Consider the following 72,089-nt stretch of genomic DNA (forward strand, 5'->3'; position numbering starts at 1 on the left):
CCAAGAATCTGATGCCATTCCAATCTGTTACATATCCTAAAGGATTTTTTTCTCATTTTGACAATGTACTCAAATATTTGTATCCAACTAAACACTGTGAATTACATAGTATAACTGTTTACTCAAAACAGATGTGGAAAAAAATATCAATTTTATATATGAAGAGCTGCTGAACATCATGATCATGATCATCCTATTGTTTGTCGATTGCCTCGAGCAGGCACCAGTAACGTCTTCTTCGTCCTAGCCCTGTGAAATGCTCTTTCAGGGTTAGGAGAATGAGACCCATCTTTGTTACTGGTATTTGGCATATTGAGTACGCCATGGGGAGTTTGCCAGACTCTGCTGTGCAGGCAGGATACATTCGTTAGCCTCTCGGGTTGTTCAAAGTAAGAACGAGATAATAAGATGTCGCGCTGCCGCATTAGCAGCCGCGCGCTTCCTGGAGCTGGGTTTTATAGTCTCTGGTCTTGGCCGTTGATGGGATTACCTGGTGCTGGGGGCAGTTGGTGGGTGTGATGCCTGCCTACTGGAAGATGGGGATCTTGGTGGAGGATGCTCAGCCCCGATCCAAGCAGGCTTGGAGATTTCAGCCCCGGGACCCGCATGCCTGGCTTCCTCTGCCGGTTCCTTCATGCATGAGGTTTGTCTGGACGTGTGGAGAGTGGTCTCAGCATGGCTGTGGCTGATTCTGTAGGTCTTCGGCTGCCAGGGCTCATGATGAACATGGTATATTTTATTAATTACTATTAGCAGTTTAGACAACACTCACAGTAACCATGTTTTTCTGAGGTCTCTGATCTGTTTAAACATCATCAATTATTTTGAACACCTTCATAATTAATATAACTCACCAATTCAGTCACAGGGAAATGAATACCTAAACTGGATTGACCAAAAGTAAGTATCTAACAATTCTCTATTTTTCTATAACTAAGCTATTATATATGTAAATATGTCATCAAATTATATATAATCCCTAATGTATAGATATATTATTTCTTGTACTTAGATTTTAACCATAAAATCTAAGTACAAGAAATAATACAAATTAATAACTACTTTAGCCTATTTTTATGAATTTTCTCAGAAAAAATTATATATTGTTTGAACCAGAATCTTAAGTTAATAAATATTTCAGTAAGATCTATGACTACAGTTATTATGTGCTTAAAGTGCAACAAAAATAATATGTATTCTCTGAAGTTAGCAACAATGTAGGAGATTCATATCTTTTATAATATTACTGAGTCTCAGTGAAGTGTTTAAAATAATTTCACTTTAATTAATATAAATAACTTAATAAATTTAATTTAAATGCCTATTTAAGAATTAATTTAAAGTACAGCTCTCTAAACTGTGTAGCCTGACCATACAAATGTTCTTAATGCCAGAAATGATTTGTACTTTAAAATCCTCAGGGAGAAAACAGATAAAAAGAAAAATGGATCAGCACATCCTTAGCTGCTAAACCATTATTTACTTACTAGGTTTAGTACACGAGAGGGATATTGTCAGAGTGCTCACTGCTGCGATAAAATTAAATCACGTCAGCATTTTTCACACCTAACAAAAGAAATATGTAATATATAGAGAACTGCACTTCCTTTTAAAGAAAAAAAATCACCTTCTCAGCTCAATAGCCGAACTTAATCTGGTGATTAAATCCCAAGGATGAGTGATCTTGAGCTGCCATGAAAATACAAAGTGTGTCCATATATTGAATTTTATTAATCTCCTGATTTTGACTGCCTTGGTTTCATTCTTGGAACAAACTAGAGAAGTCCATTTATGCTTATATTCTAAAGCATAATTACTATGATTAAAAAGTTGCAGTAACTTATGAGTTGTAAAACTAGTAAATTATATCCAGTCTGTAAGTAGAACTAATTATAAAGCTGTTGCTTGATTAAGGTGTTTATACTAAAGAGTATTAAAGGGATTAGTCCAAAGCTTTACATCCTGCAGCATGGAATTAATATGCAGGCTTTAAACACTCAAATTAATTCAGGTGCAGCAAACAATTATATGAAATAGGAACACTCGACCCAGCTAATGACCGCACTAGTCCACCAAGCTAATTTATAATCATGTACTTATTGACCTCTCTGCATGTTCACAAAAGGACTGTTCTCATGCTAATTTCTGCCTGCAAGCCACTGTCATAGCTCTGTGTCTAGTCATCATAGTGATTAGTGCCCGACAGGAAGCACAGACTGTAGACCCTGTACACTGCAAGTTTCATTGTAACAAAATGTCCCATCTTGCAAGAAGTTGCACACAAAGGATAAGGGATTCAGCAGCAACAGCAAGAAGCAACGTCTAATAAGAACCTATAATAAGCATTTCTAATCTCTTCACTGAACAGAAGAGTTGGAATAAGTGTTTGAAATAAAATGGACTAGGCCAAAACAACAAACAATTACTGCTGTTTAAAGTTTGATATTCTTGTATCAGACAATGAAGCAAGTATAATCCCAGTTCATTGCTCAGCATGTGCCAGGATTTGTTCTGTGATAAATAAATATGGTCCAAGCTCTCCAGCGTTTATTCACTCAAAACATTTCAGCAATTATTAACTTTCTAACCTGCTACATGTGAGACATTAAGAAACAAGAAGTTGTAAATTGGGAATGACAGTACATTGGGTATGATGCTTGCCTTGCATGCAGCCAATCCGGGTACAATCCTGATGCTCTATATTATCCTCTGGCCCTGCCAGGAGTGATCCTTGAGTTCAGAACCAGGAATAAGCCCTGAGCACATCTGAGTGTGGTCCAAAAATCAAAAAACAAACAAACAAACAAAAAATAAAGGCAAGAAATTGATTATATAGCCTTGCTCCAAGGAACTAAGAAGCATGCACTTTAAAGGGAAAAAGATAAATGTCAATTAACTGTATACTGATTTGAAAGAACATTTGCTAATAAAATATTGAAACAGACATGAACACCCAAAGACATTCCTCCTTTTCACAGGAGTGAGACTAGTGATGAACTGAAAATGGCACATTTGATCTCATGATTCCTCTGCCTAATTGGCTTCTCCAAGGCATTAAGACATCTGGCTCTTCCATCTACATAGTAGCAGGTAGCATGACTTCATCTTTTCTTATTGCCAAGTAGTATTCCATAATATATATATATATGTATATGTGTGTGTGCGTATGTGTGTGTATATATATTGGACATTTGGATTGTTTTCAGATTTTTTTTTCAATTGAATCACCATGTCACCATGAGATACAGTTACAAAGCTTCCATGTTGTAAATGTTGCAATACCTATCCTTCCACAGTGTACATTTCCCACCACCAATATCCCCTATATCCCTCCTGCCACCACTCCCTCAGCCTGCTTCTATGGCAGGCACCTTTTATTCTCTCTGCCTCTCTCCCTCTGTCTCTCCCTCTGTCTCTCTCTCTGTCTCTCTCTCTCTCTCTCTCTGTCTCTCTCTCTCTCTGTCTCTCCCCCACCCCACTTTTGGGCTTTATCATTTGAGAGGCCATCATGTTTGGTCGTTGGTTGTTTGCCCACTTACATCTCCCATCCACAGCGATCCTTTCCAACCATTATTGTCATAGTGGTCCCTTCTCTGTCTCTGTCCCAGCTGCCCTCTCCCCCAGTCCTTGAGCCAGGCTTCCAACCATGGAACATTCATCATGACCCTTGTTTCTACTGTCCTTGGGTGTTACTCTCTTACTATATTCTATTTCTTTCTGTTTGGTTTTATTTTTTGTATCTCACAAATGAATGCAGTCATTCTATGTCTGTCTTTCTTCAGATTTATTTCACTTAGCATGATACTCTCCATTTTCATCCATTTATAAGAGAATTTCATGACCATTTTTTCAAACAGCTATATAGTATTCCACTGTGTACATGTACCATAGTTTCTTTAACGAGTTGTCTATTCTTGGGCACTCTGGTTGTTTTTAGATTCTGGCTATTGTGAACAGTGGTGCAGTGAACATGCAAGTGCAGATGTCATTTCTGCTGAATGTTTTTGCAGCTTGGAGGTATATTGCCATAAGTAGTATTACTGGGTCAAATGAAAATTCAGTTTCTAGTTTTTTAAGAATGTCATATTGTTTTCCAAAAAAGACTGGACCAGTGAGCATTCCCATCAATAATGAATGAGAGTTCCTTTCTCCCCACATTCGCGCCAGCACTGGTTGTTCTTATTCTTTTTGATGTGTGCCAGTCTCTGTGGTGTGAGATAATATCTCACTGTTGTTTTGATTTGCATCTCCCTAATGTTTAGTTATGTAGAGTATTTTTTCATGTGCCTTTTGGCCATTTGCATTTCTTCTTTGAGAAAGTTTCTGTTCATGTCTTCTCCCTATTTTTTGATGGGGTTGGAGAATTTTTTCTTATAAATTTCTACCAGTGCCTTTTTTAATTATTATTAATTAAACACCATGAGGTACAGTTGTAGACTTACAAATTTTTGTGCTTGGGTTTCAGTTATACAATGATCAAGTACCCAGTCCTTCACCAGTGCCCATTTCCACCACCACGGGTTCCAGTATCCCTCCCACCCCCATCCCCCCCTCCCACCTTGCCTCTGTGTCAGGGCATTCCCCTTTGTTCTCTCTCTCTCCTTTTGGGTATTGTGATTTGCAAAAGAGGCATTGAGTGGCAATCATGTTTGGTCGATAATCTACTTTCAGCATGCTTCTCCCAAACTGGGAGGATCCTCCCAACACCCTTTATTTGGTGCTCTCTTCTCTATCTGAGCTCCCTTTTCCCCTAGCATGTGTGGCTGGCCTCCCAGCCATGGAGCAAAATTCCTGATACTAATCTTGGTCACTCTTGGGTGTTAGTCTCCTATTTTGTTACTTTATGTTCCCCAGATGAATGTAATCTTCCTATGTCTATCCCTCTCTTTCTGACTCATTTCACTTAACATGATACTTACCAGTGCCTTTCTTATCTTGGATACTAACCTCTTATCTGATGGAAATTGGTAAATATTTTTTCCCATTCCATGGACTGTCTCTATGTCTTGGTCATTGATTCTTTTGAGGTGCAGAAGCTTCTTAGTTTAATGCAGCCCCATTTGTTTATTTTTGCTTTCACTTGCTTGGTCAATGGTGTTTCATCTTTAAAGATGCCTTTAACTTCAATGTCATGGAGGGTTCTGTCTATGTTTTCCTCCATGTCACTGTCACTGTCACTGTCCTCCTGTTGTTCATCGATTTACTTGAGCAGGCTCAGTAATGTCTCCTTTGTGACACCTGTTACTGTGTTTGACATATCGAATATGTCACTGGTAGCTTGCCAGGCTTTGTCATGCAGGTGAAATACTCTCAGTAGCTGGCCGGGCTCTCTGAGAGGGGCAGAAGATTATGTATTCAGGTCTGATGTTGAGACCTTTAATCCATTGATCTGACTTTTGTGCCTGGTGTTAGACAGAGGTCTGAATTCATTTTTGGTTCTTTGCTTTGTATGTAGCTGCCCAGGTTCCCCAGCACCACTTGTTGACAGACTCTCCTTGCTCCACTTCATATTTCTTGCTCCTTTGTCAAAGGTTAAATGATCATATATTTGAAAGTCTGTGTCAGAACATTCAACTATGTTCCAATGGTCTGCAGGCTTGTCTCTATTCCAATACCAGCATGTTTTAAATACTACTGCTTTGTAGTACAGTTTGAAGTTGAGAAAGGTGATGCCTCTCATCTTCTTTTCCCCCAGGATTACTTCAGCTATTCTTGGGGGGGGTATTGTTTCATATGAATTTCAGTAATGTTTTGTCTATGTCTTTGAAAAATGTCATGGGTATCCTCATAGAGACTGCACTGATCAATAAATGCAGAGAAACCATCTGACAAGAGCCAGCATCCGTTTATCACAAAAACTCTCAACAAAATGGGAGTTGAAGGAAATTTCCTCAGTATAGTCAACGCCATTTATCACAAGCCTACAGCAAGCATAATTCTCAGTGGGGGGGAAACTAAAAATCTCTCCTGTATAATCTCCAGGCGGCTAGGAGAAACCCCCAACGGCTCTCCCTCTTGCCGCCTGGGTTCAGTGGACTCTGGCCACCCCCCCCCAAGGGGGCCTAGGCCATGGGGCTGATGAAGGAGGAAGTGAGGGTCAAGCCAGTTGATGATCAGTTGCCGTTTATTCCTTTCTCCCTACGTGTGTGTTCCAGTCTCACTAAGCTCCCCATTCTAGTCTCCAACTGCCCCTCATTCCTCTCTCCTCCTGTCTCTCCCACTAATTTCTCTACGTTCCCCCTCGCAGCTGCTCTCGTCTCTCTGTGAGCCTGCTCCTGCATTCTTCCCCTACATCCTTCTCTCCCTGTACCCCTTGCTAGTCTCTCCAAGCTTCATCTTTCTGCCATGGTCTCTCTCCCATCTCTCTCCAACTCCCTGTATTGGGGTAGTCACTACAGCCTGTATGGCAGCAAAATCAGCATATAAAAAGTTCTTCTTCAGCTCAAGGGCAAAATACCACGTAGGGGTACTTCTGTTCTCCTTAATCCAATAACTTAATAAACATCTTTATTCTACATATTAATATTAGTTATTTTGTATGGACACAGTAAGAGATACATTGATCTTGTAGGGTGGCTCTCCTGGAGACATCTCGCCACAGACTCAGATTACAGTGCTTACGCCGGATTAATCATTCTTAACCTTAGCAGGGTCAGAATCTAGTTGTTACTTTTTGGATCATGACAGAATTTGCCCATGACCAAGCTCTTAACTTATAGCTAAGTATTATGGCACTTTGGCCAGGCCCATTTCAAAGCCATGGTAGCACATAACTCACAGTCTATCCAGTCCCTCGTAGGGACTCTGCCAATTGGGGTGCTAGGAAGTAAGGGCAACTGAGGCTTGAGTTGAGAGAACAGAAATGTAGGAGGAAAATATCATTCAGAGCCAATTAACTCCCAAGTTACAAAAGCATAGCATTAACTGTCTCCTTGTGTCCATACAAAAAGAACATTGCTCTGAATAAACTATGCAAAGTACTTAAGGAGAAGAGAAAAACAATATTTACAAGTCAACAGAGCACAAAGAAAGAAGTTACAAGTAAACACATAGGGATGGGAGCACTGTTATGGGAGTAACTCAATAAACCTAAGCTCCCTGTGACAAGGCAGAAAGAACAAACCAATGGTATCCTACACTTTCCTTTAAGATTGGGGAAAAGACAAGGTAGACCCCTCTCACCACTTCTATTCAATATAATACTGGAAGTACTTGCCATAACAGTTAGGCAATAAAAAGATATCAAGAGCATCGAGATAGAAAAGAAAGTAGTCAAGCTACCACTATTCACAGATGACATGATATTATACTTAGAAAATCCTCAAGACTACAAAAAAGTTCCTAGAAACAATAGGATTATACAGTAAAGTGGCAGGTTACAAAATCACTACTCAAAAGTTCATTGATTTCCTATATACAAATAAATACTGAAAGAGAAAAAAAGAGCTATTAGAGAAACAATGCTGTTCACAATTATACCTCAAAAATCAAGCACCTCGAAATCAGCTTAAGAGGTGAAGGACCTGTACAAAGAATACTGCAAAACACTACTTCAGGAAATAAAAGAGGACACAGGGAAATAAAGACATATCCCCTGCTCATGGATCTAGAGGATTAACATTGTCAAAATGGCAATACTCCCTAAAGCACTGTACAGATTCAATGCAGTTCCTATAAGGATTCTGGCTTTTGTGAGTAATGCTGCAGTGAATTTAGGAGTGCAAACGTTTTTTTCTGAGTAGAATTTTTGAGCCCTAAGGCTAGATGCCTAGAAGTGGGATTGCTAAATTGTATGGAAACTCAATTCTTAACTTTTTGAGAAGTGTCCAAATTGTTATCCATGACGGTTGAACCAGTCAATATTACTACCAGCAGTGGATGAGGGTTTCTTTTCCTCCAACATCCATGCCTACACTTATTCTTCTTGTTCTTTCTGATGTGTGCCAGTTTCACTGGTGAGAAGTGATATCTCTTTATTGGTTTGATTTTGTATTTCCTAGCAATCAATGAAAGATACAGGGTAACAGCTGAGTGTAGTTAGCCAGAAAGAGAGTGACAGATCCAGAACCATCTCTCATATGAAGTATATAAAAATCATAGTAAGGGAACAACAAATGCCCCAAAGCAGTAGAATCTGAGAACACATCTACAGAATGGAGCTGGTTAGGGCAATAAGTGATACGAAGTGGGGTAGGAATGATGAAGTAGAGGTGAATGGAGAAGATAAGAGAAGGTTTCATGCATACAAAATTTCAGTACCAGACCGTCCACCAGTGGGATATGGTGGACGGTGTGGTACTGAAATTTTGTATGCATGAAACCATACCACTTAATGCAAAATTGCAACTTACGGTAGCCAAAAAAAAAAAAAAATAGACAACTGGTTCTTGTCACCCTCTCCCTGTGCTACATACTTCTAAAAGCACTGGGTTCTGGTTACAGGGAGGTTGAATAGAGATCCATGTAAATTATCTCTGATTTTAACTAAAAGTCCTATTGAAAACACCTAAAATCACAATTAACATGTAAAAAGTATCTATCCAATAAATGCATTGCAAGATAAGGAAATTAAAATTAAAATTAATTTTTTAATTTTTGAAATTAAAATTAAAAATAAAAAGTTGTAGCAGATAAGTTTTAGCTCATTCTGTAATTTTGTCTTGCAATGCTCAACAGATTGAAGGCAAGAAGATTGAGATTCATTCCGAGGAGATTCCACTGTATTCTGTTTATATTTGGAAATATCACCCTGCCAATTAGTTCAGAAGATGTTAATAAGTCCTACATACCTGATTGCATTTCAGAGCAAAATCATTGCAGATTCTATGTCCAATTTTTTTTTTTTGGTAAAAATTGTGGTATGGTCACTAAGTGATGCTTTCTTAAAGCACAAAACTTTTATTTATCATAAAATAATTTTAAATAACTTTAAGGGAAAATAGGGGGAATATTTAGTTAGTACCATAATAATGAGATTAATGAGTAATGAGATTTAGAGACGACCACTGGAATAGAGCTGTTACCGACTGGATTCCACGGGATGTCAAAAAACTGCATGCCCGCCCACCTACCAGATGGTCAGACTTCTTTATCAAGATCATGAACGATCGGTTTCAGGCTCTTCGTGTTTCTAGAAACCATTGGGCTACACTAGCATGCGACAGGGACAAATGGAGACGTCACTGGCGCCCGCTAGAGCAAATCAACAATTAACGGGAAGTCAAGTGATCAACTGATCAAGTGACCATAAATACTTCACTCTCAGTATTTATAAACCCATGTGAAAAAGCCAAACAAGTGGAAAATAACATTATTAACAACTTGATGAAAATTTATAGCAAATTTTACCCAATAACAAAATACAAGCTAATTTTAGGAGTACAGATGGTATTCACCAAATCAAGTCTTGTTAAATCTTGAAATGTATATAATATCTCCTCTGACCACTAGAGAAATGTGAAATTAATAGAAATATCTGAGCAATCCTTAAAATGCTCAAATATTTTAAAATCAAACAATAAACATCTGACATGAAGACAGTGGTGAAGAGTCCCTAATATTTAGATCTGTATGCCAAAAGCCGTGTAATCCCATCAGCGGCCAAGACTCAGAGACTATAAAATCCAGATCCCGGAACCGCGCGGCCGCATTTGCGGCCGCGCGACATCTTATTATCTCATTCCTACTTTGGACAAACTTGCAGGCTATCGAATGTAGCCTGCCCACAGGGCAGAGTCTGGCAAACTCCCCGTGGCCTACCAAATATGCCAAATACCAGTAACAATGATGGGTCTCATTCTCCTAAAGAGTCGTGAATATAATCTCAGGGCTAGGATGAAAGAGACGTTACTGGGGCCTGCTCGAGGCAATCGACGAATAACAGGATGATGAAATGAAATGAAATGAAATGCCAAAAGCATGAACACTTAACACTATTTCAACCATGTTATGTCAGCAATAAATATATAGAGACCAATAAAATTTACAGAAATTTGGCAACTATTCTAATACAAATTCTGAAAAAAGTCCTCTAACACTAGAGTCACTCAGGAAGAAAACTGATAAATAACCTGGTCATGTGTACATTACATGATTTTAATGTAATATGGGAAATGAATATTTGTTTTTAAATGTACCAATAGTCTTTAATGTGCAAGAGAGAGGCACAAATTTGTACTTACAATAAAAATGGAGAAGAGAATTCTCATGACCTTAAAATCATGAGAACAGAAATAGAACTTCCTAATGGTCAGCAAGACTAAAAGCTAGCAAGAAATCTGAATCATCATAAGCTATACATTGAACACTCATTTTTAATTAAATGGATGATTATAATCAGTTGAGGAAGATAAATTACATTTTCTGGATTTTTGTGTGAAGGAAGAGTTGAGAAGGGATGTTCTCAAGAGAATCCTGCTGTGGGCTGAGAGAAGCAGTACAGATCAGGGAAAAGAAGTAGGCCAAGATGCAGTTTCAAGAGAAGCTCATCTCCAGTCTATTCCCACAGGAAGCTTTGGAGGTACATTTTAGTACTGCATTTGTCCCACTAAAACAAAAGGGATCCACGGTCTCATCTTCCACATTAGTGAAGAATTCTCCATGGCCTGCTCTTCAGAGAAAAATAACAAACCACTTCTCAAGCATCTCCAGGTGGCTCTGGCAGCAAAAAGGCAATGGTGAAAACAGGTGGAACTGTGACTCACCAGCACCATTACCACAGCTGGTGACAGGGCTGGTGAGGGGTCCCAAAAGCCACTGTTGCGAAGGTATATACAATACACTTGATCTGTATCCTAATTTGAGGGGCACCCTAAAACAAGAAAAAAAATTTCTGTGCCAACACAGAGAGAAATGTTTTCTGCATTTGTATATAAAAAAAATGTTACAAGCTATAGCAGCCAAAAACCTCTAGAACCCAGTCACTGCCATGCTCATGGCCCATCCCCACAGGCTCAGGACGAGTCTCTTCCATGAGTATAAATCTGCTGAAAAATTTTAGTATGCAGGTGTTGTGACCAAAATCTCCAGGCTCTCATGGAATTGGGAATGGGTGACATCTCCCCTTCTCCCTGCGCTTCCTGGAACATGGCAGTCACGCCCATGAACTGCCTCTGGTGCCATATAAGCTCACTAACAGCCATGATTCAGAGACTCACAAATAAACCTCAGAAGAGAAAGAGCAACATGCCATAGAGAAGCCTCCACACCATCCAGTTAAAAATTTAATTCTAGTTGTATTGCCCTATTTAAATTTTAGAATTCCTGGAGTGTATGACCACATTCATGGCCATGCAACATTTCATACTCTGCCCCACTGATGTGCCAAGAGTATCACGCCGTATTTAGCTATAAAGGGAAACCTGTAACAACATGTTATACAAGGGCTTAATAGCTCCAGGGTGAGATATAACAGTCTTCCACACTTTTCTCTAAGAAAACTTTTTTGGATCATTTTTAGTGGATTATTAGTAACAAGCAATATAAAATAACTTATTTAGTACATGCTTTGGAGCAGGTTTGGGTGGTGGTGGGATAATTCAAAATAACAGTGGTGGGATGGTGTAATGTATCGGGATTGTTGATGGAATATTGAATGTAATAAATTACTATGAACGACTTTAAAAAAACAAAGAAATGATATAAGAAGTATGACTCTTTCTAATCACCATGTTTTGTGAAGGGCCATGCAATAGGCTCTACAAATTGTATGCATTGTTCCCTTTAATCCTTTCAAAAAAATTCAGTAGAGTTATCAATACCCTCACTTTAAAGAGGAAGTGACTGAAACTTATAAAGAATCCAAGTCTGTTAAACAGGTAATGTGATTGTAAAATTCATTTCTAATTCCAAAATGCATTCCTGAAAGATTAATCTATTCTAGTGCATTTTTATATATCATAAAATATTTTATAAATAAAATTTTGATATTATATGTTCCCTGAATTAATATGAAATGTTTCTAAATATGCTTCTTTGTGTGTCTAACATAAATAAAGAACCTAGAAAGAGTTCCAATACTAAATTTAAATTAATATGTCTTTTGAAGTCACAAAGTATTTTCAAGATATAATACTGTAAAGCAAAAGCTCTTCCCTTCTTTTGAAGAGAGAATCATCAGGCTGGAGCAATAGCACAGCAGGTAGGATGTTTTTCTTGTACACGGCCTACCCAGGTTCGATTCCCAGCATCCCATATGGTCCCCTGAGCATTGCCAGGGGTAATTTCTGAGTGCAGAGCCAGGAGTAACCCCTGTGCATTGCCGGGTGTGACCCAAAAAGAAAAATAAAAGAGAGAATCGTCAAATATCTGGATTCTAACCTAGTTCCATTTTGTCTAAAATATGCATTCTTGGGGTCTTTAAATATTTCCATGAAAATTAAGAGATCTTTAATCAAGTAATAGTTGTAACATTGTATATATGATGTGTCTTTTGAAGAAAAATATGACATGTCAACATATTAATTGTTCCTAAGAGTACTAGATCAATAATTCTAATTTTACAGAGACCAGAGAGGTATTATAGGCTTAAGGCACTTCCCTTGCATCCCGACATCCCTGATTCAAATACCTGTCACTGTATATGGTCCTCTGAGCACCACTAGAGGTCACTCCCAAACACAGAAAGACTTGAACACCTCCAGATTTGGCCCAAACTCTGTTCTTTCCCAAAAGTTTATGTTTTTAGTAACCCAGCCTTTACAAATTGATTTATTCACAAGATTCTGTTTTGCCAACCCCATCAAAAATGGAGTTAAAGAACTGGACAGACACGTTTCTCAAAGAAAACATACAGGGGTTGGAGTGATAGTGGAGCATTTGTCTTGCATGCCCCACCCTGGTTCGACCTATGGTCCCCCAAGTACCACCAGGAGTAATGCCTGAGTGCAGAGCCAGGAGTAACCCTTGAGCATCTCTAAGTGTGACCCAAAAAGCCAAAATTAAATTTAAAAAAAAGACATACAAATGCCCACTTTAATACAGCCCTGAGAATATTATGAAAAATAAATCATAACAAAATGGAAACAGTACAGGGTATAAACTTCTAGGGTGGCCAAGGAGAGGCCCCAACAGCTCTTCCCCTAGCCACCAGGGTTCAGGAGACCCAGGCCGCTCCCTCACCCAGGGTGGCCTGGGACATGCGGCAGACGGAAGAAGAAACTCAGGCCAAGCAGGTTGGTTGATCAGTTGCCGTTTATTCCATCCCCCCACGTTCCTGCCCCAGTCTCTCTGAGCCCCTCCATTCTAGTCTCACACTGCCCCTCATTCCTGTCTCCTTCTGTCTCTCCCACTCATCTTTCCACACTCCATCTTTTTTTTTTAATTTTTATTAGTGAAACACCATGAGGTACAGTTGTAGATTTACAAATTTTTGTGCTTGGGTTTCGATTATACAATGATCAAATACCCATCCCTCCACCAGTGCCCATTTTCCACCACCATGGATCCCAGTATCCCTCCCACACCCGCCCCCCCCCCCCCATCCCACCCTGCCTCTGTGGCAGGGCATTCCCTTTTGTTCTCTCTCTCCTTTTGGGTGTTGTGGTCTGCAAAAGAGGCACTGAGTGGCAATTATGTTCAGTCCATAGTCTACTTTCAACATACATCTCCCCTCCTGGGAGGATCCTCCAAATACCCTTTATTTGGTGCTCCCTTCTCTATCTAAGCTGCCCTTTCCCCTAGAATGCCCGGCTGGCCTCTAAGCCATGGAGTACTCCTCCTGGTACTGATCTCAGCTATTCTTGGGTATTAATCTCCTATTTTGTTACTCTATATCCCCCAGATGAATGCAATCTTTCTATGTCTATCCCTCTCTTTCTGACTCATTTCGCTTAGCATAATACTTTCCATGTAGTACCACTTGTATAGGGCTGGAGCGATAGCACAGCGGTAGGGCGTTTACCTTACAAGCGGCCAACATGGCTGACCCAAGTTCGATTCCTCCACCCCTCTCGGAGAGCCTGGCAAGCTACCGAGAGTATCTCGCCCACACGGCAGAGCCTGGCAAGCTACCCAAGACATATTTGATATGCCAAACACAGTAACAAGAAGTCTCACGATGGAAACGTTACTGGACCCACTCGAGCAAATCCATGAACAACGGGAGGACCGTGACTGTGACCACTTTTATGTAAATTTCATCTTTTCTAACATCTACATAGTACTCCATTATCCACACTCCATCTTGCAGCCTGGGCTCTCTCTCTCCACATGCCTGATCCTCATTCTTCTTCTACATTCTTCTCTCTCTGTCCCCCTTGATAGTCTCTCCATGCTCCATCTTGCTATCCTGCGCTCTCTCTCATCTCTCTCCAACTCTCTTGTCTCTCCAACTCCTCTCTCTTCCCCCAGCATTCTGGGCTAATGCAATACCCAGTCTGGTAGCAAAATCAACATAATTTTGATTCCTGACTGCCCATCAGGCTCAAGGTCGGAAATACCACCCAGAGGTCTTCCCAAAGCCTTTCCTGACTGCCCACGGGCAAAATATCTCTTAAGGTGTTTTTCTCCTTTCCTCAGTCCAATGACTCAATCAACATCTTAATACTAGTTAGTTTTGTATGGACACAGTAAGAGATACATTGAGGCTTGTAGGGCAGCTCTCCAGGAACACCTTGCTACAGACTCAGACTACAGAGCTCAGGCCAGATTAATCATTCCTAACCTAGCAGGGTATGAATCTAGTTATTGCTTTTTGGATCATGACAGCATTTGTCCATGACCAAGCTCTTAACTTATAGTTAAGCATTAGGCACCTTGGCCAGGCCCATCTCAATGCCAGGGTAGCACATAGCTCACCACTTGCCCTCAGTCCATCCAGTCCCTTGTCAGGACTCTACCTTTGGGGGAGCTAGGAAGTAAGGGCAGCTGTGGCTTAGGTTGAGAGAACAGATACTGAGAAGGAAAATATCACTGAGAGTCAATAAACATCCACGTTAAAAAGCATAACATTTATTGTCTTCTTGTGTCCATGCAAAAAGGACATTGCTCTGAATAAACTATGCAAAGGACTTAAGGAGAAGAGAAAAACAATATTTACAAGTCAACCGAGCACAAAGAAAGAAGTTATAAGTAAACACAGAGAAAAGGGAGGGAGCTCTGTGATGGGAGCAACCCAATAAACCTAAACTACCTGAGGCTATGCAGGAAGGACAAACCAATAAAATCCAACAGTACAGTATAGAAGTGATAGTGGAAATGAAACAGGAAGAGGATTTGGCAACTACCATTTCACATTCTAATGGGAGTGATGGACAAAAGGAAAGACACTGAAAACAGATGGACAATCAGCCCATAATTTAGAGAGAATCTGTACTTTATACATACTTGTGTGCACCAAATGTTTACTTAACAAATAAGCTAAAGCAGGAAATTTGGTGGAGAGAATACATTTAAATCACACATAAATACACTCGGGGAAAACCAATTTAAAAATCATGACAATTAAAAAAAACCAAGCCTGTGGCACAGGAACAAGAATCTTCAAGTAAATCATAACTCACAAAAAAAAATAGTGATTCTTTTGTGTGTGTGCTTCTTATTTGAAAAAAAGAGAACTTGTTCTTACTTTACTCAGGAATGTTGGAAAATCATCCATATTAAAGTGATTTAATAATAAGCCCGTGGGTTTTTATAAATATTAGGCATCCTTAGATTAAAAATTGTAAACAATTTGGGAATTACTTGAAAATGGAACGGAACTTTTGCTTCATCAGACTTTTCATCTTTACACCCATGATCACAAATGGGCAATGAACTATGAGACAGAGTTTAATTAAGCATTTTGTCATCTCAAATTTTTAAGATAAAAATATCACAAATCTGTGTTGATTTAAACATTTTTTTCCTTTGAAATATATTCTCTACACAATTGTGCCTTTTGTGTTGTTGTTTTGGACCACACTCAGCAGTGCTCGGGGCTTAGCCCTGGTTTTGTACTCAAGGATCACACCTGGTAGGGAAAAGGGGACCATATGAGGTATTGGGGATCAAACCCAGGTGGGCCACATGCAAACCAAATGCCCTACACACTGTACTATAATTTCAACCCCAGCATTTGTGTTGATTTATGGCTTAGGATAAATGCTCCAGGCTGACCTGGATCTTACTGTAAACATTTCTTTCAGTCAGATATACTTTAGCGAACGATCAAACCTGTAGCTGAGATAAGTAAGGTCAGTCATATATCAAGTTGATACACATCTGTGTGGAATTAATGAACTTGAAGGAGGAAGTGCAGGATAGAACATTTGAATGAAGATAAAAATCAGTGGCACACTTCACCAACACTTTGGAACTAGACAAACATATATCTCAACTTTAGAAATATAAATAGCAACCTCAGGTTATCTGGACAGGTAGAAGATAAAGATACAGATTCCATGAGTCCCAGAAGCACAATTGAGTAATTAAAAATAAACTTATTTTCAAAGCTAAACCCAGGCTAAAATTCTGTGCAGAAATACTGATTTCCTCAGTCTGGGTACCTTAGCTTTCTTTATAGGAAATTCTTCCTCAACTATGAATTGTAACTACAGCATCTTCATGACTTGTAAATAAGTGTTTAGGCAGCATGTTGAAGTGCCATACAATAAACTGAAATTTAAACTGACTTTCATGATCTTTGTCCATGCGATTAACAAATGAGAGTGATGGATTCACGGATTTATATGAATTTGTTAAGTACAAAAAGTCAGAGATGAAATTAAAGTGACAGAGGCCATCATTGATCACAAGTTACACTGTAAGCAATGAATTTAATTCAGACATTGTGTGTTTTGTCGATTTTGTATGCATTCTCACTAATTTTAGATTGGTCATTGCTTTTGATAATTTTATACTTTAAAGATATTGTATTACTAGACTATCCATTATGTACTTTGTTTCCCTTGTTTTCAGCTCATTATCTGAAGTGATAGGATGGGAATAAAAATGTCTTTCACAAAAAAAATGTCTTTCACTTAGTTGTATAGTAATTTGAAAAATGTGTATATAGGGGCTAGGGAGATAGCTCAAGGGGAAGTAAAGCATGTAAAGCACGTCTGTAAGTACAAGCCCCCAGGTTGGATTCCTGGCAGTGCATGATGCTCACAAGAACAGCTAGGTATATCTTGGAGCAGTGACCATTGGATGTAGCCCTGGAAGCCCCCAGCACCACTGAGGCTGAGCCAAATTGTACTGTCAGGCCTGAACATTGATTTGATTGGTTTGGTTCTGTTTGGGGGGTACACCCAGTAGTGGCAAGGCTTACTCCTAGCTCTGAGCTAAGGGATCACTTCTGGTAGGGTTTAGCGTACCCTGGAGGCTACCTGGGATCAAACCTGGGTTGGTCATTGCTCTCCCACATGCTCGGGTTGAGCCTCAACCACGAGTGAATCCGCAGGAAACCCAGGTATGTGGGATTGTGGCTGAAAACTCCAGGTTCAACGAACACGGAAATGGATGACCTCCCCCCCCATCTTCATGTTTCAGCAACTTGGCAGTCAGTCCCTCAAGCCAGCAGCTAAAAACCTCCAGAATTCAACCACTGCCATGTTCTCAATGCTCATGCTTTCCACAGGATCAGGACGAGCCTCACCCATGAGTGAACCTATTCCAGGACCATGCATTGCAGCAACAACTCATTGCTCACACCACTCATATTCCAAGATTAGCACACCACATTTGATGGGATTTACAGAAGGCAACCAATCTTTGAGGGAAACACACACACACACACACACACACAGAGAGAGAGAGAGAGAGAGAGAGAGAGAGAGAGAGAGACAGAAACATCTGAAATAGAGTAGTGGGAAGGTGTAATGGTTGTAGGATTGGTCCTCAAATATTAATGTAATCAAATATTGTGAATTACTTTATAAACTACTTTTTAAAAATAAAATAAAATTTTAAAAAATCCTGGGTCGGCCACATACAAGGCAAGACCCGTTACCTCTGTACCATCACTCCAGCACCTACCCAGGCCTGAACATTGAATTCACTTCCCTTCATTCCTCCTCCTTTCTTCTCCCCCTTCTTTTTTTTCTTTCTCCCCCTCTCTCTCCATGAGAAGATGTTTATGTTATCATGAGAAGATTTTTGTCTTACTATCACCTTGGTTCTCACAGGTGCATTTCTTCTGGGAGCTCATGAACTTCAGATCCACTCCATGCTACACCATCAGGTCAGTACTCCCCTCACCAAATAGTATCCGAAGCAGTGATATTTACTTCCAGCTAAGCTATAACCATCTCAAGACATCATAGGGAGTTTCTAGCCTTCCATATGGTTCATGGAACACAGAGCTTACTCAAAATACCAACCCCTGGTGCCCTATCTCTCATTACATTTTGTGTCACTGAGGAAAAGTGAGCATCAGCCTGAGAGACACATCCTTCCATAGTCCCAAACATGGGTCAAATCAAATTATTCACACTTTCTATTCATTCTGATCCATCATCATCATCCAAATATTTCTCAAGCACCTCAGGAACAAAATATGAGGTTTTTATATTCTTTTATTTAAACCAGAATCTGTCTCCTCTGGAATAGGACTTAGTCACATGCTCATGAAGATAGTATGGGGTGAAATGTGCTTTCTAAGACTCTGGTTTACAGACTATATACACTGTAAATCTTTCAAATGCCTGAAGCAAACCATTATCTTTCTTTCTCCCTGCATTCTGCCTGGCAAAATACTAATCCATCACTCCCATCTACTGCCCACCTGCAAGATTTATCACTAACTCTGGTTGAATGTTATGTGCACAAAAACAAAATGCAAAATAAAAATATTTATCCATAACTTCTAAACTCTTCTCCCTATTGAGCTTGTATTCCTCTGATGGAGCAAGGAAAATAGTGGAGAAAACCTCCTATGTAGTGTACCTCATCTGCTTTTATCTTCCAGTGTCTTAGTATCTTAAAAGCAGGCAGTTGGACCTAAGAAGTATGGGAACCTTGGTTACCTCCTTAACAGTTTTCTCCAAGCACTTCCTTAAGGTGACTTAGAGTTGGAAGCAGTGACCCAGGCATGCAGTGATCAGATGATGCTAATCTTAAAGCAACAGGGACAGCCGTGGTAACTGATAGAAAGTTCTTTCTCTTCAGTTCTGAACTTAGTTCATTTGGTGTGTTCTTAGATATTTGGTCTGTGCTCAACTTCAAATACCAATTGAGAAATGGTAGAATAAAAGCAGACCCACAGACTTAAACAACTCAAAGGTAACTTAAAGACATGGGAATGCACAGAGATGCCATCTAGGAGGGAGACACCAATCTTGAGCTCCTCTGAACTTTTACTATTGCTAAAGAAGTTTTCATAGACAAAAAGCGTCCAACAAATATTGGTCAAAAAGTTATCCATAGTTATTTTTGACTATGGCTATCTGTGTTTCATAAATTTTTTTCCTTTACAGCTTTTGAGCAGCCAGAATTCAGGAGTGTGAATGGATGAGACAGAACAAAAGATCTTCCTACTCATCAGATAACCCCAGAATTATTATTTTGTGATTCCCTCTTTTGAATTTACCCTTAATCTACAAGAGAGTCTCCTTTCAGCAATTGCCCTGAATAAATACTATAGGATCTCCAAGATTATCGGGGGGGGGGGGGGGGGGAAGAGATTAAAAGATAAAGGTCTCTTGTTTTAAAGATAATGCAGTCTATTGGGTTGGACCATGGGGCATAGAATCATACAATACTAAGCAGTGCTATGGAAGAAGTACACAGAAACATGAGAGCAGATAGGAAGACGAAATTAATTTCAGGTAGAGAAACTGGAAGAGGTTTCATGGAACTATCAAAAAGATAAACTTTCAGTTGAGTATTTTAATAAGCAGCAAGGATGAAGAGAATTGGCTACTTTACTTCTTAGAGATAAAAATGCTGGAGTGAACCTACACTTGGTTATATTAAGATAGGAATGTTCTAGCAAAATTAAGAATAACTTGGTGCAATGTACTTTTGGAGGCAGGGAAGGGAAAAGAAATAGGATTTTAAAACCAAGGAAATAGCTTGAGGCAACTCAAGAAGTTCCTTGAATATTTGACAGTTTGAACTTCATTTTCAAGCCACTAAAAATATAGAAAGTTTTTGAAAAGAAGTTTCATCTGAAAATAAGGAAATAGATATATGGGTCAATGCAACACTTTTAAAATGAGGAGTTACATATTATATCTAAGACAAGAATTTTTTTTTCTTTCCATTTATGCGTGAACTACAATTTAACTTAATATTCTTCCTCACTGAGTTGAAAACAGATACTCAAAAGAACAAGAAATCCAGGACTGGGGAGATAATACAGCAGGTAAAACACTTGTCTTATATACAGCTGACACAGGTTCCATCCCACAGCATTCCATGTGGTGCCGTGAGAATCACCAGGAGTACTTCCTGAGTGTAAGACCAGGAGTAATGCCTGAGCAATGCCAGGTATGGACCCAAATACCAAAAAATATAAGTAGAATGAGAAATCCACTCTCAGTGGGTACTATTCATATTTTTACACTGATGATGTCATTCAGGATGGAAATGAAGGCATACCTTAGTAATTGAAGGTGTACACAGTCTCCCTTCGAAAGGTCTTGAGAGTAGGATGAGTTCACGGTAGGAAATCACCATGGCTCTGTGTGCTGAATTACTTAGGCTGGAGTGAACATCCCTCAAAGTTTGTATGTTCTAGTAGTTACCTTTTCCCTAAGATTGACTGCTTTACTTCTTATTTGAGACAAGATTTTTTATTTGGAATTACACTGATTGCTAATGTTATAACAGGAAAGAAGCCTGCAATCATCTACACATGGCAAATATTAACTTGAGAAAGATTCCTTACTGATTCTTGTAAACAGTATTGAGCTTTGAGTAGTAAGATTATGTTTCTGTAAAAGTTTTCAGTTTAATCATGGAATTTATTCCCATTGTTTTATCTTCCTATTTAAACTTCTACAATGAGTTAAGAAGGGGAAGGTCCAATAGCTTCTAGTTAATTCTGCTTGGTAAACCAAGACAATATAAGTAACTTCTATAGACCAGTTTCTTACCAAGAATTTTGATAAGAAAAAAAACATACATACACACACAAAAAAAGAATTTATATCATTTAACTCTAATCCTGAGTTTTCTCATAGAATGATTTGTGAGGAGCTACATTTGATTCCTTCATAAAATATTGTTTGAACAGTTCCTGGAGTGTAAACTTACCCTCTCTATTCCTCCTCATTCCCTTCTGCTGATCTGAGCTAGAAATGCAGCCAAACAAGACCCAAACTAGTAACATTCCTTTGGTCATTCACTCTAAGCATCAAGTGATGCTCTCTTATTCCTGATTCTATCAGGTTTGAAAAACGCATAAGCCATTGAAATGATACCCTTGCTGAGGAGTTATTTCCTTGCAAATGATTTCCCAACATCAGAATTCCCTAAGAGACCAATAAAAATCACTGAATAAATATGACTGTGCTCTGAGTTGAGTACTAGTTATTGTACTTAGGTATTTTCCTTGGCTCCTACTGAGGTTACCAAGTAACTCTCAAAGGAAAAGACATGCTTTTTTGTCTCCTGAAAAAGGCTTTCCCTATTAGTAGACTTTGCATATTTTCCTCAATGATTTCATTCCTCCAAAATGGCTATTTTTGTCTATTGTTAAGTTTAATGAGGTAATTAACATGGCCTAAGGTAAATATAGTACAATTCACTACTTCCAGGATTAAGCTGAACAATAATATTTACTTTGGATTGGACAAAGACCTAAATTCTGGAAAGGTTTAAATTTAATTCAGACAAATTAAAATTGGCTATTAAGTTGAAATAAAAGGTACTTTAATGACCTTTTAAACTTAATAATTTTGTGTAGTTTGTTTGGAAATACAGCTAATGAACATTAGGATATAAAGGTTTCTTTATATAATTAACTTTATGGCTTCCCAGGGCAATAACATCAACATGCTTGTTGGAAAGTATGGCTTGGGAACTCGGGACAGTTCAAAATAAGAAAATAAGGTTTTCATATATATATATATACATACAATACAGTATGATAAATGTGGCACTCTAACAGAGATTTGTGAAAGCTATGACCTTAGATTCCCAGGTTAAATAAGGTAAGGAAAATAAAATAAAACAATCTAATCAAATCTTCTGTTTCCATACCTATTCTATTTTTTCTCTTTACACTCAGTTCTCCATCATCAACCACTGCATTTTAAACCATCTTTTATTCATGTCATTAAATCGTTTTAGAGCCTTTTTTTGGTATTTTCTATATGGGCTCGATAGCTGTAATTCTGATTCTCATACCCCAGTTGCTAGTTTGTCTTTCTCAGCATTTCATGATTTCAGAGACCTTGGAATTTTGATTTATAAACCAATGTGTGGGGGGGCGGAGAGAGGAAGGCCTGCTAAACAGTGCCAAGGGTTCCAGAGACTAGATGATTCAGTGTCTGGATCTAGCAAGCTCTGTCCTGGCACTCCTGGAGGGTTTCAAGGGCACCTGGATGGGACCAAACTTAGGTCCCTTCCTTGCACATGCAGGACATGTGTTCCTGATCCCACAAACAATCTTCTGGATACTATTTTTGTTTCTTATTGTTGTGTCTTTGGTGTTGTGATTTTTTATCATAATAAATGTATAGGAATTTGTTGTATGGAATATATAGCATCCATTTGAGGTGTATTTGAGAAGATGTGCATTCTGCTACTGGAGTGCATCAGCTTGTAAGTAGCAAACTGGTCATGCTCCATAAGAAAACCCAGTGGATTTTGGAATTAGAGCAATCCTATTTTTCAATATCACACAGACTCAGAAATGTATACTGAAAGTGCTCCCAAAGTTGACTTAGGAACCACAAGACAGAAATTCAACAATATGTGAAATTAAAGGGTAAAGCAAATAGATTTACAAAGGCTGATAAGTAGTCAAATTCCCCCTCCCCAAAATCCACTCTCCCCCAATTAATATTCCAATATGCAGCCTTGGAATATTAATTCTTTTGAACCGTTAAGAAATTGAAAAAAATGCGAATTCAAGGAAAGGGTTTTTTGAACTATACTTCTCTGATTGAAGACAGATCCTCCTCCAGGCACTCAGTTTTCACAGACCCCTCCCTAGGAAATTAATCCACCAGCCTGGAGAGAGTCCTTTTTAGTTTTTTTTTTTAGACCACATCTGGCTGTGCTAAATGTTCATCAAATGAGTAATCATGGCTCTGTGCTCAGGGATCACTCCCGGCAGGCTCAGAGAACCATATGGGGTGTTGGGGATCGAACCTAGCTCAGCTGCATGGAAGGCAAGCATCCTACTAGCTGAACTATCACTCTGGCTCCAGGGAGGGCTGACTCTGGTCACAACAGAGAAGACTAGATGCCCACATCACTCCCAGACAGACTCACAAACTAACACATCTCTCATGTCTTCTTCCAAGGGCTCATTTATCTCTCCCAAACCATCTACTTCCCCCTGAGTCACCCTCCCTCATTCCTTTATCTAGTAAAAAAAGGTACTCAATCCTGAACTTTAAGTAACCTCCGGTGGTTACTCATTTTTTTCTGGGTATCTCCTAGGTATACATGAGTTATACATATTAATAAACTTCCACTTTTCACTTGCTAATCTTTGTTTTATCCCAAGTGGTCTTACTAAAGACTCGGAAGATTTATATTTTTTTCTTCCTACAATTTTTTAATATAGTCAAGCTTTCAAAAACACCAAATTTTATGTGTCAAAATTGACATGAAAACTCAAAGCCTAGGAGAAGAGTGTTAATTAATATAAGCAGTTGGTCCACAGGGATACTGGAAACCAAGATGCAAACTAGAGACTGGTGCTTCAATGCCTGCTGGAGAGTGTCAGGCAAGAACTAGACCCTGCATAACGTAGGTAGTACGAACTGATCTTTCTATATCAAATACATTGTTGCCCATCAGAAAAAAAAAGAATACTGAAACGTTTTTGGGTAGTAAACTTAAAAGTGATTCATAAATAATTATAATCCCAAACCGACAACATATGTAAGTGGGGACACCCCATACGAAATTTTGCATTATCCTGAATCCCAAAGTGAGGAATTAGTATGAAAGTGTCCTATTTCTCAAAAACTAGGTTCCCGGGGCCGGGGGGGGGGGGGGGGGAGAATTTGCTTTCTAAAGATTCTTCCATAAGTCAGTGTTATCTACAATAAAAAATATTCTTCAGTAAAGAGGAGAATAAAAGGCCCCTCCCGTTGATCGTCGATTTGCTCTAGCGGGCCCAGTAACATCTCCATTGGAGACTTTGTTGTTACTGTGTCTGGCATATCGAATACTCTCGGTAGCTTGCCGGGCTCTCCGAGAGGGGCAGAGGAATCGAACTCGGGTCAGCCATGTTGGCCGCTTGTAAGGCGAATGCCTATCTAATATTATATACAAGAACATGAATCATTTAATGAAGACAGGTAAATATTACACAATAACACTTTTAAAAAGTGAGTTGTTGTTTCACATAGTATGTGAACAATACCTAAAGACATAGAAGCAAGGGCCAGAAGGACTAGTCTATGGTAAGGAGCTTGGCACGAAGAAGGAGCGGGAGTGCAGTTTTTTAAAATTTAAAACTAAAAGAGAAACAAAACATGGATGAAAGTTTCAACTTCTCACAACTGTTTCACTATTCTTAAAACAATGGTGAGATGCTTAATTTCAAAGAGAATGGTACACGGAGTTGTTTTTCTACTAAGAAAAACTGGTATTTAAATGCAGGTTCTTTCTCTTCATAAATCTATGCAAGTCTCATGCAATTAAAATTTTGGTAAAACACAAACATTTTAGACATAATCACATTCCAATATCATCCCACTAAATTATCTCAGATAAAAAATTCAGCAATATGTTAATTACTACTTCAAAGATAAGGACACAGCATGCCATTTTCCCGTAGAGGCAATATGCCATTAAAGCTTCACAGGAGCTATGTACTAAAAGCGAATGCATGCACTGTGCTTGCATATTGCTGAACCTCAATTTTAAAAAAATCACTATTTATATGTAATGATTTATGAATAATATGTCACTAAACTGTCCACTTTACTATATTGTCAGCAGACACACAATACAAAATGCAAACATACATAAACTCTAGTTTATAACTATTACATGGATGTCTATTATTTTCCTTAACTTCCAGAAAATTCCATCTTCTTGAAGAAATTGTTTCACCAACCCAACTGAAAATGTGTTTGACCCACTAAATTCTATCACTGTTTTTATTTCCATAATTATATCCCCCAGTTGATATGTTGTCTTTTTTTCAGAACAGCTTCTAATACTTCTATTTGAAAAGCACATACTTAATATAAAAAAATTAGTTCATGACACACATTACACTACTAAACAAAAACTTTTTATTAGTGCCTACTTTACATTATACTTAGTTATAGGAATGAGAATATGGCAATGAAAAAAACACAAAGTTTCTACCTATTAGAGCTTCACGTTAGAGGGTAATAAGTAAAATTAGTATAACAGAAACAAATATCATATCTCGCCCGCACGGCAGAGCCTGGCAAGCTCCCCGTGACGTATTCGATATGCCAAACACAGTAACAACAAAGTCTCCAACGGAGACGTTACTGGGCCCGCTCGAGCATATAAAATTAGCATGATTAATTGTTCTTACATATTTTATCATTTCAAGTTTATCATTTCAAGGAAAAGCAGCAAAAGAATTTATGAAAATCACATAGGAATAGAAATAGTTCCATGTTCCCAGAAACCAAAGTCTTGCACTATATATACATATATATGTGTATATATTAAATTATTAAATTGAGTACTTAAATAATATGGCCTCATTTGTAGATCCAAATTATCCCTAAAATACAACTAGCTCTGCTTCTACCTACCATTACCAAAGGTAATATTCTAGAGAAACAAAATGTTTCAAAGTAACTAAACTGCATCTATGAACAAAGCATTAAAAAATATAAGGAATGGGGGTATGGTGCCGCCAGCAGGTCAATCTGTACCTGTGAGGCGAGTGCACCAACAGCCTCATGGCAACGTCAGGCTTTCAGATACCCCAAATTGCTGCTGTGCCTTTGGCCAGACCCCAAAATCTTGGGGCAAACTTTACCAAGAAAGTAAACGGCCCATAGTTAGGTATGTGGGAGACACACCCACAAACCACCTCTAGCTTAGCTATATAATTGGAGGCATGGCCTATCTGGTTCCTGATCAAACTGCTTAACAGCCATGATCCCAGAGGCTCAGAAACAAATCTTGGAACCCAAAAGCTTTTGGCAGAAATGGGTCCTGTTCCTGCAGTAGGCTACTGGGGCTGGGCCACTCCAGGTGGGAATAGGTTTTGTGCCTTGCCCTGTTCCCCTAGCCGGCCTGATGACCATCATCCTCCAGAGGCCACTGGACAGTCAGGTTTGGGCCTGCAGTGACAAGACATGCGGGGCCTCACCAGATGGGGGTGGAACCAGCCTTTTCCTCCCCATCCCAGTGAGACTCCGAGTCGCCACCTACAAACGGCCTCTCTGGCTCCTGATCAAGCTGATTAATGTCCATGATCCTAGAGACTCAGAAACAAATCTCAAAACCCAGCGGCTATTGGTAGAAATGCATCTGGACCGCATACACGGCCATGGCTCCAGAGGCAAAAGGACTTAATCCAGAGCCCGGCAGCTTGCGGCAGAAAAGTGAATGGACTATGCGTTAAACTATGGCACCATGCCTCCCCGGGAGGGAAAGGCTGTTGCTCCCTTCCGCCTTTCCGCACTCCCCCCACCCCCCCCCCCCCCAGCAAGGTGGCCACCGTCTCAGAACTTATTGGAAAGCCAGGTATGAGCCGGCGGTGATGGGGTAACTGCAGTCTCATGGGAAGGGGGGTGGTACCGGCTTGTCCTTCACGACCTACCGAGGTCACGAGTTGCCCCCCATGAGCGGCTCTCCAGCATGGCCATAACACCAGACGCACAGAAAACAATCTCGTAATGATCTGGCTCTTTGCAGAAATTGAAAATTTCGTGGCCGCAATAGTGGCCGTGCAATGTTATATGATTCTCATAACCAGCTATAGAAAACAAAATATTTCACAATGCCTTTTCAGCAATTATGATTGTTGCGGGGGAAATTCTAAACAATAATGGTGCATCCTTTGTCAAAATGATGAATGTAATCAATGTAGAGAAGAGTTAAGTAGAAATCATCTGCCTCACAGGCATTGGGTGGGGTGGGAGGGTGGTATATTGGGGTTCTTGATGGTGAAAAGTGAAAGGTGTTTGATCATTGTATGACTGAAACTTAAACCTGAAAGCTTAGTAACTTTTCCCACATTAATTCAATAAATAAATATAAGACAAAAAATAAATAAATACAACTATGAAAAAAATAAAGTTTATTTTAGAAGTTAGCCCATCTAAGCAGGTGTTGTAGGATTAGGTGTGTCCTTTCTTTAGAGATAAGAGGAACCTCAGTGCCAAATGAAGTTTCCATTGTCAGGGAACATAATTTGTAATAAGTGCAACAGCCACAATTACTCTTTCTTAAGTAATCTAAACCTTACTCAGCTTATAGCAGTGGTTTTCAATCATTCATGTGCAGACCTATGTTTGTCCACATGTATAAAATTTATAAATGACCAGGCTAGAGAACTTTCAAATTTTTGTCTTGTGCTTATATAATACTATGAGAAATGCAAACCATAAAAGTGTCAGCAAAGACAATTTGCTCAATTTGCAATTTAAAATTTAAAATCTAGTGTCAGAGGATGTTGTTCAAAAGTGAACTGCCTGGCTTGAATGTGTAAGGCACCGATTTCAATCCCAGAAACATTAAAAAAAATCCTAGATGTTCTAAAAATATTTGTATTGAGGAGAATCTTCAGGCATGAATGAGAAAACATAATAGTTTTGGTTTTATGGGAAGGTGATACAATTTATTAGGAAGTAGCCCATTCTTATGGTTTGTGTACCTTGAAAATATGTTCTACTTGATGCCTAACTTTGTAAAAAAATTTTTTAATAGAATTAAATTGCTTTTAAAAACCAAAAAAAAAATAGGGGGTTGGAGCGATAGCACAGCGGGGAGGGCGTCGCTGCCTTGCATGCGGCCGACCCAAGTTCGATTACCAGCATCCCATATGGTACCCTGAGCACAGGAGTGATTCCTGATTGCAGAGCCAGGAGTAACCCCTGAACATTGCTGGATGTGACCTTAAATATATATATATATATATATATATATATATATATGGATATATCCATCATCAATCTTATAAAACTAGCAATGCCTATATCAAATCATAAAATATCTGATGGATATAAACTAAAATTCTGGTGGGAAACATAAGGCAATATAGAGAAAATTTGCTTTTTAAGGATGTATACCTGGAAGCTGTAAAGAGTTATAAATTGATATTACTTTAATTTAAAAAATTAAGAAGACAAAATAATCTCTGTGGTCAGATAAAAATTACCTGATATGCAAAGAAGAATGAAAATGTCACCCATAATGAGGAGAAAAATCAAACAATAGAAACAGACTAATAAATGAAGAGAAAGGGGGTTGGAAAGATAGTACAGGGATTAAGGCACTTTTTTTGCATGCAGGTGAACCAGGTTCAATCCTCATTCATGGTATGCATTATCAGGAGTGATTCCTGAGCTCAGAATCATGAAGCCAGGAGTAAGCTCTGAGCATTGCCAATTGTGCTCCCCCACCATCCCGAAGGGTGTGGGGGGAGGGAATGACATAAATAATAATAGAACTAGAAACAAAACATTATGAACAACTTTTACTATATATTTCCATTTTTCAAATGGCAGTATAAGCATGAAAACTTTAAGTAGAGTAAAAGGTACATTAAAAACATACCTAACAGGATAAGGCATCACTTGCATTATCTGCCAGATCTTGCCTTATCTTGCCTTATCTTGCCATTGTTGAAGCCAATTTGATCACTGGTACTGTATATGGTTCCTGAGAAGTACCAGGAATAATACCTGTGTAGAGTCAGGATTAGGCCCAAACAGCAGGAAAGAGAGGTCTCGAAACAAACAAAATCAAAACAATATTAAGCCCAACAAACACTGGATGAGATTTAACAGCATACTAGTTATTACAGAAGAAAAGGTTATCTTGAAGTTATAATAATACAAAATACAGATAAAAGAATAAAAAATGAGCAGAAATGATTTAGTGATATAAAGATAAAATATTTTAAAATGTGAGATATAAGATTTAAAACTTAACATTAATTTTTAAAAAGTGATACCATGGTAATCAAATTGCTTAAAACCAGTGGTTAAAAACATTGAAAGCATATACAGAGGTTGAAAAAAAATACTTAACACATATAAAAGAGAAAAAAAAATGACAGTACCTCTTTAGGGACAAGGCAAATGAGAAGAAAAGAAGATTTTCCTAAATTACTTATAGGAATTCCACACAGCAGAGCCTGGCAAGCTCCCTATGGCATATTTGATATTCAAAAACAGTAATAATAATAATAGGTCTCATTCCCCTGACCCCGAAAGAGCCTCCAATATGGCACCGTTGGGAAGGACGAGTAAGAAGAGGCTGTTAAAAATCTCAGGGCTGGGATGAATGGAGCCGTTACTGGTGCCTGCTCAAGCAAATTGATGAACAACAGGATGTCAGTGATACAGTGATACTTACAGAAAGATACTTTCAATGAGGAGAAAAACATACTTTGAAATATATACATACTTGGAATTATGTACCAAATTACTTTTTTTTTCAGAATTCAAGAAAAAATAAAGACTGTTTCAGAATTTCAAAAAGGGAATCTATTAACAGCATGTTTTTTTCTGTAAGGACAGTTAATGCAAGTCCTGTAGGTCAAAGAGAAATGGTACCATTTGGGAACCTATATGCTCACACCAAAGAAAGAAGTACCTGCAAGGAATTACAAAATAGTTTTTCATTATATAAATCTTTAAAAATACGCTGTATAATTTAAATTTTAAAAAATTAGCAATATGTTGCCTTGCTGAGTTTACAGCAGATATGGAACTAAAATGTTTAACAGCAGTAACTTCTAGGGAAGGAGAAATGAAAGGGACATATAATATTGTTATGATTCTACACTATTTCTAATATAGTAGAATTTTTCTTAGAATTGCATTGTATTAAGCTAAAGATGTCTTATTTAAATCTTAAGACAATTAGACACATCCAAAAAAAATAAAAGTATGGAAACTCAACCGGCCCACCTCCAAGGGGCCCCGGTGAGGACAGCCAGGTGCGGGGGCAGGAGACTCTGCCATGCATGGGGGAACCGGCAGAGGAACCCAGGCGTGCGGGTCCCAGGGCTGAGATCTCCAAGCCTGCTCGGATCGGGACTGGGCCTTCTCCGTCCAGATGCCCTATCTTCCAGTGGGTAGGCGTTGCACCCACCAGCTGCTGCCGGCGCCAGGTGGTTGCCATCGGCAGCTGGGGCCCAGAGACTATAAAACCCAGCTCCTGGAAGTACACAGCTGCATTTGCGGCCGCATGACATCTTATTATCTCATTTTCCCTTTGGAGAACTCAGAGGGCTGCGAAAGTGTCCTGCCCGCATGGCAGGATCTGGCAAACTTCCTGTGTCATACTCAATATGCCAAACACCAGTGACAATGATAGGTCTCATTCTCCTAGCCCTGAAAGAGCATTGAATATGACTCTTTTAAAATCTCAGGGCTAGGAAGAAGGAGACCTTACTGGTGCCTGCTCGAGGCAATCGTCGAACAACAGGATGATCGTGATCGTGATTGTGATGGCTAATAGGTCTAAGAATGAATAAAATGAATCACAAAAATATTTAATTAGTTTAAGATGGCAAAATCAGTAAAAAAAAATGAACAAGTAACAGATGAGTTAAATAGAAAACAAGTATCATTCTAGTGTACATTATCAGGTAGGGCACTTGCCTTGCACGCAGCCGACTCGGTTTTGATTTCTCCGTCCCTCTCAGAGAGACTGGCAAGCTACCGAGCGTATCCCGCCTGCACGGGGAGACTGGCAAGCTCTTCATGGCATATTCAATATGCCAAAAACAGTAACAACAAGTCTCACAATGGAGACATTACTGGTGCCCGCTAGAGCAAACTGATGAACAATGGGAGGACAGTGCTACAGTGCTAGAGTGTGCTAATCTCAATTATATCAAGAATCAAAGTGTCTAAACAGAGATTCCCAAACTTATTTGGTCTTATTTGCAGAAAAAAAAATAACTCCCTGACTGGAAATATATCTTTATTACCCAAATAGGCAGAATGTACCCCCCATCCCAATTGTACTCAAGGCTACCACTGTGCCCAGGAGGAAATGTTACCCACTTTGAAAATCAACTGGCCAAAATTCAATAAAAAAAAAAACAGAGATCAAATTGCATTAAAAGCAAGATACAGTCTATATGTTGTCTATGAAGAAACAACTTTATAAAAAAAATAGAGGTAAACCATAAAAGAATATAAATACATAACATGGAAAATTATAGATATCACTCAGAATTTAGTGAATTTCAAAATTATAAATACCACTATAGTAAACCAATTCACTAAGAATAATGAGAATGTTAAAGCATGTTTTAAGCAAAAGTCTAAACTCATAAAATGTAAACAGGAAATTCTGAGAAGACATCCCAGTCTGAAGAAAGGAATAAGCTCTGAACAGTACAGAAAATATACACAAAACTGTAGCATATAATGAGAATGATGAAAACAAATTTTCTTCTTCCTCTCAGTAAGGGGAAATAAAAGGCACCAAGTAACATCTATAATCTTTTCAAGAAAGCATTACTTAACCTAAAAACAAAACTAAAATGTAACATAAATGTGACTATATAGAAAAGTAATGTCTTTATTGAATATTAGGAACAGTTCTTTCCAATGACTTCTGGGGGAGAACCCGGGATTGTAAACAAAGCAATGTAACAGTGACACATTTACAACCTTATAAGTGATGAATTTGTGCATAGTAATAATGTAAATTAAAAATAATGGTTATTTAAGCTTTAGATTATGGTATTGAATAGTATAGAGGTTTAAATATACTTAAAGAGCAGAATATAATGCTTTCAACTTTGATCATGGTGAAACAGGGTGATTACAGAGAAGTTGAGAGAAAACTAAAAATGTTACTCACAGAAAGGCAAGAAATAAAATTTTAATAACACAGCAGGTAGGGCGTTTGCCTTACACATGGTCGACCCGGGTTCAATTCCTCCTTCCCTCTCTGAGAGGCTGGCAAGCTTCCGAGAGTATCCCACCCGCATGGCAGAGCCTGGCTAGCTCCCCATGGCATATTCGTATGCCAAAAACAGTAACAAGTATCACAATGGAGATGTTACTGGTGCCTGCTCGAGCAAATTGATGAACAATGAGACTACAGTTATACCATGCTACATATTCATAAAAATAGCATAAAAAGCAGAAAATAAAGTTACAAAACATATAATCAGAATGATCATGTAAATAAATAAAATACCCATCTATAATAGCAAATATTCAACATATGCCATCTATCATTGATAAAACAAACAATAAATATAAGCCTCTAAAGTTACAGAAGTAAAAAATAAATAAATTTATGGAAGTAATAGAACAGGATCTGAAAACTGAAGAGGAGGCAGGAATTTCTGAGTTAACAGAGAGGAGGAAGCAGGGAGGAGATAGAAACTGAGAGCTTATCAATATAAAATCTTTTATATTTTTCCAAAAATGTATAAATAATTAATCTAGTCATTTTAATAAACCATCTCCCAACATGCCCACTCTATCCCCTTATCACAAAGCCTTTCTTGGTTTCTAAATTTTATGTAAGGCATTTATACCTATTAAGACAACCATATAAAATAACAATATCCTGTTCTTTAGATCCCACTTAATTTGATGAATTGGAGCACAGAAAATATATCAACAAATGATATTGGACATATCTGGCTTCAATGCAGCCAGAAATCTCAAGCGTTTTTTCCTCAGACAGAAGAACTGTCCTATCGGGCATGAATGGAAGAGACAAATTTGTAAATGCAGTGGCACTGAGGATTGAACTCATGACCTCGTGCTTATAAGGCAGGAGTTTTATCTACTGAGTCATTTCTCAGCCTCCTTATGTAAGATCTCTCTCATATATGGCACTGGAAGATAAACATCAAGGCAGCAACTGAAGCAGGGTGTGTCCAAGTACTACAACTAAAGGAGTGTGACCCAGACAAGCAGCACAATCAAATATGTGTATGACCCCTCCCCCTTGTCATAACAACAACAGAGAAGGGAAGGGGAAAAACAAAAAATATGTATTTAAGGGCTGGGAGACACCCCAGAGGGATAAAACACATGCTTCAGTGTGGGAGGTCCTGAGTTAAAGCCCTGGCACTTCATGTCCCCTGAGTACACCAGTATAAATGGCCCAAGAGCACTGTCAGATGTGACCCCACACCCCAGTGGCTCTAATGCTGCTAGGCATGAGCTCCATGTGTCATATGACCTGAATACCATCAGACCTATAACTGGGTTGATTTTTTCTGGGAAGGGTTCTTGTGGCTCTAATGGAGAGATCCCCTCTATCATGTATTAAAACTATAATGGCCACAAATTGGATATGGGAAGGTGGCTTGAGTAAAAAAATATGCCTAGCATGTGCTAGCAGCAGGTCCCGAGTTGGATCACTGGCACCATTAATACCCAGAATGCCACTGGGTGTGACCCTTCTATTTTAAATCTCACATCTAATTAACTATAAAACAAAGCAGATACTTTTCTTAGGATAGTTTTCATTATGGATCCTGCACTTACTTATTTTTATTGAAGCAAGAGAGTTTTTATTGAACAAAATGCAGAAAGATGTGAGGAGAAGAAAGAAAGGAATACGTGTTCAAGAGCGAATGTGAGCTTGAAAGAGCAGGCAAGCAAACAAAAAGACAGAGAAAGAGTTTTATTCAAGAGAATGTTGAAAGAACACGCAGTGAGCACAAAGACATAGGGATGGTCCACGTTTTTATCCACTTAACTTATGCAACTTCCTTTTTTTAAGAGGGTTGCATACTTTTTTTTTTTTATGTAGGAGTACTGCTATTTATTCAGCCACTGATTAGCTGATTGATTTGGGCATGAACTCCACCTTACTTTTTTTTTCATAGTTTTATTTGTTTATTTTTTTCTTATATTTATTGAATCACTGTGGGAAAAGTTACTAAGCTTTCAGGTTTAAGTCTCGGTCATACAATGATCAAACACCACTCTCTTCACCAGTACTCATTTTTCACCATCAAGAACCCCAAAATACCCCCTCCCACCCCTCCCAATGCCTGTGAGGCAGATGATTTCCACTTAACTCTTCTCTATATTGATTACATTCATTATTTCGACAAAAGATGCACCATTATTGTTTAGAATCCCCCCCCCCCACAACAATCAGAATTGCTGAAAAGGCCTTGTGAAATACTTTGTTTTCTATAGCTGTTTATGAGAATCATATAATGATTTTGGATTTCTGCAAAAAGCCAGATAATTACGAGATTGGTTTCTATACGTCTGGTGTTATGGCTGTGCCTGAGAGCCGCTCATGGGGGGCAACTCGTGACCTTGGTAGGGCATGAAGGACGAGCCAGTACTGCCCCCCTTCCCATGAGATTGCAGTTGCCCCGTCACCACCAACTCATACCTAGCTTTCCAATAAGCTCTGAGGTGGCGGCCACCTTGCTACTGGGGTGGGGGGGAGGGGGGACGGGGAAGGTGGAAGGGAGCAACACCCTTTCCACCTGGGGAGGCCTTGTGCCATAGTTTAACGAATGGTCCATTCACTTTTCTGCCGCAAGCTGCTGGCTCTGGATTAAGACTTTTTGCCTCTGGAGCCCTGGCCGTGCCAGAGAGCCGCTTGTAGGGGGCAACTCGTGACCTCGGTAGGGCATTAAGGACGAGCCAGTACCACCCCTCTTCCCATGAGACTGCAATTGCCCCATCACCACCAGCTCATATCTGGCTTTCCAATAAGCTCTGAGATGGTGGCCACCTGATATGCGGTCCAGATTCATTTCTGCCAAAAGCCGGTGGGTTTCGAGATTTGTTTCTGAGTCTCTGGGATCATGGCCATTAAGCAGCTTGATCAGGAGCCAGAGAAGCCATTTGTAGGTGGCAGCTTGGGGTCTCGCTGGGATGGGGAGGAAAGGGCCAGTTCCACCCCCATCAGGTGAGGCCCCGCGTGTCTCATCACTGCAGGCCCAAACCTGACTGTCCTGTGGCCTCTGTAGGATGGTGGTTACCAGGCCACCAAGGGGAACAGGCCAAGGCACAAAACCTATTCCCACCTGGAGTGGCCCAGCCCCAGTAACTTACTGCAAGAACAGGACCCATTTCTGCAAAAAGCCTTTGGGTTCCGAAATTCATTTCTGAGTCTCTGGGATCATGGCTGTTAAGCAGTTTGATTAAGAACCAAGAGGCCATTCCTCCAATTATATAGCTGAGCCGGAGGTGGTTTATGGGTGTGTCTCCCACATACCTAACTTTTGGCCGTTTACTTTCTTGGTAAGCTTTGCCCAAGTTTTTGGAGTCTGACCAAAGACACAGCAGCAATTCTGGGGTATCTGAAAGTCTGATGGTGTCATCACTTGCCTCACAGGTACAGACTGACCTGCTGGTGGCACCATACCCCCAAGGGCTGCATACTTTAAACAATTACTCTTTAAGCCAAGTTTACTCACTACAATTCAAACCACAATTTATTCTAGGGGAATTTTCAAATAATTTCATGCAGAAGCAAAACAAAAATATATACCATTAAACACTGTAAGAAGCTGGAGAATCTCTCTGGCACGGCCATGGCCCCAGAGGCACATGGACCTAATTCAGAACTCAGGAGCTTGTAGCAGAAATGTGAATGGACTATGCATTAAACTACTGCGCCGTGTCCCCCGTCCCCCAACTGGAGGGAAGGCCACTGCCTCAGAGTTTATTGGACATCCAGATATGAGCCGGCAGTGACCGGGCAACTGCAGCCTCATGGGATGGGGGTGGAAGGGCAGAACCGGCACGTCCTTCACACCCTACTGAGGCCACGAGTTGCCCCTATGAGTGGCTCTCCGGCATGACCATGGCCCTAGAAGCTCACAAACCAATCTCATAATTATCCGGCTTTTGGCAGAAATTTCTCCAGACTTAATTAGTAAAATATCAGAAATCCAAAATCAAGCAGCCGCAATTGTGGCTGTGCTACATCATATAGTCTGCATAACCAGCAATAGAAAACAAATCATTTCACAATGCCCTTTCAGCAGTTCTGATTGTTGTGAGGAAATTCCAAATAATAAATGGTGCATCTTTTGTCGAAATAATAAATGGAATCAAAGTAGAGAGAGAGAGTTAAGTAGAAATCATCTGCCTCATAGGCATCGAAGGGGGTGGTAAGGGGGGTATAATGGGTTCTTGGTGGTGAAAAAATGTGCACTGGTGAAGGGATGGGTGTTTGATCATTGTATGACCTGAAAGCTTTGTAACTTTTCTCACGGTTATTCAATAAATAAATTAAAAAAAAAAACATTGTAAGAAGCCTGTGCTTTTACTCAACTTTTTTTAAAAAAATTTTTTTTAATGAATCACCATGAGGTAGTTACAGGCTTACAAACTTTTGTTCTTACATTTCAGTCATACAATGATCGAGTACCTATCCCTTCACTAGTACCCATTCTCCAACACCAATGATTCAGTATCCCTCCCACCATCCCCACATCCCCTACACCCCACCCCTACTCTGTGGCAGGGCACTCCCTTTTTATGCAACCTCTTTAGGTTGATATTTTGCAGCAAAAGGATATACAGTTAAGCAAGAAAGATATGTATTTAAGAGTTATAAATGGGATTGAGAGGGCTAGCCTGCATACTGCACTTTAAATGAGTTCTTATATTATAAAAAGGGACGGGGTAATCTCAAAATCCAAAGCCTCTCCATTTTCATAGAACTCTTTACCAACTTTGTCCTCTGCACTCCTACGTGACCATTTTTCACAGCCACATGAAGCTGCATGCTTCTGTCTCATCCACATATACATTCATAGTAATATTAAAACTTCAGTGTGTCAATCACTGCAGGTAGGAGTTTATGAGAATGTGTAAAATACAGTCAATCATGGAAAACACAATAGAAGAAAAATTAATATTCATGAAGAATGACTCACCCAGGTTTTCTTCAATCCCAAGTTTGTCAGAATATCAGAAAGCTAAAATTAAGTGAAGATGGATGTTAGGAGCATTTCAGTTAGTCACACTCCACAATCAACTTTATATACTATACATCACAGAATCTTTCATCAGCAAAAGTACAACAGGGAAAAAAAAGTAGACTTTTGGGAAGTTGTCAGGGAAAACAATTGAAACTAAAAATATTAAAAATGGATTTTAAGAGACTACTTTATAATACTTCATTTTGAGTTCAAAATGTGGGTGCATTGTGCGTGCATTTGGTGGCCAAGAACCGCCTCTCTGGCCTCCCTGGCAGAGGGAAAAAGAGGTGGGGGACCACAGAATGATGGTCAAAATGGCCATTTAATGCAGTGCTGTTAACATACTTATAGCACATCTGAGGGGGTTTGAAGTATAGGACTGCACATAGGTGTGACTGATCCTTTACAGAGGTAAAGTGTTTCAGCAGAGGCAATTCTCTTGTCGGGATTAACTCAAGGAGACACACTGTCTCCCAGGGGCATCTGCATTATTTTTTCTCTTTCCCTTTAGTTGTACATATTAAACAATTAAGTTTACTTCTTATTAATACTACAGTTATTTGCATAAACACAGTAAGAGATATAGACTCTAAAGCTTAGTTCTATGGGCTCTGAAGGCAAACAAGGTTTTTACTATAAATTCCAGACTAGATCCTCAGACCTGTTCATTTTGTCCTTCCCCACCATGGTCCTATCTCTCAAGTCACAATGGTTTGTATCAAGACCATGCTTATATGTTTTCTAGACTATCCCATTTTGATCCTGGGGTAAGCTCTGTTACTTGCCCCAGTCCCATGGAGGATCCTCCCTTTGTGGAGTGTTAGAAACTATGGCAACCAAAGTTTGAGTCAAGTAATTATTAGGGATGCCCAGGAGTAGATAAATTTCAAAGTCAATCAATTCCCAAATATTAGGAACATAGCATTAACGGTCTTTCTGTGTTTAAGCAAAGAGCATTGCTCTATAGTGAAATATGAAAAGGCTACAGGGGAAGTAGAAAAGCAAGCAATTCACTAGAAACACCTAAATAACCAAGCCTTACTTGGGGAATTGTTAAACACAGAGGAAAGGTTAAAGATAAACTCAAGGGATTAGGAGTGCTCACAAGAGCACTGTATGTTTCTCTGGGGGAAGAAAAGGGTAAAATCGACTGATGAAGACTAAAGCACTCAGGATTAATATCCAATAGTTCCTAATGGAACTTTTATCTGAAAGTTGTTTCTCCTGACTGACCTTTCCCAATAATAATCAAATTTTAATTAATATTATTTACTTATAGATCTCATTTTGTCATACTACTCATCTCATCATAGTAATAGAAGTGTATTTAATCTCCAGCTAGTCTTTTTTTTTCTTTTTTAAAAAAATTTTATTAGTGCTGGAGCGATAGCACAGCGGTAGGGCGTTTGCCTTGCACGCAGCCAACATGGCCGACCCGAGTTCGATTCCTCCGCCCCTCTCTGAGAGCCCGGCAAGCTGCCAAGAGTATCTCGCCCGCATGGCAGAGCCTGGCAAGCTCCCCGTGATGTATTTCATATGCCAAACACAGTAACAACAAAGTCTCCAATGGAGACGTTACTGGGCCCGCTCGAGCAAATCGAAGATCAACGGGAGGGCCTTTACTTTTACTTTTTATTAGTGAAACATCATGGGGTACAGTTGTAGACTTACAAATTTTTGTGCTGGGTTTCAGTTATACAATGATCCACTATCCATCCCTCCACCATTGCCCATTCTCCATCATTTACATTTTTTTTTATTAGTGAAGCACCATGGGGTACAGTTGTAGATTTACAAATCTTTGTGCTTGGGTTTCGGTCATACAATGATCAAATACCCATCCCTCCACCAGTGCCCATTTTCTACCACCATGGATAATATCCCCCCATCCCCTCTCCCACCCTGCCTCTGTGGCAGGGCATTCCCTTTTGTTCTCTCTCTCCTTTTGGGTGTTGTGGTCTGCAAAAGAGGCATTGAGTGGCAAACATGTTCAGTCCATAGTCTACTTTCAACATACATCTCCCCTCCTGGGAGGATCCTCCAAACACCCTTTATTTGGTGCTCCCTTCTCTATCTGAACTGCCCTTTCCCCTAGAATACCCGGCTGGCCTCTAAGCTATGGAGTAATCCTCCTGGTGCTGATCTCAGCTATTCTTGGGTATTAATCTCATATTTTGTTACTTTATATCCCCCAGATGAATGCAATCTTTCTATGTCTATCCCTCTCTTTCTGACTCATTTCGCTTAGCATGATACTTTCCATATTGTACCACTTGTATGTAAATTTCATGACTTCATCTTTTCTAAGAGCTACATAGTATCCCATTGTGTAGATGTACCAAAGTTTCTTTAACCAGTCATCTGTTCTTGGGCACTCAGGTTTCTTACAGTTTCTGGCTATTGTAAAGAGTCTCCAGCTAGTCTTTTACCTATCTTTATGTGTGCTCTGTATTTTTAAAGTTTTATTCAATTTTTAAAGTGCTCTATATTTTCTATATGCAAAGAAGACTATGTTAAAGCTGTATTTCCCCAAAATATCTAGAGAAGATTCATGTAATCAAAGATGAATAACTACTGATCAAGGTTCAAAGTAATATTAATAAGTTATTAGAAATATTTAAAATATTACTATAACTACCTATTTGATCTGATAATTCAAATCAACAATATTTTAAATTATGGACCATTTACTTGATGCCACATAAACACAGTCAAAAAAGAACTTGCCGAAGACTTACGCTTTTATTGAATTCATTTTAACAAATAATAAAACTTTGAAGCATAAGGTAATATCTATTTATCACCTGATACATTATTGTATCTATGATAAAGATTTAGAAATGGTAAGTCAAAAAGAAATTACAATTCTCCAATGAGGTATAATTTATGCTATCAAGGATGTGATTCCCTTTATTTTATGACCCTGATATTTGAAAGATGGACGATAACGTTTTATTCCATACAGAAGATGTTAATATCATCCTTCATTCTTAGCCAATCTTTTTATGAAACTAAGTTTCAGAAGCCTCAGGGCATTATGTTGCATGTAATTATAATATAGAAATCCTTGAAATTTAAACACTGAATTTCCACATTTATTATGTGTGCTGTTTGCATTGCTAAAGTAGGAAAAGTTACAACCAAATGCTCTTTAGAAACTGTGAATTTAAGCCAACCAGGATTTGATTGCCAAACATAAGCGAACAAACAACAGTATGAACAGCACAGGAGATTGAGCAAGAAAGAACATTTCCTTTAGCACAGAGCTGGTGGTGCATCTCAGAGAGACAATTATTGCTTGTTAAGGAGGCAAAAATGTTCAACGATAGTACCACTCTAGTTCCCAAATCACCCTAAAAGAACAATATAATAGCATTTCAAGCAGTTCTAGCAGTAATTCAGTAAGTTAAACAACAAGTGAAAGATTTATTATATTAACACACCACCTGGTTACAGGAGACAAAAGGAAAAGTTAAAGTATGTTTAGAATGGCTAAGACTTTAAGAAGAGGCTTACAACCTGCCAGAAATTAAATTTAAACACAACCAATAGTTACTAAGTGCGTAGAAAGAGAATAAAGGAGAGAGAAAATTAGGATAAGTAAATTGGTTTCTAGTTGAGGAAATAATCCTCAAGGAATAATCAGACTACAGCTTTAAGGAAATGAAATGTGATCTACAGTATTTTTGTGTTTAGGAAATTACTATAAAAGACTCAGTGTAGGGTGGAATTAATGAAGGAAAGTCTCAGGGATCAGGAGACTTTTTTTTATCAGGTTATAAGCTGTTTGTTAAACATGCATACTCCCTAGAGTTTCACTTGGGCTTGGTGTATGTCCAAGTTGAGAAGCACAGGAGTGAAGAAGTGGGGCTATGAGATAGGTATAAATAAAGAACAGAATGAGGACAAAAGTTCAACTAGATAAAGTGGGCCCATAGGGAGACAGCCTGAAAGGACACTCAGAAACACAGCCTTCTGATCCCTGAAGAACACGGAAACCTGGCAGAATGAGATGAGAAAAACGAAATACACTAGCCCATGGATACACAGGGTAATATGGAATCAACAGGAAATTTTGGCAGCAGAGAGACCATTTAAATAATGTTGGTATCTGGTGATAATAAACTAAATCAGAGCCCTGACAAATGGAAAGAAGAGAAAAGGTCACATTGTGAGGAATCCTACCACCAAATAACCCACCTTAATTATCATTCTGCTTCCCCCTAGATCAGGAAACGTTCAGAGTGAAAAAAGACTTTAGAACCAATAACCAGTGACAACATGGCATTTGGAAAAATTCTCTCTACACAGACTAGATTAAGGAGTTGAGCTTTCTGAATCTCCAGGATTAAGGGCCAGACACTCTTTCTCCCATCATGCAAAAACAACAACAACAACAACAACAAAACACACTCAAAGTCGCCCATTGCACGTTCTCAGAGGCAAGTTCGAAAGCAGTAAGAAGAAACAAGGCATAACAAAATGTAAATATTCAGTTACCACAGTGAAGAGCTGTGAGTTGAAATGCGAGCAATAGACCTGCTATGTTTTGTTCAGTCACCCAGGAATGGCTTGCATAAAACTTATTTATATTTCTTTCCATGGTTAACTCAAGCTAAAAAAATCGATAGACATTAAAAAAATTAGACTACTTTTACTTTTACCATAATTTTCCTTTGCTATTATTAATGTGATTAGTTTTATTATTGGAATTGGATAGGAATAACAAAAATAGTCTGACAGTTAAAGTCCCCAAGCCATATTTGACTACAGTTATAAAGTTGGTTCCTACTCAGTAACTTAGGAAATTAAAAACACTAAATCTAGGATTTTCTCCACTGGGACCTAATCCAGTCCAATTTAGAAGTTGAGGATTTATAAAGGCTTTTCTGAAAGAAATGGGAAAATGTCAGCTACAATTTCTTGCTAGACTTGAACTGAATCTATTAACCTTGCCCAGAGAATATAATGTTACAGTTATCTCATTTACAATGTTATTGTATATGATTTATGGCCTCAGTATCAAGCCTCAAACTAGGTTTTGTAGTTTTAAGTTAAATTTACATGTCTGTAATACAAATGATTTTTTTCTTGTTCAGATAAAAAGATATTAAAAAGTGATTTATAACAGTTCAGTTGGACAGAAAATATACAGTGTGACTTAGTCTACTGAAGGAAAAAAATTAGACAGCTATTATGAATATGTACATTCACACTGCTTAATGCTTCCCATCTTTTAATATATGCCTGGCTATGAACTATTAGACATTTCTTGAATTACATTACATTTAGAGTATAATGGGACACAAATCCATGTGAAAATCCGATTAGAAAGAACAACCAGAGGACAAAGGGGGAAATGTATCTTCTGTGCAGTTCACCTAAGATTACTAATGCAAGAAATCACAATCTCTCTCCTATTTATTTGGTTTTGGGGACCACACTTGAGGGGTGCTCAGGGGCTACTCAATGCTCAGGGGTCACCTCTTGGCTATGCTCAGTACCATGTGGTACTGAACAGGTGCTCTGACATGCAAAGCATATGCTCTAGCCCCTCAATATATCTCCCGCCCAATACAATAGATTTTATATCCACAAAACACTCACTAATACCATGACTACTGCTGAAGTAAAAGACCATTTACTTTCCTTAAATAGTGAATTTGAGATTTTACTTGGGGAAGAGTTACTGAAGTGAATTACTAGAAATGGGTGCTATGACATCCTTGAAAGATTACTACAATATATACTCAAGAGTCAGAGCCAGTTTCAGACTAAAGATTCAGTTAAGTTAATTAGCAAGCAACACCCAGAGTCTTGTAGATAGAAAACTTCAATTAAAAGAGCTAATCTTAATGTGTTTTTGTAATGATCATATTGCATATATAATATTTCAAAATTATACAGGTCAAATAAATTTCATATATGGCTACAATTAAAAATGGGGATATATAGGGACTGGACCCCCTCCACCCAGATCCCCTGTTTTCCAGTAGCTTGGCAGTCACACCCACAAACTGCCCTCAGCACCATGTAATCCATCAATGGCCAAGATCCGGAGACTATAAAACAAAGCTCCTGGAAGAGAGCAATGCAGTTTCTCTCTCTCTTAGAGAGCCTGGCAAGCTACCGAGAGTATCCCGCCTGCACAGAAGAGCCTAGCAAGCTACCTGTGACATATTTGATTTTCCAAAAACAATAACAATAACGAATCTCATTTCCCTCACCCTGAAAGAGCCCCCAATATGCCACTGGGCTAAGCTAGTACGTGACAGGGATGAATGAAGACATTACTGGCACCTGCTCAAGCAAATTGATGGGACAAGTGATACAAGTGATGTAGGGAAATGGGAGAAGAAATGGGAAGAAGTGTGGGAAATCTGATGGAAAGAAGTTGACACTGCAGGGAAATGGGAGGAAAAATGGGAAGAAGGGTGGGAACTCTGATGAAAGTAAGTTGACACTGTGGCAGGATTGATGTTGGCATAGTGTATGCCTAAGGCTCATCTATCAATAACTTTGTAACTCAAGAACTTTTAATTAAATTTTTAAGTAGAAAAATAATGGGTATATGGCTTAGAAGTTTAGTACTCACCTCCTATGTGTGATGCCCTGGGTTTTATCTCTGGTGCTCAAAAACTAAAGCTGGAAATAAAGGTCCCGCTGCTCAAGTTCTATTCATTGGTAATACATACATATTTGCTGCTGAAGAGTAAAAGACATACAAATGTATGTATGTATGTATATAAATATATATAATCTAATAAATTTTATTCAGACTCTCTATTTACTGACTTAATTTCATATACTTTAACTAGGCCTGTTCATATTTAGGGGAGCTTTTAAAACGTCTCACCATAGTTGTAATTTCATAAAACTTCTTATGTATCAGTTTAAATGATATTAAGCTTCCATTATAGAAGGTGACAATAAAAAAATTATACAGATTTTTTTTTTCAAAAACCTGCATCCTGTGATAGACACAGGTTCCTACGTATCACATGGTACCTTCTGTCTGATGTGTAATCTTCAGCAGGCCACTTTCATCCCCTGAGTCACCGCCAGCTTGTTTTCAGGGTCACCTCCAAGTCACATCATTTTCACAAGATAGCTGGAGTTCTAGTTATCACACTGATTATTCCGGTCAGGCAGAAAGATGAAGGAAGTAGGTTTAAAAGGTACATGCCACCTAAGAAGGCCTGCTTTAAAGAATTTCCCTGAAACTTCACCTGAATATTTCAGCTGAAGTTTTAACAATGCCCTCAAGGAAAGTTGAAAAGGAGCACTTTTTCACTAGAAGCAATGTTACTTTCAGGGGAGTTGAAATTTTATGTGTTTGCTTCACTAATTGTTACATACAGATTAGTGAATGTTATATCCTTTCCATTGCCTTTAATCTATCTTAATGGTTTTCATATTAAAGTACATATGATCTGATGTTAATAGTAACCATTATGCCATCTTTATGTTTGCATTCTCCATTTTACCCTATTCTAGATTTTTAAGCTTTACAGACATAGAATAAAATGCATTTCATAGAAGTACCACAGAATACGTCCAATTCTTTAGCATGGATAGCAGCATCTGTCCTTTAAAAAATATATAAGTGAAAGTTTACATTTATCTTCCCATGTTTTTAGCTAATATGTCTGCTGTGTTTCCCCTTTCCTAATTTTGCTTGTGGTGTCATGTTTTGATTTTTGCTTCGTATTCATTTCCTCTTACTGATTTGGAAGTTCAACTATACATTTTCATTCCATTTGTGAGTATTTTTGTTTTCCTATTCTAACAAGTCAAATTTTGCTGTCTTCTTCCACCATATTGATACCATATGATACCATATGGGCAAGATACCATATATTTTGCATATTTATTGTATGTTCTTTTCTAAATGAAAAATCCAATTTTTATTTCAAATCTCCTAGCCTCAGTTGAAGCTATATGGTGAGTAAGATGTAAGGGGACACTGTTGGGGATTCAGATGTCCTTTAAAGGACAGTGGTTCCTCAATTCCTAATGCTTTTTTCTGTTTTCATTTCCAATCCGTCCTGCTTGGGTTCCTATGATATCCTGATGTCCTGTAGGCTCTATGAAATGGAAGGAAAGGGTATACAGGCATGGAGGGGGGGAGTTTAGGGGTATGGGAGAGAGAGAAAGAGACAGCACTTCCTTGTCTAATTAGGTATTGGGATTTTTATTGAGAGAGGGGAGTTTTCTAATAAGGCAGTATATAATTACTCTTGCACACCTTTTAATTTCCTGCTTTCATAGTTAAATACATGACTTAATTATTACTCCTATTAGGATATAGGTCATTGTTTCCTCACAAGATAATTTATATCTTCCTCTGCTCCTCTCCCACCTAAATAATATGACATTATCACAATACTTAGAAAATGCTCATTTCTAAATTTCCCTCTTTCTCCATCTCCCATTATGAGACTTTTGAAATACATTGACTTTCACTCTTCTTTCCTCTGAACCATTTCTTCAAAATATGTATGATATTTGTTATTCTATAGGAAAACTTCCAATGGCTTCTAAATTATCATACATATTTAGATATATATGCACATCATCACGCATGTATATTTGTTGGGTTACACCGGGTAATGCTTAGGGCTTATTCCTGACTCTGCACTCAGATGTCACTCCTGGAGTGTCTCAGGAGACAATATGGAGTTTCAGGAATCAAACCAAAGCAGGCTACATGCAAGGCAAGCACTTGGCTGTACCACCACTCTGGCACCAGCCCCTTTTCTTTAAAGGGTATTTTCTTGAGCTGGAGTGATAGTACAGAAGATAGGGTTTTTATGTGTCTGACCCAGGTTTGATCCCCATAAGCTGAACCCTGCCAGGAATGATCCCTAAGCACAGAGCTCGGCACCTCTAGATGTGGCCCAAAAACAAATAAAAAGAGTATTTTCTTGACATCATTTCATTATGAATCGTCCATGATTTCTGTCCACTTAACTTATGCAACCTGTTTAGGTTAATATTAAGTCTAAGCAAATGAAAACTTGGTGTTAGACTTTGTTGGCAGGGGATTAGTTTCCTGAGTAAAAAGACTTCACTGTGGAATGAATGAGAGGAAGTGACAATTTTATTTTCTGATATCCAAATTTCAGTGCAAGGATCTATTTTCCTTCTGACTTTTTACTTTTCTTTCAACGGGAAATTTTCTAATCTCATTTAGTGAAAAATAAAGCTTGTGTTATGCATGCATAGAGCAGAGATGGAGCAGCTGGACTCTGGTTATTGTGCATACAAATTTGTAGTTAATCTGCCTTTGCAACACTCTGACATTCCCATCATCCCTGAGCCCCAACCATTAAAAAAAAAACCTCCCTAGAAAGGGGAATTCTTTATCTCCCACTTCTCTTCAGTTTCCTTATGTGATTTAGAGCAACAAGTAGTTAGTACAGAGTATTCCATAGGAATAGGGAACTAGCAAATTCAACTCAAATTATATTATTAAAAATTATCATTACTTGCTCTTGTTCAACAAAATTTTCTTTATTTCTTTGGAATGCACAATGTTCTTTTACTCAAAGTACACATGATTAGGACTGTCATTCATTTATGTAAACATTTAATGGGCTCTAGAGATTCTTTATATCACAAAAATAGGTGCAACTTTTATTATTTCTATATTTTCTTCCCAAAGATAATTTCTATCACACTGAAAATGCCTAGAACTAAGTACTCAGATTAATTTAGTAAGAAATGAGTTTTCACAGATTGCCCTTAAGCTCCATTCAAATATTATTTCATAGCTTCTAGTAATAATACAAAGAAAACAATTCCTTGATTTGAATTGGAAATACAAGACTCAACTGTTCCTTCAGTTCTTTAAAAAACAAAAAGAGTGTTTCTTTTTCAATGCTCATAGGAGTCAACACTTCCAATTTCATGGTCAAACAGACAAAAAGGTAAGCAGAAATACTGTCATTGTTGAGCTCTGAGCTTGTGACCTGCCTATGAATTCTCCATGGTCAATTTATGTGACTAGGATCTATACTACCTTGACTACACAGCATCTATTTAATCAAACCGTTGTCAGGTTCCAACAGAGGAATAAAACAAGACCGCAATTGTGTGTTTCGACTGATGACGAAGTCTTGGGCTTGATTTTGAGACTGAAATTACCAAGAAGTGGGGAGAGAGAAAGGGGGGAAAGAAAGAGGTAGACTGAAGCAACTAAAGAACATTTGGTGAAGGGTTTTGGGCACTGGTGGCGGTGAAGGTGCAGTGATTTTGCATATCAAAAACCATAACTTTTATTTTTTAATTTTTTTTATAATTTATTTCTTTATTGAATCACTGTGGGAAAAGTTACAGAGCTTTCGGGTTTAGGTCTCAGTCATGTAAATATCAAACACATTTCCCTTTACCAATACTTATTTTTAACCGCGAACCCCAATAGAACCCAACCTCCCACCCCTCCCAATTCCTGTGAGGCAGATGAGTTCTAGTTAATACTCTATCTCCTTTGACTAGATACATTGTTTCGATAGAAGATGCACAATTATTGTTTAGAGTTTACGACCCCCCTCCCAATCAGACATGCTGAAACAGCATTGTGAAATGATTTGCTTTCTACAACTTGATTTAAGAATAAAATGATGTCGCGCGGCCGCGATAGCAGCCGCACGGTTTTGGATTTCTGCTATTTTACTTATTAACCCTGGAAGAATTTCTATTAAAAGTTAGATAGTTAAGAGATTGGTTTCTGTGCTCTGGAGTCGTAGCCGTGCCGGAGAGCCGCTCGTGGGGGGCAGCTGGCAACCTCAGTCAGGTGTGAAGGACAGCCCATTACGCCCCCCTTCCCATGAGGTCCCTGCCACTCCCACCCCCGGCTCAAACCTGCTGTCCACAAGGCTCCCGAGCGGCCGCCATCTTTCTTTTTATCAAAAACCATAACTTTTAACACTATTGAAAGCATGTTTTCTAAACTACAAGAAAAATAAAAATAGATGCGATTAATCTTCTGGAAAATAATACATAGAGGTCAATTATTATCTCAGAATATGACTCTTAGAACACCTGAGCAGTCACTGAGCTGTTTGTTTCTCTTCTTCAGTACTATATTGTGTTGTTCCTTATCCAATGTCTAGAAACACTGGTTTCATTTTTTTTCAAACTTTTCAGTTGCTTATGGAAGAATTAAAGGTAAGGTACTACTCAATCCTTCATAGGTAGAAGCAAAAGTGCTAAATTAATTTTGAAAAATAATATAAAAAATTTTAGAGATTGGTGATGAGACTAGGTATCTTTTTAGTGTAGAGAAAAATTCTGGTTAAGGAAATTTCTGAAAGTTTTTAATCTTAATAATAAAATTATTGATTTTTTGAGTCTAGTTATACACATCTATATTTAAAATGCCAGTAGGGTTATTTTTAAGCAATGAGATTATAAACTATTCATCTCCAATCAACTTACAACTTACTCTCTCCTTCCTTCCCTCTAAAAGCCCCCTCCCTGCACTCTCCTCACTCACTTTCTTCCCTTTCTCCTTTACTCTCTGTTCAACCCAAGGTAGCAATTATTTCTGCCTACTATATGCTAGGAGCTGAGGTAGGTGTCTTAGATGTCTTAGAAACAGTCATTTAATTGCAGTTTACCCACATTTAAAGTGATTTGCTGTTCCTCTTTACACATTAAGAAAAGGATTAACAAAGAAGCTAATGACAATTCCAAAACGTGCTATAAAAACTGAAGCCATGGGATGGAATAATGACCAGAACATCAGACCAGAATCCATAAGGTTCATTGAAGACAAAGTTGGCAAAATCCTCCATGATATTGAAGCTAATGGTATCTTCAAAGATGTCACGCCACTGGCCAAGCAAGTGAAAACAGAGATAGACAAATGGGACTGTCTTAAACTAAGAAGCTTCTGCACCTCAAAAGAAACAGTGACCAAAATACAAAGACAGTCTACAGAATGAGAAAGGATATTCACCAAATACACATCCGACAAGGGGTTAATATCAAGGATATACAAAGTACTGGTTGAACTCCACAAGAAGAAAACACCCAACCCCATCAAAAAATGGGGTGAGGAAAAGAACAGAAACTTTTGCAAAGAAGAAATCCAAATGGCTAAAATGCACATGAGAAAATGCTCTACATCATTAATCATCAGGAAGATGCAGATCAAAACAAAAATGAGATATCATTTCAAATCACAGAGACTGGCCCACATCCAAAAGAACAAAAGCAACTGGTGCTGGTGTGGATGTGGATGAGGAGAAAGGGACCCTCCTTCACTGTTGGTGGGAATGCCGACTGGTCCAACCCTTTTGGAAAATGATTCTCAAAAAATTAGAAATTGAGCTCCCATTTGACCCAGCAATACCACTCCTGGGAATATATCCCAGAGAGGCCAAAAAGTATAGTTGAAGTGACATCTGCATTTGTTTGTTCATTGCAGCACTCTTTACAATAGCCAGAAACTGGAAGAAAGCTGAGTGCCCGAGAACAGATGACTGGTTAAAGAAACTTTGGTACATTTGCACAATGGAGTACTGTGTAGCTGTCAGAAAAGATGAAGTCATGAAATTTACATACAAGTGGTACTACATGGAAAGTATTATGTTAAGCGAAATGAGTCAGAAAGAGCAGGATAGACACAGAAAGATTGCATTCATCTGGGGAACATAAAGTAACATAATGGGAGACTAACACCCAGGAGTGGCCGAGACTAGTACCAGGAATTTTGCTCCATGACTTGGAGGCCAGCCACATGTGCTAGGGGAAAAGGAAGCTCATATAGAGAAGGGACCACCAAATAAAGGGTGTTGGGAGGATCCTCCCAGGATGGGAGAGGCATGCTGAAAGTAGACTATAGACCAAACATGATTGCCACTCAGTGACTCTCTTGCAAACCACAGAACCCAAAAGGAGAGAGAGAGAACAAAAGGGAATGCCCTGCCACAGAGGTAGGGTGGGATGTTGAGATCGGGGGTGGGAGGAATGCTGGGACCTGTGGTGGTGGAGGATGGGCGCTGGTGGAGGGATGGGTAGTTGATCATTGTATAACTGAAACCCAAGCCCAAAAATTTGTAAGTATATAACTGTACCTCGTGGTGTTTCACTAATAAATAAATTTAAAATAAAAAAACTGAAGCCAAAGGCTGCTTCTCAAAGAAAAACCCTGCCTCAAAGCCAGATGTCTAACTCCAGACTCTGCCACAGCCTTAGATTTTCTTTGAAACAATGAAGGAAATAATTTAATATCTTGGTTAATAAATTAAAATTTAAAAACAGGAACCTAAAGAAAAAAATCATTGTTTTTTATGTTTTGTGCCATGCCTGGCAGTGTTCAGGGCTTATCCTGGCTTTGTATTCAAAGCTCTCACTCTTGATGGTACTTAAGGGACCATATTAGAACCAGAGTAAGCCACATGCAAAGTAAGCACCTTAATCCCTTTCACCCATGTTTTTACTCTATTCTAAAATAGGAGCTTTGAAAATAGCATATACACAGTTGTCTTTCTTTCCCTGATTGCTTTTTCTAGAAAAAACGTTTATAGATCCTTCAAATATAACACTAGACCCTAGGCAGACTGTAATATCTATTTCCTGTATTATTACTATTAGAAATAATATTTAATTTAAAATATTAGAGATAATATTTAATATATTATTTAAAGATATTCACAGATTCTATGGAGAGCAATATAAACAAATTATATAATGAATATATATTAACTCTGCTTAGTACTAGGTTAGTAATAATCACTGATGTCAAGAGAGGGGTTCAGCAGGGTGATACCATTTCACCGAAACTCTTCAGTGCCAGCCTCGAGAACATCATGCAGTGACTGGAATGGGAAGGAATGGGAGTGAAGATAGATGGTCGGCAACTACACCACCTACGCTTTGCTGATAACATTGTTTTAATAACACCAAACATTAGCCAAGCGGCACAAATGCTGGCCGACTTCAACTGTGAGTGTGGAAAGGTCGGACTACAGCTGAATCTTACGAAGACAATGTTTATGAGAAACAGCCTCGTTCCTGATGCCTCATTTGCTCTCAATGGAACGACCATCTCCGAATGCAACAGCTATGTGTACCTAGGTCGAGAAGTCAACATGACAAATGACCTGGCACCCGAGCCACGCAGGAGGAAGAGAGCGGCTTGGAACGCTTCAAGAGCGTCGAAGAAATACCTAAGAGAGGACGAAGAACCTCCGACTCCGGCCACATCTCTTTGATTCCACTGTTCTTCCTGCATTAACATACGCCTCAGAGACCTGGGCCCTATGCAAACAGGATGAGAACTCTATTCAGGTCTCCCAAAGAGGAACTGAAAGAGCTATGCTTAGAATATCACATTTCACTCAAATGAGAGAAAGAATCCTGAGTTCCGACCTCGGTCGACGATCAAGAATCAGGGACGCTGTCTTGTTTGCCAAGGTGTCAAAAATCAGATGGGCTGATCACATATTGAGATTTAGAAACCACCACTGGACTAGAGCCGTTACCAACTGGATTCCACGGGATGTCAAAAGACCGCGTGGCCGCCGACCTACCAGTTGGTCAGACTTCTTCATCAAGACCATGAACAATCAGTTTGAGGCTCTTCATGTTCCTAGAGCAAACAGATGCCATTGGGCCACGCAACAGGGACAAATGGAGACGTTACTGGCACCTGCTCGAGAAAATCAACAATTAACTGGAAGTCAAGTGATCAAGTGATCAAGTACTAGGTTGCTGCCTTGTCAGATATGTTAGACAGTATAACTATAAGTCGTGCATGAGATACATAGATTAAAATGATGGACCAAATTAAGAATTCGCCTGTAGATATACAGGGACAGAAAGACAAAATAAACATAAAACGTTAATAAACCATGGATCATTATAGCTCCCAATTGTAAATTACGTCCTCTCCAAAGTACACCATTGCCACCAATGATACACATTTTGTTCCCAGGTGACCGCTGCTGGAGACAAGCCAATAGATGTTCAGCAGGCATTAGTAACCTACAGCTACTGGCCAGCATACTTTCCCTTGTGTGTCTAGAATCTTGTATATGCTGAATGTTCTTTCTAAGACTATCTCTGGTCTCCATAACTAATATATTAGGCAAAAAAGCTGATGAGGCAGAGGGAGAGATGGATAGACATGTGAAAACTGCAACACACAATCCAGGTATTGTGTCCCTTTCACTAAAGATGCATCCCTCTACTGTGTGTCTACTTTCCTTTGCCAGTATTTTGCCTCTGCTTTTTGCTTCACTGCAAAAATTGATTAAATCAATTGATTCAAGCATGCAAACATGTCTATAAGTCTCTGCTCTGAAACCTCTTTGGAAGCTTCCATTACATCAGATGTTTTTCCACTGTGGCAGTACATTCAGGTGATCAACTGTCTAAAGAGGTTGAGGTATAAAGGATTGTAGTGACTGTCTGCTGTTGACTGGATTTATTGATTTATTGATTTTTCATAGAGGTTGAACAGTTTTACGTCAACCAAATAAGAGCAGATGAAACCTACACATTTTCCTCTCTCTCTTTCCTCTTACTCTCTCTTCTCCTTTCATTCTTTTCACTCTCTCTTTTTCTCTCTCTTCTCTCTCCTCTCTCTCTCACATACACAAACCAACAACAATAAAAAATATTTGCATTATTAAAATATTTCCATTATTATTATTGGACTACCTCTACTACCTAGTCACCGCCACGCTCCAGGACTGCACAGCTGCTTTGTGGCCACAAGTCACATTATAAGACACTTAATACCAATCTTCCAGATTTGCTGCACCATATTGGATAGGGTTCAAATACTGTTTGAACCATGGGAACACCAACAAGGGCAATTAGAGGCTGCCCCAAAAGCCTCTATTTCTCTCGGAGAGCCTGGCAAGCTACCGAGAGTATTCCACCTGCACGGCAGAGCCTCGCAAGCTATCCATTGTGTATTCGATATGCCAAAACCAGTAATTACAATGGGTCTCATTCCTCTGACCCTGAAGGCATCACCAATATGGCAGTGTTGAGAAGGATGAGGAAGGAGAGGCTGATAAAATCTCAAGGCCGAACTAGGCTGTCAAAATGAAGGAAGACAAAAATGATTGTCTGTACTTTCAATGCACATACGCTAGCATCAGTTGCATCCATCAAGGACCTGATGGTACAAGCATGAAAGATCAAGTACGACATCATTGGTCTGACCGAGACAAGAATTAGATCCTGAACAATCGGTTTGAAGCTCTTTGTGTTCCCAGAACGAACAGACACCATTGGGCTACACTAGCACACAACAGGGACAAATGGAGACATTACTGGCACCCGCTCAAGCAAATCAACGATTAACAGGAAGTCAAGTGATCAAGTGATCAAGTGCATTATTAAAAAGTAAGTACTTGGCAAAGCCCTGAATTTGAAGGCAGAAAACCTTCACACCTGTGACTTGCAGAGAATTCAAATAATTAACTTGAGCTGCCTATTCCAATTATCTCCTTTTTCTGCAGAGAAATATGGTACAAATTAAACATTTTAAACTTCTTAGATAAGAGTGATTTCAAGGACAAAATATCAGGACATTTTATATTTTCCAAGTAATACATTTTTACTTGGAAATAATACGTTTTTATTTAATATAAAGCACTAATTTAAACATATTGAATAGTCTAACTGTTGGGAAGCTGGTTGTCTTTTGGTTAGAACATTTTTAATTGGACATATTTATTTATAAAATTTATAAACCAGTCATTTTCTATTCTTATTTTTATCTATCCTTATTCTTATTTTTATGTGTAGTTTTTATAACAGGTATAGAAATATCATACTAGAGTTGGGAGACAGGTGTAAATTAAACAATGCCATACCCATTTAGAATTGCCTTGATATTTGAGTCTCCAAAATGATAGAGAATTTGTCTTTTCCACTTTAACAGAACAATACAGCAAATATAATTGGCAACAGCCAGTTTGACAAGTTTTAAGCAATGGTTTGAAAATTTCAGTACGTGAGGAAACCTAGTAAACCTGATTGGAGTTGAGAATAGCTAAAATATCACCTGTTTGTAGGTAAAATTCCTTATGCACAACTGCTAGAATGGGTAAATAAAATAATAAAGTATTATAGATTAATGATAGCTGGACCCATAGCACAGCAGTAGGGTGTTTGCCTTGCATGCAGCCAGCCCGGCCGAGCCAAGTTTGATTCCTCCGCCCCTCTCGGAGAGCCCGGCAAGCTACCGAGAGTATCTCGCCCGCAAGGCAAAGCCTGGCAAGCTACCCCTGATGTATTCAATAGCCAAACATAGTAACAACAAATCTCAAATATCTTTTATTTCAAACAAGATATTTGTTACTGGGCCCGTTCGAGCAAAATCAATGAACAATGGGAGGACAGTGACAGATTAATGATAGGAGAGCCAACAAAACACAAAGTTCCTCTTTGTCAGGAGCCTGAGTACTCCTCCAAAGAGTAGCATATCAAGCATTTCTTTCAATTCCTTTGATTCCTGTTTGTCTATTATATTGCTGGAGATCTATTTTCTAAAAACAATTTCGTCTACAGTCTTCAGGAGCTGGAGCAATAGTGTAGCAGGTGGGGAGCTTGCCATGCATGTGGCCACCTCAAGTTTGATCTCCGGATCCCATATGGTCCCTGAGCACCACCAAGACTAATTCCTGAGTGCAGATCCAGGAGTAACCCCTGAGTATCAATGGGTGTGAGCGGCTACTCTCTGACCCCAAAAAAAGTCTACAGTTATCATCTGATTATACTCATTATGAATTATCAACTACCATGAGGTTTTTCCCTTTCCCTCTCCGGTCTGCTGCTCTCTGATCAAGTGTTCTACCACTTTGCCCCAATTCAGCCCCAACAGGAGTCTTTATGGAAACAATCGAGAGCTTCTATAGAAGTTCATTGGTTCTGAGTGAACAAAAACAACCATGTGTATAGCAAAATGAACATAGAAAGATGATGTTCCAGTGGGTTCCCAGGGAGGACTGATACTTCTGTTTGAAATCTCTTCTTCCATCTATTGAGTCATTACTGCTTTACAATATCTTTTAGTTTCAGGAGCTTAGTCTCATGTTTCTCAATGTGTGCAATTCTTGCTTATTCCCACCGTGATACCCCAGTGCCATCCATCACCTGAAAGAACTCTTTATAAATTCCTTCCTTACCTCTCCTATAGCTTCTTACATCTATGTCAAAATGGTCTTTCATCTTGCTTCCTGAAATCTCATCTTTTGAACATAAAAATATACAAACATACATAAATCTTTGGAGATATTATTGACATATTAAAATATATTCAGGAACACAACACAGTGATTTAGCATTTGTATATAGCATGAAATAATAATCACTATGTGTAGATTTATTGCCACACAGCTTTATTCTTTTAGAGCTGGGGAAATAGCTCAAAGTGATGCAATTGAATAAAACTCCAATCAATGTGCAAGGAGTGGCCCCTAAGCACTGCAAGATGTGGCCCAAAACCCACCCAAACATTTTTTTCTTAAAATTAAAAATTTAAGTTGTCTTCTCTTTGTAACTTATAAAACCATAGTGCAGCATTATGGACTATAGTCAACATGTTGTATATTATACCCCCAGAATACAGTCATTTTATAACTTGAAGAATATGCCCACTTGTCAGAATTTCCTTAGAGTGTTTACTTTGTATCTATATGTCTTTGTATTTAAAGGAGAGGCCGATAAAATCTCAAGGCCGAACTAGGCTGCCACAACAAAGGAATACAAAAATGATCATCTGTACTTTCAACGCATGTACGCTAGCATCTGATGCATCCATTGAGGATCTGATGGTACAAGCGCTAAAGATCAAGTACGACATCATTGGTCTGACCGAGACAAGAAGGCACCAATCTCATCATGCCGTTTTCGACACTGGAGAAGAATTGTTCCTCGGAACATGCGATAAAAGAGGTGTCGGAGGCGTTGGTGTCCTTGTCAACACAAACTTGGCCATGAGCATTGATTCATTCAAATGCCTAACAACCCGAATCGGACGTTTACATTTGAATAGATGTGGCTCACTGCTGGCAGTTTTTATCTTCATTGTCTACACACCAACATCTAATTATGATGAAGGAGAAATTGAGAAGTTCTACATGGAGCTGGAGAAGTTCTATAAAGAATACCACACCTTCTACAAGATCATTGTGGGTGATTTTAATGCCAAGATAGATCCGAGAAGATCAGTCGAAGAACTTCACATCGGGACCCATCGCCTAGAATGGAACGAACAGGGTGAGAGACTGTCTGAGTTCATCATGTCGACCAAGACCATCCATGGTAACTCACAGTTCCAGAAGGCCGAATCTAAACGTTGGACATGGGAGTCTCCCAGTGGACGATTCCACAATGAAATAGACCACACCTTATTCCATAGATGGTTTTGCCTGACTAATGTTGCTGTTGTCCCAAAATTCCAAACAGGATCGGACCACCGCCTCCTTCACGAAAAATTCTGCTTCACACACCAAATAAAGGGTGTTTGGAGATCCTCCCAGGAGGGGAGATGTATGTTGAAAGTAGACTATGGACTGAACATGTTTGCCACTCAATGCCTCTTTTGCAGACCACAACACCCAAAAGGAGAGAGAAAACACAAGGGATTGCCCTGCCACAGAGGCAGGGTGGGATGGGGGGGATGGGAGTGGGAGGGATATTATCCATGGTGGTGGAAAATGGGCACTGGTGGAGGGATGGGTATTTGATCATTGTATAATCGAAACCCAAGCACAAAAAAATTGTAAATCTACAACTGTACCTCATGCTGTTTCACTAATAAAAAGAAAAAAATTCTGCTTCACCGAGTGCGGAGAAAGGGCTACAAAGTTTAAGAAGAGAACTCCCAGAACAACCACCAACTGGGAGCTCTTTGGCACTATTGCGGGAACATGAGAAGATGCCATTGTTGAAAACATTGAGGAGGAATATGATCAACTGCTTCAGTACCTCCATGATTATGCAAGGAACGCCAAGAGAGAGATAGCCACAAAAAATCGCCTATCTTCAAAAACTCTTGAGCTTATTCGCCAACGTGGTTTGGCACATGCCTCAGGCAACCGAAAGTGAACATCTGAGCTCGCAAAGCAGTGGAGAGATGTGATCAAGGAAGACCTCAAAGAGAGAAGAGCAGAAGTGCTGGTAGATGCGGCAGATGCCGGGAAAAGTATTCGTAACACCTGCCTGTCCTTTGCCAACTACAAGACCAAGATGACTGCCCTCCGACATCCTGATGGATCTATCACAGCTTCAAGAATGGCAATGGAGAAGATTATCCATGACTTCTACTCAAATCTCTTCGATAGCCATGTCCATTTGCCGACATACCAAATTCCACAGGATGGATATGTTGTTCCCAATGTTCTCCGTTCCAAAATCCCACATGCCATTTTGTCAGTAAAGAAACGAATAGCACCCGGCCCAGACAAGGACAGACCTGAACACCTGAAGAACCTGCCGTCAGTACTCATCAATACACTGTCTCTGCTCTTCACATGCTACCTGTCTGAATGCAAGGTTCTGTCCCAATGGAAAACCAGCAGGACTGTACTACTGTACGAGAAGGGAGACATCCATGACTTTGGCAACTATCGCCCGATCTGCCTATTGCCTGTCATCTACAAGTTGTTTACTCAAGTCAACCTAAATAGGATTGGCAGAACACTAGATGAAGGATAACCATGCGAGCAAGCCGGGTTCCGCAAAGGATTCAGCACCATTGACCATATCCACACGATAACCAAGCTCATTGAGGTTTCTTGGGAGTTCAAGATGCCGCTCTATCTAATGTTCATTGATTCAAAGAAGGCCTTTGATTCTATTGAGACAGAAGCAGTCATTGAAGCCCTAGCCAATCAGGGCATTCAAACTCAATACATCAGGGTCCTTCATGAGCTGTATTACGGATTCACTACCAGGATCTCACCATTCTACAAAGAAGTAATCATTGATGTCAAGAGAGGGGTTTGGAGGGTGATACCATTTCACCGAAACTCTTCAGTGCCACCTTCGAGAACATCATGAAGTGACTGGAATGGGAAGGTATGGGAGTGAAGATAGATGGTCAGCAACTACACCACCTACGCTTTGCTGATAACATTGTTTTAATAACACCAAACATTAGCCAAGCGGCACAAATGCTGGCCGACTTCAACCGTGAGTGTGGAAAGGTCGGACTACAGCTGAATCTTACGAAGACAATGTTTATGAGGAACAGCCTCGTTCCTGACGCCTAATTTGCTCTCAATGGAATGACCATCTCCGAATGCAACAGCTATGTGTACCTAGGTCAAGAAGTCAACATGACAAATGACCTGGCACCGAGCCACGCAGGAGGAAGAGAGTGGCTTGGAATGCCTTCAAGAGCGTCGAAGAAATAGCTAAGAGGACGAAGAACTTCCGGCTCTGGGCACATCTCTTGGATTCCACTGTTCTTCCTGCATTAACATATGTCTCAGAGACCTGGGCCCTACACAAACAGGATGAGAATGCTATTTGGGTCTCCCAAAGAGGAATTGAAAGAGCTATGCTTGGAATATCATGTTTCACTCAAATGAGAGAAAGAATCCGGAGTTCTAACCTCTGTTGACGATCAAGAATCAGGGATGCTGTCTCGTTTGCCAAGGTGTCAAAAATCAGATGGGCTGGTCACATAATGAGATTTAAAGACTAGACTAGATCTGTTACCGACTGGATTCCATGGGATGTCAAAAGACCGCATGATGGTCAGACTTCTTCATCAATATCATGAACAATCGATTTGTGGCTCTTCGTGTTCCTAGAGAGAACAGACGCCATTGAGCTACACTAGCATGCAACAGTGACAAATGGAGGTGTTACTGCCGCCCACTTGAGCAAATTGCCGATTAACGGGAAGTCAAGTGATCAAGTGATCAAGTGATTTAAAGTCAGGTTGTTGGGTTTTTTAGGTAACACATAGTTAAATCTTGTTCTCTTTTCATTCAGTCCCACACTTAGGTAATTGCTTCAAATTATTACTTCTAGAGTTGGCTGATGTCTACTGTATTCATTATTATTTAAAACGTGTTGTCTTTGTTTTCATTCTTATTTTGTTTTCCACACTTCTTCTGCCATTGAGCAGTTTATGTGATCAAATCTTCTCTCATTACTTTTTAGTCTTTTTTCAGTAGTTATCGAAGAGTTTGCAATATACATTTACAGCTAATCCAAGTACATTTTCAAATAACATTAAACCACTTTGAAGTTATTATGAATATTTTATTTCAAACAAGATATCCCTAATACTTTCCACTGATCCACTGCACCATTGCGGTCAATCTTTCCATACATATAAGGATTCATAATTTATAGATATAAAATATATATGTATTTTGTAGGCACACAAAACATACTGCTGCTATCATTGCCAGCTAAAGGATAAAAAAAATTATCCTTCATTAACTTCCTTGATCTTCCTTGGTTTAAGTAGCAGTGTTTCTGCTACATGAAATCTACATCTAATAAAATCTGTATTATTTTATTTTTCTGAAACAACTTCTTAGGGCTGGAGCAATATCACAGCAGGAAGGGCATTTGCCTTGCACGCGGCAACCCAGGTTCAATTTCCAGCATCCATATGGTCCCCCAAGCACTGCAAGGAGTAATTCCCAAGTGCATGAGCCAGGAGTAACCCCTGTGCATCACCAGGTGTGACCTAAAAAGCAAAAAACAAACAAACAAAAACAACTTCTTTTACAATACTCTTGCAAGGAAGGTATACTGGAAACTAATTCCAGTAATTTTTGCTTAGCTGAGGAAGTGTTTCATTTTTTACTTCACTTTTGAAGTGCAGTTTTGCAAAATACAAAATTGTAGTTATTTTTCCCCCTCAAAAACTTGCTCCACTTGCTTCTTACTTTCATAGTTTTTGATATCAGATGTAATCCTTGACTTTGCTAATAAGGGTTTTATTTTTTCCCCTCTTTGATTTCTGTAAGAAATTTTTCTTGTCTTTTTCAATTGTTTGAAAATTATATATCTAAATGTAGTTATTAGCCATTGATCTTACTTGCTATTTAAGTTTTCTAGATATGTGGTTGGTGCCTGACATGAATTTAAAAACATGGTTAGTCACAATTGTTTCCATTCTTTCTTGTGCTCCCTTTTCTCTTTCTTTGTCTTCTGGTTTCTCACCTTACATATCTTTTGTAACAGTCTCATTGATTTTTGATATTTTGTTTTATTAAATTTATTCTCTTTTTAAATGAAGGGTGTAGAAATCCAATTGATATATTCTGTAAGTCAGATTTTTAATATATAATTTTTTAAGTTTTATTATACTTTAAAGAAGTTTAAGTAGTGTTAAGATTCATGAATTTCAACAAAAAAATTAATGTGCTCCACAACCACCAAAGTTCTTATGTCATCTTTGATCTGGCCTTCTTCCCCCCACTTTCTCTCTTTCCCAACTACTCAGCAACTGGTTTTATATTCCAATGACAGAAGTATGTCATAGTGCTACTCTATTTCTTCGATTTGTCTCTCTCTCTATACCACAGATATGTGAGATCATCAGGCATTTGTCCATTCCCTCTGACTTATTTCACTTAATATGATGCCTTCCAATTCCATCCAAGTTATATCATACTGAAAGATTTCATCTATTCTTATAGATAAATAGTATTCCATAGTCCATATATACCACAACTTATTTAATACATTAATCATCTATTATTGGACAATTGGGTTATTTATTTATGCTGGTTATTATACTTAACACTACAATGAACATAGGCATACATTGTTGTTTAGGCCACACCAGTCAGTGCTAAGGGCTACCTGTGGCTCTATGCTAAGAGATAATTTAGTTTTCAGGGGACTGACTCAAGACTCACAGAACTGGACCAGAGCTGGCCACTTGCAAGGCAATAGCCTAAACCCCTCTACTATCTCTCCAGCATATATGTATACATATATATGTTTTAATTTATGTTTTAATTATTAATCATTTTTTGTTCTTGGAGTAGATGCCAAAAAGTGGAATCACTGGGTGATTTGGAAGTTCTATCCTTTGAGAACTTTCCATATTGATTTACAACTATTTTTTCATAGAGGCTGGATCAGGTGATATTCCAACAAGTATTGAATGGGGGCTTCTTTTTCAGAGCAAACCTACCAATACTGGAGTGTAATATTATATCTCATTGTTATTTTGATTTGCATTTCTCTTATAATAGGTGACAGTAAGGATGAATACCTTTTTTAATATACCTATTAGTTATTTTTATGTCTAAGTCAAGGAACTGTCTGTTTACTTCCTCTCTATATATATTTGATGGGGTTAGTGGTTTATTTGTTTTTGAGTTTTGTGACTGTTTTACATATTTTAAATAATAGTCTTTTAAATTTGATGTATTATATGCAAATATTTTCTCTTATTTAGTAGGATGTTTTCGAACTTCAGTCCAAGTTTCTTTCTCTATGCAATTTTAATGATTTACAAAGACTCACTTATCCATTCTGAACAAACAATAAAAGAGAGAAGAACTTCAGTTATTCCAAAGTTTAGAAATGTTCAAGCTCATAACAGAATCTTTAAACTACAATACAAACTAAGGTTCATGATCTCAACCTTTCCTTCCCAAATCTACCCCTTGACCATTTTTGAAACTAAATCATCTAGATCACAGTGGCTCAATTTCTGATAAAAATCACTATTTGCTTCATTTGCCCAAAGCATTTGTTTCTAAACTATTTTACTGTGTCTATTCACTAGATTTACTATAGTAAAAAAAGGTATTATTTTTATCTTAATTTAAACTGATATATAAATCTCTCATAACATAATAGATTTCTCTTCTGCTCTATACAGCACTTCACTATTTTTTCATAATACCTATTTGCTTCCTTCAGACACCTTATCACAACTTATAGTGATATTTTTGTTACATTATGTGTATTGCTTTCCTACTAGAATGTAGGTCCAGAAAGGGTGAAATTGTATCTGTCTAGAATTGTCACTGGAACTTTAGTATTTAATGTTTTTCTAATGCAAAAGGTAAATATATCTTGAATTATTATGATTTGATTGTGTCAGTGATTTGGATTTTGAAGCATATTTAAGTAATTTAAAACATGAGTTTTAAAGCCCCCTTTGTTGGCATCCATTAATTATAAAATTATATAATGCAATTACTATAACTGGGTAAATTATAACACAGTGAAATTAAGTTAATTCCTTAAACTTTAGCTGTTACCCACAGAATAAAAGCTTAATCCCACTTATATCTGATTCTGAATTCAGACCTATCAATTCTACCACACACCCCAAAGTAAGCATTTTGATTCATAGATAGTTTCAGTAATCTTCATAAATCCTGCAATTAAAATTCTTTGAAATCCAGTGTATTTCTCTGTCTCAAATCTCCACGTACTGGAATGCATATTCAGGAAACAACTGGTTCCTGTCGGAAGTATTACATTCACGTTATTTGTGTTTCAATTTCCTAGTCATGAAACTGTCTAGAATTATGACTATATATCATTATCTTAAAGACATCTCATCGCCATATATCTTAGACCTGAGTTATTGGGGTACAATCAATTTGCAGACGTCACTTTCAATACATATAAAACTGATGTTTTTCTGGATTACAGAGTCATTGAAACTGAGTGGAATACCTGTGTCTAATATTTGGGAAAAGGAATTTATGATAAAGAAAAATTTGCAACTATGGCATTGGAATAATGGATAGAATCTAAGCTGTTGTAGAGGCAACATATTAAATATCCAGAGGCAAAACCTAAATTTCAAAGAAGTTAAATAATGGGCAAACTGCTAGGCAGTTTGCTAGTGGCAGAGCTTGTAGCATGCTAATTACTTTCTAAGATATCTGCCACTTATTAATTACTGTCCCCCAAGTCAATGGTTCATAATAATAAATTGTCAGACTGGAGAGCTAGCTCAATTTATTGAGTGTATGCTTTGCAAGGCAGACACTCAGGTTCTATCCTATAAGATAGAAGTAGGGAGTGACCTACAAGCATTAAACCAGGAGTAGCCCCCAATCTCTACTGGATGTATGCCAAACATATGATATAAAATTATTCAATTAACCTTGCTATTTTTATGAGCTCCTTCCTCTGACTGCCTAATTCTCCTTTTCCATAACTCCAGTGTTCACATTCCTATTAGCAGGTTGGTCACAAAACTCAAATTCATTCAGTATATTTATCAGCTGCACTAATATAAACAAGTGAACAAAAAATTGTAACTGAGAGGCAATTCTGTCTTACTTCAATAGCCATGAAAATGGGTGCCCCAAAAGTAAACTTACTGGGCGTTGGTCATGAAAAGTCTAGATGTGGTATTTAAGTAGACCAGAAACCTTAAGAATAATCATATGTGGGAGTCTCAAATTAATCTCAACATTTAAGTATAAATTAGTAAAATATTTGCCAAGTACTAACACTGTACAGAAATTTATTTATATAAACGAATATTGCATACTACTTTTCAACAAGTTTGCTCACTGTACTCCCGTTGTTCATTGATTTTGCTCAAGCAGACCCAGTAACGTCTCCATTTTGAGACTCCTTGTTACCGTGTTTGGCATATCAAATACATCACGGGTAGAGATACTCTCAGTAGCTTGCCCGGCTCTCTGAGAGGGGCGAAAGAATCTAGCTCAGTCATCCGAGGTGGCTGCGTGCAAGGCAAACCCTCTACCGCTGTGCTATCGCTGCTCACTGATGAATAAATACAAACACATTCTATTAAAATCTTACATAATAATATATGCAATTAGTACTGCACTCATTTGGAAAAGTCAGCCAAATTGAGCACTGCACTTAGCGGGTAGGGCGTTTGCCTTACACGCGGCCAACATGGCCGACCCGAGTTCGATTCCTCCGCCCCTCTCGGAGAGCCCAGCAAGCTACTGAGAGTATTCGATATGCCAGACACAGTAACAACAAAGTCTCCAATGGAGACGTTACTGGGCCCGCTCGAGCAAATCGACGATCAACGGGAGGGCCTTTATTATTATTATTATTATTATTGAGATTTAATATAAATAATTGGGTGTATTTATGGCATACATGTTGTTTTTTAATATAGTTACACATTGTGCAATGATCGTCACAATCAAACTAATTAACATATCCATTACTATATTTAGTCACTGTATGTATGGGATGAAGAGAAAGCTCAAGAATTAATTATTTAGAGTATACAATAGTGGGAACTTCAATATTGTATAGTATTATATACTGCATATCATATGGTTCATACTATAGTATACATACCTTGTGTATTATCTATAAATTGAAATTTTGCACTCTAGCAACATTTCCCCACCCTCACCCCCCAATTATTTCTCTGATATAATCCTTGCCAACCTGCTCTGTACTTCTGAGTTCAACTATTTTAGATTTCACTGAGTTGTACTTATCTTTCAGTGATTGTTTATTTTCCATTAATCTATGTGTACTTGGGTTGGAGCGATAGTACAGCAGTAGGGCATTTGCCTTGCACATGGCCAACTTGGCCAACCTGAGTTTGATTCCTCTTCCCCTCTCGGAGAGCCTGGCAAGCTACTGAGAGTATCTTGCTCACACGGCAGAGCCTGGCAAGCTCCCCATGGCGTATTTGATATGCCAAACACAGTAACAACAAGTCTCACAACGGAGACGTTACTGGTCCCTCTCGAGCAAATTGATGAACAACGGGAGGACAGTGCAGTGCTATGTGTACTTTAATTCCCTCCATCAATATCCTTTTCTCACTTTTTGGTTGTACTGCAGTATACAGGTCAAAGTGAACATATATAGTATTGAATCACAGCACATAAAGTTTATTTTCTCTACATATACACTCTAGAAGATTTTCAATAACATAATTATATTTCCAAATATTTTTAGGACACTTATAAAGGCTGTCTTTGTAGGTTTTGTAAGATTTCAGTTAAATTTTGTCATTCAAGAAAATTTCCCCAATAATTTAAAATTTATTCCTGCTATTACTTTTTGAGTCAACCTTGAAGTAGTGTTTTTCTAGAGTTTCATTGATTTTTGTGTTTAAAATTTATGAAAGAGTTGTTAGCAGAATTCTTTATATTTTCACTATCCATTGAAACATTTACTTCATAGTCTCATCCCTAGTGAACTTGTGCTTTTGTTTTCTATTTTTTTTTGTAGCTGTTAATCAATATTGTCAAACTCACCACTTAAAGGGTTTTCAAAAAATGACTCATAGCCTTTTTCTACCCTCTTTATTATAACTTTATTAGCAATTTTATTGACACTTGATTTTTCTGCATTAACTCATCTCTTCAATTTTCCATAAATTTATGCTTTTTTCACTTCTGACATCTTGTGTTAAGTTCATTAATTGTAATCATTATTTTCCAGTAAAAACACATTAGTATAGAATATAAATCAAGGGCTGGAGCGATAGCACAGTAGTAGGACATTCACCTCACAAGCGGCCAACATGGCCGACCCGAGTTCGATTCCTCTGCCCCTCTCGGAGAGCCCAGCAAGCTACCGAGAGTATCTCGCCCGCACGGCAGTCCCTGGCAAGCTCCCCATGACGTATTCGATATGCCAAACACAGTAACAACAAAGTCTCCAATGGAGACGTTACTGGGCCCGCTCGAGCAAATCGACGATCAATGGGAGGGCCTTTAATTTTTTAATTTTTAAAATAAATCAAGGATCTTAGAGATGTGGCCCCATAATCCCTGCTTTAGATGCATGATAAAGAGGAGTATTCACTCCCCATTGCTCTCCCACAATGCTAACTGAAATCCCTGGTACTATGATCCCAAACACAAAAACCAAGTGTAAACCTCACCCCAGGCACCACAAGAATGAATGCCAGCAACAAAAGAAAGAGGAAGGAAAATGCAATATACATTGTTCTTAATTGTCACTTTATTGTTATCTTATAAGCTTTATATTCAGTATCTTTCATTCAGCTTTATGGATTTTTTAAAATTACTATTATGATTTCTCACTCAGCTTATGGGTCATTCATTCATTTTTTCTTAACTTCAAAATATCACTGTCACTGTCACTGTCCTCCCATTGTTCATTGATTTTGTTCAAGTGGGCCCAGTAACATTGTGAGAATTGTTACTGTGTTTGGCATATCGAATACATCACGGGGAGCTTGCCAGGCTTTGCCTTGTGGGCGAGATACTCTCGGTAGCTTGCTGGGCTCTCCGAGAAGGGCGGAGGAATCCAACTTAGGTCGGCCAAGTTGGCTGCATGCAAGGCAAATGCCCTACCCGCTGTGAACTTCAAAATACATATTTTTTTAAACAACTACTGTATGGCATTAGATCTTGGATGCTCTCTAATTATTTTTATTGTTCTACTGCCTCTTGGCACTGAGTTCTTTTTCTTACTTTGTCCTTTTATTTTTTTATTGGATTTCCAGGATTCTAAGAACTTGGGGCAAATAATAGGCTTTCCTAAAAAGTTTAAAGAAAGTTGACAAAGAGAAGAAAAGATGTTATGGAAAGTTCCCAATGCTGAAAGACTAGTTAGAGAAATGTGGTTTCTATATTACAATATCATGTTCTGAGAAAACAGAAGATAGTATCATAAAGGAGATTCCCCTATGCCCTGCCTAGGGTTAAAAGAAAGTTTATAAATACATACCTTATTTTAAAAAAAGTTTATCTAGTATAGTATCTAGTATAGCTTCACAATACTCCTTAGGCACAAATATGGCCTGAGATTGGCAGTTACAAGGAGGGCCTACAAACACACTGAATTTTAATTTATTTATTGCAAAGCTTAAATATAGTGTATCTTGTTTTAATCCTTAACACAGTTGGAAAACTTATCAGAGATAAACTAGCAGAATTTCTATTGCAATTTTTAAAAATTCTTATTTTACTGTATGTGAAGTTACATGGTTATGGCAGTGTCTATATTCACATTTTGGTTGAAAACTTGCTGCACTTCCATCACCACCAGCACCAAAGCATGGAAGACCTTCTACCACTGACCCTTTAATTGCACTAATTAAAAATTATTTTTTTTCAACACGAACTTGGCCATAAACATTGATTCATTCAAATGCCTAACAACCCAAATCATACAATTACACTTGAATAGATGTGACTCACTGCCGGCAGTTTCTATCTTCATTGTCTACACACCAACATCCAATTACAATGAAGGAGAAACTGAGAAGTTCTACATGGAGCTGGAGAAGTTCTATAAAGAAGACCACACCTTCTACAAGATCATTGTTGGAGATTTTAATGCCAAGATCGAACTGAGAAGATCAGTCGAAGAACTCCACATCAGGACCCATGACCTAGAATGGAACGAACAGGGTGAGAGACTGTCTGAGTTCATCATGTCGACCAAGACCATGCATGATAACTCACAATTCCAGAAGGCCAAATCCAAAGGTTGGACATGGGAGTCTCCCAGTGGAAGGTTCCACAACGAAATTCACCACATCATATTCAATCGATGGTATTGAATATGGTACATTCTCCCTTCCGAAATCTGACATGACATTTCATCAGTAAAGAAGCGAACAGCACCCGGCCCAGACAAGGTCACACCTGAACACCTGAAGAACCTGCCTTCATTACTCATCAATACACTGGCTTGGCTCTTCACATGCTACCTGTCTGAATGCAAGGTTCCATCCTAATTGAAAACCAGCAGGACTGCACTACTTTACAAGAAGGGAGACATCCACAACATTGGCAACTATCGCCTGATCTGCCTGTTGTCTGTCACCTACAAGCTATTCACTCAAGTCATCCTGAATAGGATTGGCAGAACACTAGATGAAGGACAACCATGTGAGCAAGCTTGGTTTCAAAAAGGATTCAGCACAATCAACCATATCCACACGATAACCAAGCTCATTGAGGTTTCTCGGGAGTTCAAGATACCGCTCTGTCTAACGTTCATTGATTTAAAGAAGGCCTTTGATTCTGTTGAGATGAAAGCAGTCATCGAGGCCCTAGCCAAACGGCATTCAAACTCAGTACATCAGGATCCTCTGTGAGCTTTATTGCAGATTCACTACCAGAATCTCACCATTCTATAGAGAGGTGATCATTGATGTCGAGAGGGGTTTGGCATCTTGAACTCCCAAGAAACCTCAATGAGCTTGGTTACTGTGTGGATATGGCTGATCGTGCTGAATCCTTTTCAGAAACTGGCTTTCTCACATGGTTGTCCTTCATTTAGTGTTCTGCCAATCCTATTCAGGATGACTCAAGTGAATAGCTTATAGATGACAGATCTACAAGCAGGCCGATAGGGCGATAGTTGCCAATGTCATGGATGTATAGTACATCCATGTTCTTGTACAGTAGAACAGTCCTGCTGGTTTTCCATTGGGACAGAACCTTGCATTCAGACAGGTAGTGTGTGAAGAGCCAAGCCAGTATATTGATGAGTACTGATGGCAGTTTCTTCAGGTGTTCGGGTCTGACCTTGTCTGGGCCAGGTGCTGTTCGCTTCTTTACCAAAAAAATGGCATGTTGGATTTCAGAAGGTTGAACATTGGGAATGACATATCCATCCTGCAGAATTTGATATGTGGACAGGCTATCAAAGAGATCCAAGTAGAAGTCATGGATAATCTTCTCCATTGCCCTTCTGGAAGCTGTGATAGATCCACCAGGATGTCGGAGGGCAGTCATCTTGGTCTTGTAGATGGCAAAGGACAGGCGGGCATTGCAAATGCTTTTCCCGGCTCTGCAGAGTCGGCCAGCACTGCTGCTCTTCTCTCTTTGAGGTCTTCCTTTATCGCTTCTCTGCACTGCTTTGCGAGCTCAGACATTCACTTGTGATTGCCTGAGGCTCACACCAAGCCACGTTGGTGAATGAGCTCAAGAGTTTTCTAAGACAGGCGTCTTTTGGTTGCTTTTGAACATTATTAAACAGTTAATTCCCATAAAATGAGAGATTCCATTGCTGAACTTTCATATCTTAAGGGAGTGCTGTGGCAACAGTGCAGAAGTTTAGTGAATATGCTCTGTATGTTATAAGCCTAGATTTCGTCCTCAGCCCTGCACAGCCTTTGAGATCACTGGATGTGGCCCCTAACTTGAAATTTTTCAAGTTTTAAGAAAAATTGATTATAGAAAATAATGTATATTATTTTAATTTGGTGACTTCTGATTTGTTGCCAAGTTTAGAGGTATAAACTTTTCATTACTCATTACACAAAACATATCAGGTTAGTCAATCTAGACTGGCAATGTATGAGAAGGAAAGAAAATGTTCAATTAAATATATACTGTAGCTCTGCAGTTAACCTTATGAATGTCTAATACGGCCAATTTTAGAGATTTTGTTGTACAATAAACAGGCATCCTTTGAAAGGATGGCCAAATTTATCACCGATACCGAACAAGTGTGTAAGAGGTCCTGGGAAACAATTACATGTAACAAAGTTAAGGACCTTTTGAGGTTCTTCTGGTCCACTGCAAAGAAGAGGAATCAGTCATACAGCTCTAGTTTTCAATAGGTTTATCTCTTCTAACTACGTAAAAGAAAAAAGTGTGTGTGTGTGTGTGTGTGTGTGTGTGTGTGTGTCTGTACATACAAACATCTTGAGAGGGACTGATTAGAAACCCTCCTAATGCCCACTCTCAACATAATTTCATAAATGAGGTGACATCTATTAACTGAGTCAATTCCATGTTATCAAAATAACTTAGTCTCACAAATAGAGTACAAATAAAAGTTAACTGTAAGACTTTCATTATCATTTTCTTCTCAGAATAGGAAAAAAAAAAACAGCCATGTCTCATCCGGGGCAACCCAGAGTAGGGGAGGATAAGGTCCCCTCCCCAACCCAATAGAGCCCCAGCAGCAGAAAACCTCCAGAACTCAATTGACACCATGCTCAAGGCCATTCTCCACAGGCTTGTACGAGCCTCATCCAGGAGTGAATCTGATGAATAACCCAGGTATGCAGGACTTGCAACTGAAATCTCTAGGCTTGCACAGAGTCAGGAATGGGTGACCTCTCCCATCTCCCTGTACTTCCAGCTTCCTGGTAGTCACGCCCAGGAACTGCTTCTAGTAACACATAAGCTCACTAATAGCCATGATCCAGAGACTCACAAATGAATCTCTCAGAAGGGAGCATCATAAGAGCAATATGCCACAAAGATGTCTCCAGAACCCAAAGTCACCATACAGTAAATAAATTACTTAATTAACCTCAGCTATAAAAAACAAAACAAAAAAAAAAAACTCAGCCATGTACTACCTCACTGGATGAACCTCATATCATTATTTTCTTTCTTTGGGGTTTTTTTGTTTTTTTGTTTGTTTTGTTTTGTTTTGAATCACACCCAATGGTGCTCAGAGCTTTCTTCTGGCTCTGCACCCAGGGATTACTCTTGATAGGGTTTGGGGTGCTGTAGATTGAACTGATTGGCCACATGCAAGTCAAGCACACTATTTCAGTTTTATTGCTTCAGCACAGTCACTTTTTCTTCATGTGTCCTCTTTGGATGGCGAATTTTTTTAAACCAACTTTAATCAAACTACAGTCTATACATGATTACATATATAAAGAAGATTATAGTCATCCTCAAATTTTCAGGGTCATCCTATTAGATCAATGAACAAAAAATCAGTAGGAATTTGATAGAAGTTTAGAACAGGGTTCCACGTAGGAACGAAGTTCAAGTCATGAGCTCTGGCCCATTTTCCCAGAGCTCACTGTAATAGAGTTCCATCAAACACTAAAATAGTACTATATTCCTTATTTACCTTTTTACCACCCTTTCAATATGCCAAAAACAGTAACAAGAAGTCTCACAATTTGTTGTGAGACGTTATTGATGGCCGCTCGAGCAAATCGATGAACAATGGGAGTACAGTGCAGTGCAGTGCACTGCTACCCTCCTTTATGTTTGTGTATTTTTCAGAAATACTACAAAAATGATAAATTGGCCATAGCACAATCTTTTCATTTCTTCTTCTAATTCCTATGACACGGTGTCATCTTAGCATATAATTCATCCAAACCTCACTGAAATCTGAACAAATACATACAAAAAACATATACATATACTGGTCTGTACCTCCCTCCAGCCCACCTCTGAATTTACCTGCAGTGACAATTAATAGCTTCCAGCACACAGACAGCTCCCCTCTAAACACTGTCACTGAAAATCTCTGTCTAAAAGCTTTACTCAGTGCTTAAAAAGCCTGTTCAACACTGTGCTGAGCAGTCTGTGATGTGTAGGATGTAAGGCCCACATTGTACCTTTCAAACAATGAAAAGTTAAAGCCAGTGAATAAGTCTTAGATTTCTCATCCCACTGTGAAAAAAATTCTTGTGCACATGGTTCCTGAGGAGGTGTACAGTCAGAAAGCGTTATTATACTATTTTTGGTTTTATCCTATGGATGAAATAAGGGTTTATCCCCTTCAATGGTTGATTAGAAATTTCTTTTTGTTCACGAATCTTTTCCTCAAAAGAATGCATTGAAGAAGTGTGGGTAAGGCTGAAGGCTTTTAATATTTTATTAATAGGCATCAGTAAGATTCAAAATGGATAAGAATTCCTCTCCCTGTCAAGTAGGGAAAGTATAATTTTGGAAAGTAGGATGGAAGGAAGTATTTTAGATCTCAAGGGTTTTTTTTTATGTGATAAACAGAAAGATATAAAAAGACCACTGTTTCAACAGAAGAAAAATAGCATTAAAAGACTTGTAACATGATTATAAGAAGCTAGTCTTCTGTATTTGAAGGCCATGTTCATACACCATATTTGTTTATCAGTTGCTGCTTATTTGTTATTAACAAAATGATAAAAAAAACTAACTTTCAGATTTTATTAATAAACTTGTAATCACGATTATCATGTTACACAAGTATAGTAATGACCTAAAAAATTATTTTTTTATAGAGAGGCTGGAGGTACAGCAAGTAG

Source organism: Sorex fumeus, unplaced genomic scaffold (assembly GCF_029834395.1).
Source record: "Sorex fumeus unplaced genomic scaffold, SorFum_2.1 ptg000051l, whole genome shotgun sequence".
NCBI classification, from domain to species: domain Eukaryota; kingdom Metazoa; phylum Chordata; class Mammalia; order Eulipotyphla; family Soricidae; genus Sorex; species Sorex fumeus.